At 40.4% G+C, this 67587-nt stretch overlaps 2 protein-coding genes and 1 non-coding gene across 3 annotated transcripts; all 3 read left to right on the top strand.

Moving 5' to 3' along the window:
- The first annotated feature begins 16146 nt into the window (after positions 1–16146).
- VCPIP1 (valosin containing protein interacting protein 1) lies at positions 16147–32822 on the top strand. Its single transcript, XM_010129789.2, has 3 exons — positions 16147–18859; positions 24384–24470; positions 27548–32822. Exons 1-3 carry the CDS (start codon positions 16150–16152, stop codon positions 28414–28416), a joined length of 3666 nt encoding a protein of 1221 aa, XP_010128091.2. The 5' UTR covers positions 16147–16149; the 3' UTR covers positions 28417–32822.
- An 8446-nt stretch (positions 32823–41268) lies between these two features.
- On the top strand, positions 41269–41358 carry TRNAY-GUA (transfer RNA tyrosine (anticodon GUA)). The gene is given in 2 exon segments: positions 41269–41305; positions 41323–41358. It is a non-coding gene; the product is annotated as a tRNA-Tyr (tRNA).
- A 714-nt stretch (positions 41359–42072) lies between these two features.
- On the top strand, positions 42073–65904 carry MYBL1 (MYB proto-oncogene like 1). Its single transcript, XM_086740897.1, has 16 exons — positions 42073–42208; positions 46115–46217; positions 46327–46398; positions 49433–49525; positions 50332–50552; positions 52323–52506; positions 52732–52806; positions 54321–54425; positions 55350–55583; positions 55897–56265; positions 56741–56883; positions 57293–57407; positions 59074–59190; positions 59278–59382; positions 61342–61521; positions 63310–65904. The coding sequence occupies exons 1-16, from the start codon at positions 42189–42191 to the stop codon at positions 63436–63438; spliced, it is 2265 nt and encodes a 754-aa protein (XP_086597023.1). The 5' UTR covers positions 42073–42188; the 3' UTR covers positions 63439–65904.
- The last annotated feature ends 1683 nt before the right edge of the window (positions 65905–67587 follow it).

Raw genomic sequence — 67587 nt, 5'->3', positions numbered from 1 at the left:
GGACAGCCCCTTTTTAAAAATCTCCGGCTGCCGGCCGCCTGCCAGCCCCCGACCGCAGCACCCCGCGTACCTGCCTGCCTCCCCTCCCGGCTGGGGGGTGTCCGTCCGCCCGCCCGCTCCGGCTGCCTCCTCCTCCTCCTCCTCCTCGCCGCCGCGCTCCTCCTGCCGCAGCCCCGGCCTGACGGGAGCTCTCCCGCCCGCGGGGGCTCCCCCCCCGACCCCGGTCGCCGGCGCAGGCGGAGCCGCTGTCGCTGGCGGTGCCGCCCGCGCCGACCAGCGCCTCCCCGAGCGGCGGCCGGCGGGGTCAAGCGGGGACTCGCGGCCGGCCCCGGCCCGGCCCGCCCCGGCCCCCAAGCGGCCTGGCCCCCGGCCCAGGGCCCCGAGGCCCAAGGGAGAGGCGGGGTCAGGGCCGCGCCTGCTGCCCGCAAAGGCTGTGGCTGCCGGCAGACACCGGAATGTGGGATTCGGGGGCGGATTACCGGGCTCCTCTGGTTAAACCGGGAAATAATCCCGGGCGGCGCGGCCCTCCCCGCCTCCAGCACAAACGGGGCAGCGCAGGCTACGCCTGGGGAGCGAGTTTGGAGAGGGTGATGGAAGCAGCGCCCGCGGTGCTGGCCGCTGACAGAGACACACGAGGAGGAGTTATCCTCTACCAGCTAAATACCCACAGCCTGCGAAATACCGGCTCGCTCCCTCAGCTGTAAAGCTGTCACGCCCCGGCACAGAAAACGAAGACGGATTTTCGATGTCAGTATTTCATTCATGTGGCCAGCAAAAATCAATTAATTGGGCTGGGTGGAGGGAAGAGACATTGGAGACATTAGCTCAGGTGCAGAGACATCCTCCCCCTTCTGTCCTGTAGGCATTATTTTGCCTTTTTTTTTTCTTCCATAGTCACTTTCAGCACTCATTTCTCACAGCAGGATGTGGTAAAAATAGAGTTATCAGTTTGTCTCAAGCATTTGTTGTCTTTTTTCTGACTGCTGCTTCCGTGCCTTCTGCCACAATTACTTCTGCATATATGTGGCACAGGAAAACCCACCCCACCCTTAATTTGCACAATCCTGCCTCAAAATACTTCTGTGTATCAGATTCATGGTTCTGAGTATGGCCGGCTGAGGTTTCCACGTGGCACGCACACTTGCCCCCAAGACAGTACCAGTTTGGGGGCTTCACAAAACAAGAATTTCAGGAAGGTCTCAGAGACGGGACGTGAGATGAGGGAGGGAGGTTTTTCCCAGCACAGATGGGGCACAGGAGAAATTTCTGAGTGGCAAAAAGAGGCAGGCAAGAGACTGCTGAGAAAGGCAACAGCTCTTGCATCTTGAGAGCGTCTTAAAAGAATGATTGCCACATTACAGTGTCCCTTCAGTACACTTTAGATAGTTCCTTCCCCACTTCTGGTGAAGCAAAGGACTGAGACAAAAAGCTACAGCTAAAAGCCACATCTTTCAGAAAAGATAGAAATAAGCAGTTCTTGCCAAGATGGTATGGTTTCATGCAAGCTTCCTCTTTTACTATCTCCATTTAAGGATTTTGCTAACACATTTTTAGTGGGAATGCTGTTTTAGCCCATCATTATGCCCAGTCATTTGACTGCACCTGCACTTCTGGTCTTGGTCTTTTCTTTAGCCTACCACCACTTGCTGGAGTTGTACACTTGAGCTGCTACAACAATTGCTGTCAAACATTTCTCTTTCTGACTGACAGCTTCCTTAAAACTGTGCTGACGGTCCAAAATACAAACCTGGAAAATTGCCAGATTATTTAGATCATTTATCGTAGAAAGCTGCAGTACATTTAAACATCATGGGAACTACTGACCTGTCAGCCTCACCTCTGTGCCTGGGAAGATTGTGGAACAGATCCTCCTAGAAACTATGCTAAGGTACCTGAAGGACAGGGAGGTTGTTCGAGACAGCCAGCATGGCTTCACCAAGGGCAAGTCTTGACTGACCAACCTACTGGCCTTCTATGATGGAGTGACTACATCAGTGGACAAGAGAAGAGCTGCAGATGTTGTCTGTCTGGACTTCTGTAAGGCCTTTGACACAGTTGCCCACAACATCCTTCTCTCTAAATTGGAGAGACATGGATTTGATGGGTGGACTGTATGGTAGATGTGGAATTGGTTGGATGGTTGCATCCAGAGGGTAGTGGTCAAGTGGTGCCCCTCAGGGAACAGTACTATTTAATGCCTTCATCAGTGACATAGACAGTGGGATCAAGCGCACCATCAGCAAGTTTGCAGATGACACCAAGCTGAGAGATGCAGTCGACACGCCTGAGGGACAGGATGCCATCCAGAGGGACCTGGACAAGCTTGAGAAGTGGACCCATGTGAACCTCATTGAGGTTCAACAAGGCCAAGTGCAAGGTCCTGCACCTGGGTCAGGGCAACCCCTACTATCAGTATAGGCTGGGGGATGAAGGGATTGAGAGCAGCCCTGCTGAGAAGGGATTAGGGGTACTAGTGGATGAAAAGCTGAACACGAGCCAGCAGTGTGCACTTGCAGTCCAGAAAGGCAACGGCATCCTGGGCTGCATCAAAAGAAGCACTGCCAGCAGGTCAAGGGAGGTGATTCTCCCTCTCTGCTCCGCTCTCGTGAGACCTCACCTGGAGTACTGCATCCAACTCTCGCGCACCCAGCATAAGAAGGACGTGGTACCAGGCCGTGGTACCAGGCCAAAAACAGAACAAAAAAATGTTCTTTTCCCTTCCCCAAAAAGGAAAGAGCTGTTCAACCACAGAGTACCCCATAACCTGATGTACCACCACAACATTCTTGTATTTCTTAAACACTGGATAAAGTACCTAGTTTTGTTGGTGTTCATCTCATACTGGTGCCAGGATTTCTACTTCCAAAGCTCTAACAAGGTATTCTTGTATTGTTTGTTACTTACCTGAAATTAAGAATTGTAAAAAGCATCCATTTTAAGTGAAACTCACCTCAGTTTTCTAACAGTAATATGCAACTCTTCCTAGTTTTCCTGCCACTTAAAAAGAACACAGAGCTAGTAGGAAGAAAAACAAACGGACAGCCACAAACAGCAGCTTTTATCAGTTGAGGGGGCTGAACCACTGGAAGTCTCTTCTAGTGCTTTTTTTTGCATGTGCATAAAAACACTACAAATCTTTCTTTGACCCGATAGAACCCATTTTTTTCTGCTTGACGTATAGTTTGACACAAGCTAGGCAGCTTGAGAAAGACATGGTCCTCCTGCAAATGATGGGTTGGTTTGCTGACAGCCTGGGAAAAATGTTCTGATCTAGGCCACAGCCCACGGACACAGCCCTGGCCCCTCCAGGACGTTGCTGTGGTGGTGGAGCCCCTGGGTGACTGAAATTCACACTCTTGCCAAGTTCAGTTCTCTGCACCAGAGACCCTTCTGTTGCTACTCAAGCTATCACGCTCCTGTACGGCCACAGCACAAAACTTAAATATCAGTGAGAATCTTAACCGCCCCCCTCCCCCTCCCAGCTTCAATATAAGTAAATTTCACCTAAGGTGAAAGCCTCTTAAAAAAAAAAGAACAAAGAAAAAAATTACTTGCCACTACAGTCAGTTTTTTCTTTCCTTCCATCATAATTGCCCTGTAAGAACTGCGTGTTTTCCTCTTGCTCTGGTATTCCGCTGCGAGGACATAAGTACACACTCAAGGTCTCTAATGCTACATCACCCATAATAGGAAGCACTAAACCTAGAAAATCTTTAAAAGGTCAGTCTCAGCCCTGCTGCTGAACAAACAAAGCTAATAGATGTGCCTCATTTGTTCCGTCATCTGTTGGCTCCCCCGTTTGTTTTCTTTTCTTGCACACATCCTCGCAGACAGGTTGATTTGTTTAACTACACGCAGGTCAATGTCTGAATAGCTCACCTAGAAGCACCAGCAACACAGAAAGAGAAAATGGGGAAATAACAGATGATGATGACATACTGCTTTTAAAGCACAACACAGCTCCTCTCAACAGCAGTCCGGTGCACAGACTGAGGTCACAGTAAACCCTTTGTGCAGTAACTGAGTAGTTGTGGGGATGATGCTTTCTCCACCTTATTGTGAGAGACCAAACAAGGGGAGGGGAAAAGACATCTTTTGTGAGGTCACCATTACTTCTGGCTTCTTGCTATGCCTTCTTTCATTCTCTGTTGCTTCACCTATTTGCATGTCTCCACCTTTCTTCCCTTTGCACTTCTTTCCCCATAGCAACTCTGCCTCCATACATCCTACTTCTGCCTCCTCCCACGTCAAAAAGCTGCATAATAGTGCAGGCTGAACTTTAGAAGGAAAAATTGCAAAGGCAAATGGTCGTTAGCTGGTGTGGACTGGTAGCGAGCTTTCCAGCACTACAGGCTGTGAGCCAAAGTAGGGAGAAAAGAAACAGAGATGGACTAAGGACAAATTAAATAAAATAAGTTAAGAAAGTTTTAGAGAGCAGAAAGTTATATAAGGTGATCTTTCACCTAGGATTGTCTGTTCAACAGACCTGACAGTACATGCTCAGGCTAGTTAGATCCCCCACAACCACATACTAGCAAGGAAATAAATCAATGATTACGTATAATGAGAAAGGCTTGTTGTGACATGGTGTCCATCTGCCACTGATTCCATGTTCATGAAGAGGTTCTACTCTTCAGGCACACAAATTCCCATTTTTTTTTCAGTGCAAGTTCCTGAAGGAATGATAAAGTTTGTCTTCAGGGGGCTAGCTAACTATTCATATTTCTGATAAACTTAGAGCTTTACAAGATATAGGTATTGAATTTACTTTCTTCCAGTAAGGTAGGATACCACTGACAGGTTTTATTGAATATTTGAAACATGGACTACAGCGATTAAGACAGAAGTTCAACACAAATGTTAAATAAAAAAGACCTTAAAGCTTTATTGGGCTCCTGGAACTTAGTTGCCAAATCACATCTGGGGATCCCTGTCTAACTCCCACTGTGCCTCCAAGGAAAAACCATCTTCTCCGAAGCATTGCCATCAGGCTTTCATATCAACACCCAAATCAGAACAGGTAGAGAAGAGTGGAGGTCACCCTTCTCATAGCCACCATTTTAAGTTGGTTTCACTTGGTTATATTTCCTACAGTATTGGATGCTTTGAGTTTTGTACTTTAATTTGTACTCGTCAGTGTCATAAGTAAATCTAGATCAGATTTTGCAGAATTTAAGTCCACCATTGATGGATATTCAGGTGAGCTGCTCACGTTCCAAGGGTAAATGGAGACATGTTTCCAATTCTTAGTTGTTATTAAACAATGGTCATTAGCAGTGTAATCCTGAGACAAGGTGAATTGAGTAGGAAGAAGATATTGCCAGGTTTGTGGGTGATATTTCAGAACATGTAAGCACTGTTACTTAGCCCCTGACTAGGAGCAGCTTTCAACAGCTGTAGGAACAGTTCTTTTCTTGAAATGGTGAGAGGTAAGCAATTAAGCATGGGATGTTCCATATAGGTAGCTAGTAAACACACTTCGCTTTCTCTCCCTCCTTCCAAAAAGTAAATTTGTTGTTCTTTCACCATATCCTCTTAATCAAGTGCTGTGGAATAGCTATATTCAAGATCCCTGTTTTATAAAAGAGAATCATGATTAAATCTTGGTGGTATAGGAAAAAAACCACATCATGTGATGTAACAATGGAAGTCTCCAAGAAGTTAAAATGGAATTAACTTACCAAAGTTTTAGTGTCAGAAAGCATCCCACTTAGAAAATAGATTTATTTAATGAAGTGTGTTTTTTTGTTTCTTCTCTCTTTTCATTTTTATTCCAGTTGTGGTTGATGTTTTGGGGAACAAGAAAGTCTCTGCCTCAGATGTTTCCCATGAGTTATCAGGAAGTACCAAAGATGAGGCAACAGCCTTCCCAGAAATAAAATCTCAAAATCTACCACAAATTCATGGAGGTTTTCTTATTTGTCTTAATACAGGAGTTGGGGTGTAAAGTCTTTAAAAGAAGAGAATAAGCCTATTGAGTGGGCAAGAGTAGAAGGTTGTAAGGAAGCAAAGTTATCCATTTCTAAGTGAAGGCAAGGGGTTAATAAAGTTTGTATATGTGAAGTCTTTTTTATATACACATAAATCAGAAGTGTTGCTCAATGCTCACTCTTCATTAACATGGACACTCTTTTCAGCTCTGCTGAGAGTGAGAGTACAACTTAAAAATTAAAATAAAATGTTTATTTTATTTCAGTTTTGTTGTTCTGCTTTCTGTTGTTGCTTTCTGTTCTCTGAACTTCTCTGCACTGTAATGCAATACAGATGAAGGATACATGATTAAGGAAGCTGATGAAATCTCTTCTGTAGGGTAAACCAGGAAAGACTTGAAATTACTCATCTTTTTTTAATAAACTTACACACAGAAACAAGCATAGTAAAATACAATGGGTGTGCAACAAAGGGATAACTGAACTGGGCAAGTGAAGGAGAGATATCCATGTTACTAAGCCCTGGGGTCCCTAACGTGCTCCATTCTAAAGCTTTACTTTGATTATTTTGTAATCAACTCTTGTAGGGCTCCATCAGGAAGAACAAAGCGAGTGTCCCAGCTGTGCTAATCAACAGGTACATGGATCTCCTCTCAGTACAGCCTGTTCAAACACTGGTAGCTATCTGCATCTGAGGTAGCTTCTTTGCTGGTGGGAACTGCTGGAAGTTTACAATAAATCCTTTTGCACACATGATCGGAGATAGCTGCTCACAAAAGGTCTATTTGGGAAGTGTCTGGAGTCCTGGGAAGCAACTGAGGCGCAGTATTTAAAGTAGGGATTAGATAATCCTAAACCAATGCTAAATCAGTGGTAAAAATGCCATGTTCTCCACTTCAGAATATTTTCAGACCCTATCTGCTTCTAAAGAGTTATCTGGGGAAACTATCCACTGTCTCTTCTATGCCTAGACTTGAAAGACAAAGTTTTGGGCACAGTTACATATCCTCTAGTTTCTTCTCCATATTATTCAGACAACTGTAGTAAAAATACCTACTTGACTCCTTCTTCCAGGGGTCTGGTATTGTGCAACGAGGGAGAGAAATTCCTCGGGCTCCCTTTCTGCAGAGCTGGGGTTTCCCGCCCTGCCAGAGGCTGCTTATGTTGTCTCCCCGTACCAGAGGTCTCACGTGCATCTCTTTCCCCCTCCACTACCCCACCGATTCTCTGAATCTCTTTAGTCCTCAGATACTTTAACTCATTTTTCCTTCATGGAAGGAAGCGTGTCAGAGAGACAGTGAAGTGCTTTGGAAGAGCTGAGTTGGGAATAACGCTCTTGGGAGGGGTAACGGCTTCAGTCAGATAGTCTTTGATCTGCAGGTTATTATAAAACTAGCTGAAACTCTCATCTCTGCTAACCCACATACAAGAAGGGAAGCTCTCAGTCTCTTTTTCTCAAATTCTCATTTTGCTTTTTTCTAGTTTTCAACATAGTCAGCATGGTTCTGTTTGTCTTTGTCAGGAACAAATCCCCCAAATTTCACAGTTCACCTTGAGGGCTGGGCTGGCTGCTCCTGGTGTAAACAGGAGGTGAACAAAACTTAACTATCAGAGGAGTGGATTTATCAGTCATAGACACAAACAGAAAGGTAGGGAAGTGTTGAGAGCAGAGCAGATTATTTATCATGGAGCAATATAATCTCCAACATATTTTTATCATATCCTCTAATTTTGTATCATCTTTCTTTACTGAGATCTTGACTCTTACTTCCAGTCTGTGTGTGATACCAGCCTCAATTACTCAGCTGTTGGATGCTTACATGAGGACATCCACTCTTTCTCTGGCATTTTTTTTTTTCTAGACCATGATTATTTTCTGTTCCTCTAGCTTGGACTTTTCCCTTTTGATTCACATGCTTCTTGACATGAGGTACCAACACACACTGCACTTGCTGCAAGTTGCCATGTCGGTTATTTTGTCTCACCTGTGGTACTCATGCTCTGAATCCTTTAAAAGGCTTTGCTTTTTCATAACAATATGACGTGGCTGACTCACAATCTGTTTGTGATTCACTGTATGCCCTGATCCTTTCTGAAGAATGTTTCCAATAAAGTTACTCCCTTATCTTGTGATTATAAGTGGGAATAAAGCATTATATATGCTGATTTCTAATTCTATTTATTTCACCAGCTTGTCAAGATAATTTGGAACTATAAATTTCTCTCTCAAAGTGCCTGCAACTGTTTCCACCTTAGTGTTTCCCACGAGTTTAATAAGTATAAACTTCCATGTAATTAATGAACAGACTGAGGACAGATGCCTGCGTAACCTTATTTTGATATGCTTTTACAGTTTGGTAGTGACCAGCTGCTCTGCATATGCCGTGCTTATATAAGTATGCGATAATCATGGCTTTCTATCCAGCACAGCAGCATCCCATCGGCACATTTTCTGCTAGCTTTATTGTACGGTGTAATGTGAGAGGATTCCAACACTCACAAATGCCAAGATAAGGCAGCTATCACCTCTTCTCATGTATGTGGCCTGCTCTTAATGAGAGAAAACAGGTTACCGTATTGGGCCGGCATTCTCAACCATTCCTCACAGTAACAGTGTGTTTGCAGAGTGTCCTCCTTCTGTCCCCTTAATTGTGTCTTACTTTCTGCTTTGCCATTGTTGGATTTTTTTTTTACCATATTGCTTTGTGTTTGGTAATTTGATTTTTTTTTTGTATGGTTATTTTTGAGTGTTGGGGTCAATGTCATTGTTTATCTAACTTCATTTTTCTGCACTTTACAATTCCTTGGATCAGGATTGTTTGAGCATGTGTAACCTCTGAATTATTCAGAATTATTTTTTATTTTTGCTTTCTTCCCATGAAATCTCATCTAGCAATGTGGTGAGTTTCAAAGATGTTTTATTAAAGTCCATTGTCTTTCTTTACCTCTCTTATCATTTCATGAACAGTTGTGCAACTTGTTTGCTACTTTTGTTCACTCAGCTAGATTTGCTCAGATGCAAATCTAGAAAGCCTTCCCCGTAGGATCTTACGTCTTCTATATCAGCAGAATCTCGCTCAAACCTTCCACCTGTTAGACAGCTTTGTCCCTCTTTGCACCCATTTACCCGCAGATATCTGTTAATTTGAGTAGTGAACGTGGTGGTAATGAAGAATCTTAGTATGATTTTATTTGAACTCCTCTCCTTAAAATTATATCCCCTGAATCTTCCATACACAGTGCTCTATAGTAAAAGCATACCATAGCGGGATCTTTCCTCTGCTTTCTCTCCACCCCCATTTTGTTGCGGTCATTTGAGCAGATCTCCTGATGAGTTCTGGATCTCAGAACAGGCACTCATGCTCTCAATGTGCTAATCACGGTGTCCCGTCATCCTTCAGCATGCCATGTTCTTCTGCATCAATGTGTGTTCTTGTCAACTACCCTACCGTGCTTGCTATGCTCATGAAATTTTAGCGTGGAAGCAAAGCTTGTCCTGCTTATTTGCTCAGTAGTGTACAAACATCTAGGATGTTCAGCAGTTGGGCCTTCTGCTTTTCTTTATTTGATTAGTCAGATAAAAAGCAATGGAGTGACAAACTAGTTGTGCCTTATGGGAAGGTTCACTCGGTGAGCTTCTGCTGACACCTACTGCCAGAGCTGAAGGCAGCAAAATAACACAGAGGAGGGCTTTGGCACTGTCCCACAGGATTCATGGCTTTGGATTCCAGCTACCAGCGCTGTACTTAAAGAGATAAATATCATCCATAGCTTTATGGAAATAAGAATAATGGGAAAATCTCCAGAAGCAATTTGAGGTCTTTCGTTCCTGTTTGTCTGGTAAAATTAATGAAGGACAAGAGTTAATTGAAAGTCACTTTATGTGTTTTCCATGATAGAAGCTAATGAGTTCATGGCTAGAAGTAAATACCTCTCAGAGGCAAAAAAAAAAGATGTAACTTCTTCTTTTTTTTTTTTTAATAGATTATACATCTTCATTGTTACTGTAACTTGTTTTAAATAAGATTCAAGAAAAAGCTTCTCCTCAAAGCAATTCCTGCCCAGTAGTAAGGAGCCCTTTCTTTGTTTTTGTAAACCTCCTTTTCACCTATTTCAACACTGAGAAATCACATCCAGGACAAGGAAGTGTGGCAGAAGATCCCACTTATCGGAAGGTTGTTAGGTTTAGTGACCTGCAAGGAATTCATGCACACAAGAGCTGCAGTTTAGACCTTTATAGGTGTATAAAGGTCTAAGAACCTTTTGAGCTATCTGAAAATGAGAAACTATTATAACATCTTGCTACTGGTGGTAAGAGTGTTTGTGCATTTTGGAAGATGGGACATTATGCTCGGTTGCTAAAGGACAGGGCAACAAACCAGTCTGAAGGGTTCATCTAGTTTATATTTGAACTGCCATAACATCTAGGCTAAAACCCTCCGGAGACAGTCTGAGGATAGAATGGCTTTGTTTGTTTTTCTTTTTTTTTCAGCCAGCCAACCCACTCATTTCATATTTGTGTACCAGGTTCTCTCCTATGTCTTCAACTCTGAAAAATACAGGATCTCAAGCTGTCAAATACTTCCCAAATTAAGCACAATCATAAGCCAGGCATCACTGCTCTGTGTTCTCTGTAGAAAGCCTTCCATTGTCTTTGTCACCCATTTGCATCCTTGACTTGGGAATAATTCTGTACTGGAAATGGCTGCTTGTTCTAGTCTACTAACCTGGATGCTTGCAGAGAGAATTTCACTGAGGACCAGAGAGTAAATCGGGACCCTTCAATACACGTGAATGTCATACAGATTTAAGTGAACCTTTAACAGCTGCTGAGATCAGTGACTGTGGATACGCTGTGAACACACAAATCAATACAGCAGTGAGTGTGTTAGTTGCTCAAGCTATTTCATTTTGAGGCATTTAGATTTTAGTGTAATGGGATTGTATAATTCCTTCGATTTGTATTTGACAGAGCACTATGGAAAGCAGATAAATATTCACAGTAATTGTCATTGAGACTTCCATGTAATCAGGTTCCACATCTAAGCTAATAACACTTACATTCTCATCTTTTTTAACGGTCTACTGCCCTAAAGATTGATTTTCTGTTGACAGTTGCTGGACACTTACTGTCCTGAGGAATCTATTTTGTTTTTGCCAGTTGTGCTGACATCACATCTCGAAGAGATATTCAGAATAAAAAATGTGGGGCCTTAATTTTGCAGAGGAGTTTGCATGTGAAATCAGTTTAATTTGCTTGTAAGACAGGGCCTCGGAATCAGATTTTGAGCCAAGAAATAAAAAGAAACCATAGGTAAAAAATCCCAAAACAAACAGTGTACCCGTTGAGCAGCTTGTCTTGGATGCTGCGATTGTCCCTGCCTGGGATTCAGCTGTAGAGCTGTTCTTACTGGATGAGGCTGAACCTGAACAAACATTGGGAACATTGACTTTGCAGCAGCAAAGCCTTTGAGCAGGTTATTTGGATAGCAGCAATTAGTGTTAGAACCTCTGCCCAGTATTTCCTTTTTGCACGTTGTTTTCCTAACGTGCTTATGTTTTGCTAACACACATACCACATTTTGAGCAGCCCAAATTTGGTCTCGTGTGTAGGAATGACATCAGTGTCAACAAAGTGCATCTATTAGTGGTGTGAAAAGCAGAACCTTTTCAAATGGCAGCAGTTCAAGCTCTGACTGTGAAAGCACTGAAGGAAAACAGTTTCTCATTTTGGCAGTCATTGGAGGGCAGTAGAGAGGGATATGGAAGTTATTCAGTTGGATGTATCCAGGACAAGAGTTACCAGCCCAGGTCCTTAAAATAAGCCAGATGCTGTTTTCTAACCACCATTGACTCACTAGTAATTAATCCAAAGGTTTTTTGAAAGCTGAACTGAAGTTGCTCAGTGGTGATTCCTGTCCTTCCAGAACACTGTGCTGGGCTGCACGCTGCCTCTGAGGACAGGGACGCAAGGAGGCGTATGACCAACACCCCTCTGGCGTACTGCAGTAAGCATGGGGGTTAGTGCTCGGGCTTTTACTAACGCCTGCTCAAGTGAAGGGCAACAGAATATATGCAGCTCAGCAGCAGTTTGGAAGTGAGTGCAGAATTGGTTTGATGAGAGCGATAAATACAAGAGTCCACACTGCATGGGACTCGAAGCTGCTCCGTGCGGTGCAGCACATGCTGTTGTTGACTCTTTGCAGATAGCCGGTACTCCTAATAGTACTTATGATATCGTACGTACTATCCAGTGGGGGCCTACTCATGCTTTTTAGACACAAGGGTGTCATATCTATATAAAAAAATGTTGCATTCAGTGTGGGTTGTGATGGTATTGCCATCTCCCCTCTAGCTCACACTTGTGTTTTCTCTCTCCTCTTTCTCGAGTGTAAAGCTGAAATACAGAGTGGTTTTAGGGCCAGGCCAGGCAAAACCGCAAGTCTGGCAGGCTAAGCAGGATCAGCTCTGCCAGGGATTCAGTTAAGATAACACAACACTTAACTACTCTTTGTCCATAATGCATGGTATGGAGAGCATGCTACTGCCTACAGAGTTGTAACTGGAGGCTGATAATAACTTTCACTTCTTGATAAAATAGAGCACCTTCTAGTTCACCATGATCTGCTCTTTGGCATGCTGCATGAGCCTTTTCTTTCTGTTTAGCTGGAAACTTCTGTCGTTGCTCTTCCAAAGAAACGAGTCCTGGTGAGAAATAATTGCTTTCACCTGGGAATGACCCATTTCCTGAGGGTGAATGACAAAGAAGAGAGGGAATAGCACTGGGTGAAGATCAAACTTACAATTTTAGGTCTTGCATCCCAGGCCTGAAATTAATGCCTGGTATTTTGCCTGGCAGTGCTCAGTTCTCATCAACAAGGTAGCATGGGTTCAAATATATCCTGTTGCTGGCAATTAATCAGTCTTCTGACCCATTATAAATAGATTTAACTTCGTAATTAGTGCACTCTTCAAGTATATGGTAGATTTGAAAGTTATCCTGCTTTACTGACTGTGATGTTGCTGTTTGCACTGCCTGTGAAAATAGTGCGGTTATTGCTGTAAGACTTATTGCCATACTTCTGCAGGCTATCTACTAACAAGGCAGACACTGTATTTCCTGAGTTCTTTCTCCTTTAAAGATGCTTAGAGGCTTAGTTACTTGCACGACCTGTATTCAGTGATACAACACAGAACTTCCTTATCCTGTTTGCCAGATACAGTGCATAAAGCTTGTAAATAAATATGCATTTAATTTGCATAAATTATTAGCTTGCCAGAGAGTTGTGATTTTTATCAAAGATTCTGTAATGAAAGTTTATTGTTGCAGAAATTACTTGAGCAATCAATTGTCATTATAAGTTTGCATATAGCTGGAATACTTTAAAATGTAATTCATCAAAAACATTCATGTTAAGTAGGGTCAAGTCACCATAAAAGATACATTCCTCTATTAAATATCATTTATCAGTTAAATTAATGTAGGGAATAGGAAGGAGAAATTCTTTTGACTTTACAGTCATAGTTTATCAAGTGCTTTCATAAAAAATCTGGCTAGGGAAGTAAACAAAACATCAAAATTTCTGTCGGCTCTGACAGTAATAGCTAATTATTTCACCAGGGTGCTACCTATTATTTAACACAAAGTACTGTTAAACGGTGACAGAAGTGTTTATTTCCCATATGTGAAGAAATGGATTGCCCCCGAGGCCAGCGATGTTACAGAAAAATTCTTTGACATTCCTTCAAAACGCAAGCCGGGTTAGCACAGGGTTGTAACCATCCAATGCCCTGAATGGCGCCCATTCTCAATAGCTGCCACACAGTTCCACAGAGGACAGAGCCTTCCCTATTTGCATTTTTACTGCGTTCCTGCTACTTATGAAGGGAAGCCTAAGGAATGAATGGGCATAGACTGCTGATTTATCCCCAAGTACAGGGCACATTGGCAGGATTATCGAGCTGGTGATTCTGCTACTTTACTGTCATACACATAAAAAAGAATTACTAGCTGGCAAGAATGAAACTCTGTCTCATAATTTTCACCTTTTCCGCTTCAAACCTGTCCCAGATTTTGAAAGATCAGAAAAAAGATTATGCCGTGGAATACATACATTTACACACATATATATATTTCAGTGCTTCACAAATTACTGTAACTGAGAGGGAATGAGCATGCACAGCTCTGCTGCTGTCACTGGAAGGTGGCAGTGCTCAGTCTGTCACAGGGCCAGGCCTGGAGTAATTTTTTTCCTTAAGCCTGTGATAAAGCACACAAACAGAATTTGTATGTATTAATCATCCGAATCTTTATAATTTATATGTCAGTTGCATAGATTAGTTTTCATGGATTAATAAAAATGCAACGTGCTCTTTGTATTGGAAAGTAAAAGCACAATATATTATATATAATTTTTATTCTCATTTTAAATCGTTTGGGTGACTATAGAATAGGTAAGGCCTTGGGTGTTTGGTGGAAGCGAGATGACAAAGGAGGGAGGAAGCAGTCATTTTTGTGCTTGTATCTGTAAGGCTGGGTCACTCTGGTACTTGGCAATACCCAGTGAGGTGCTACCTTGTCCTCCAGAAGTTAAGCTTTTTTTTTTTCCTTTATTAAAGTACAAATGTCTGTCTGGAATGGCTTCCAGACAATTTAAAAAAACCTGCATGCTGACAGTCACCCTCATTGAGCTTTCCGCATGAACATGCTGCCAGCATAGTGTAATTAGGTTGGCAGTTGTGAACATTATTCTCTTTCATTTTTGTGAAGTATCTTTTCAGACGGCCACTGGAGATAAAGTGAGCACCAGCTCCATTTCCTCATTATCTCCTTATGTGGCACCAGCAGGAGGGATCACTTATGTTAGCAACTTGCTCTTGTGTCTCCTCGTGTCTTGTTTCAGCGCTATCAGCAGCCAGCAGCTGGGTAACACCTCCGTTTATATAGCTCACCTCCTGGAGAAGCAGCCTGGCGTAGCTGCTCGGGAAACGAAACCTGAGGAAGCGAAACCCTGCGGAGGGTGTATCTTGCTCCAGAAAGCCCAGGGAGTTCAAAGAGCAGGCTCAGCGCTGCAGCCAAAGCCAGCCCCATGTTACCCAGGCCTGGCTTCAGTTACTCACGCAGGCACATGCTGGGGGCCTGAGCCTGCGTGCCCACACTGGCAGGGGATTGCTGCCTGGGAGGATGTGCTGCCTGCGGTGCTGTGTGAACACCTCCATGCCCAGGAAGCCCTCGGGGCTCACCCCCAGGCACTCAGACCCTCTCTGGGCAGCAGCAGCAGCCAGGTGCAGACTGTGGCCCAGCCGCTGTGCTGGGCCCTGGCCATCCGCCATGCCCACCTTTCTGTCAGCCCCTTCTCGGCAGCGACCTGTTGGAGCTCGGCCAGGCAGCGCTGTCAGGAGATGGGGACAAAGCCGGGGAACAAGGCCCGGCGGCGGGACCGAGCCCCTCGGCTCCAGGCAGTCTGAGCAGCCTCCCTCCCTGGGTGCCTGCCCAGAGGGACAGGTGACAGGGGAGGGAGCCTTGCTTCACTGTTCATGCTGGGGGGGACAGAGGGCGGGTGACAACGCGGGGGTGAACGGAGGGGACAGAAGAAGAATACATATGTGGGGATGTCGCCCTAAACACAGCAGTGTGCCCCTCCGCAGTACCCTACCGTAGAAAGCGCAACAAGCGCTTGCCAAGCGCCCTAAGTATGTCCCTCTCGGCTCCCCTCCTCCACCGCCCACCCGGCTGAAGACTACATATCCCAGGAGCCCAATGGGTCGGTGCAGCCGGCCGGCTGGCTCCGCCCCCACCCTCCCTCTGCCGCCTGGCATCACGGTCCTTGTAGTCTTTACTCCCTCCGCCCTCCCTTCCCCGCGCCAGGCCTTGGCGGAGGCGAAGACTACCGCTCCCGAGTGCCCTTGCGGCACCGCGCGTGCGCCGTTAGCGTGGAAGTGCGAGAGGCCGTTGCGTTGCGGGCAACGGCTAAGGCAGCGAAGAGGCAGTAAGCGGCGGCGCCGGCAGCTTCCGCGTTTGCCGGCGGCGCGGGGGGGGCAGGCGGGGGTGGGGGCCAGGAGCGGCGGCGGCGGCGGGAGGGTGCTCGGTGGATGGGCGGTTGGCGGACGGCACCGGCGGCGGCATCTGTCAGGCGGCGGCCGTTAGCCGGGGCGCAGGGGATGAGCCTGTGAGGGCGGAGGAGCGCGGGTGGGGGTGAAGCCCGGCCAGAGCAGAGCGATGTCCCAGCCTCAGCAGCAGCAACAGCCGCCGCCGCCGCCGCCGCCGCCGTCTCCTCAGCAGCAGCCTCAGCCGCCGCCTCCGGCCGCTTCCAAAAAGCGGGACCGGCGCATCTTTTCGGGCACCTGCCCCGACCCCAAATGCCAGGCGCGGCTCTTCTTCCCGGCCCACGGGCCGCAGAGCAGCGGCAGCATCGAGTGCACGGACTGCGGGCAGCGCCACGAGCAGCGGCAGCTGCTGGCCGTGGAGGAGGTGACGGACCCCGACCTGGTGCTGCACAACCTGCTGCGAAACGCGCTGCTGGGCGTCAGCGGCGCCGGCCCGCCCCGCAGGAACACCGAGCTCGTCAAAGTCATGGGCCTCTCCAACTACCACTGCAAGCTCCTGGCTCCCATCCTGGCCCGCTACGGTATGGATAAGCAAACTGGCAAAGCCAAGCTCCTCACGGAGATGAACCAGGGAGACATCTTTGACTGCTCCCTTTTGGGTGACCGCGCCTTCCTGATCGAGCCGGAGCATGTTGAAACCATCGGTTACGGAAAGGACCGCTCTGGCAGCCTCATCTACCTGCACGACACTCTGGAAGACATCAAGAAGGCAAACAACAGCCAGGAGTGCCTCATTCCTGTCCATGTGGATGGAGACGGCCACTGCCTCGTCCACGCAGTCTCGCGGGCGCTTGTTGGCAGGGAACTGTTCTGGCATGCTCTGCGAGAGAATCTAAAGAAGCATTTTGAGGAGAATCTGAGTCACTACAAGGCACTTTTCCATGACTTTATCGATGCGGCAGAGTGGGAGGACATCATCAACGAATGCGACCCTTTGTTTGTTCCTCCAGAAGGTGTGCCAATGGGCCTTAGGAATATTCACATCTTTGGTCTGGCCAATGTGCTGCACCGGCCTATCATCCTGTTAGACTCCTTGAGCGGAATGCGAAGCTCTGGAGATTATTCAGCGACATTCCTCCCTGGTCTGGTACCTCTAGAAAAATGCATGGGAAAAGATGGCATGTTGAACAAGCCGATCTGCATTGCGTGGAGTAGCTCAGGACGTAACCACTATATTCCTCTAGTTGGAATAAAAGGTGCTGCTTTACCTAAACTGCCTAGGAAGCTACTTCCTAAAGCCTGGGGAGTTCCTCAAGACCTCATCAAAAAGTACATCAGGTTAGAGGAGGACGGTGGCTGTGTTATTGGAGGAGATAGAAGTTTACAAGATAAGTACTTGATGAGGCTCGTTGCTGCAATGGAGGAGGTTTTCATGCGTAAACATGGTATCCATCCCAGTCTTGTAGCTGATGTACATCAGTATTTCTACAGAAGGACTGGTGTAATAGGAGTACAGCCTGAAGAAGTCACTGCAGCTGCCAAAAAAGCAGTGATGGACAACCGCCTTCACAGGTGCCTCATCTGCGGGGCCCTTTCAGAGCATCATGTTCCTCCAGAGTGGCTGGCTCCTGGGGGGAAACTCTATAATCTGGCAAAAAGTACCCACGGCCAACTGAGGCCTGACAAAAATTACAGTTTTCCCCTGAACAGTTTGGTGTGTTCTTACAACCCTGCTAAAGATGTGCTGGTACCAGACTATAGCCTGAGTAGTTTGACTGCTTGTAACTGGTGTCATGGTAACTTAGTGCGTCGTGTCAGAGAAGATGGATCCGTTTCGTATTTGGATGGAGACAGAACTAATACTAGGTCCACAGGTGGCAAATGTGGCTGTGGATTCAAGCACTACTGGGAAGGTAAAGAATATGATAATCTCCCTGAAGCTTTTCCTATTACTCTAGAGTGGGGTGGAAGAGTGGTGAGAGAGACGGTCTACTGGTTCCAGTATGAAAGTGACACATCTCTGAACAGCAACGTGTATGATGTCGCCATGAAACTTGTTACGAAGCACTTCCCTGGTGAATTTGGTAGTGAGATTCTTGTTCAGAAAGTTGTCAACACAATATTGCATCAAACTGCCAAAAAGAACCCTGATGATTATACCCCTGTAAATATTGATGGTGCTCATGCCCAAAGAGCTGATGATGTACAGCAAGGACAAGAGTTAGAGTCACAACTTCCAACCAAAATTATTTTGACTGGACAGAAGACAAAAACTTTGCACAAGGAGGAGCTGAATATGAGCAAAGCTGAAAGAACTATTCAGCAGAACATTGCAGACCAGGCTTCCGTAATGCAAAAACGGAAAAGTGAAAAATTGAAACAAGAGCATAAAGGGCAACCTAGGACTGTTTCTCCTGGGGCTGTTCGCGAGGGGCCGTCATCTGCACCTCCTACACCAACAAAAACCCCATATTCTCCAACATCTACAAAAGAAAAGAAAATTCGAATAACCACGAATGATGGGAGGCAGTCCATGCTCACTCTGAAGTGCACTACCACCTTCTTGGAACTACAGGAAAGCATAGCAAGAGAATTTAATATTCCTCCGTATTTGCAATGTATTCGCTATGGCTTTCCTCCTAAAGAGCTTCTGCCTCCCAAAGAAGGCATGGAAAATGAGCCTGTTCCTTTGCAGCATGGTGACAGGATTGCAATAGAAATCCTGAAAGGTAAGGAGGAAAGCAGGCAGTCTGCTTCAGCACACTCAGCCCATGCCGTGAAGCATGAAGACGTTGCTGTGACTAGTAAGATCTCATCGAAGGAACTGCAAGAGCCAGTCGATAAGGAGATGTATTCTCTCTGTCTTCTAGCAACGCTCATGGGTAAGGCTGACTTCAAGTTATAATTTAAAATTGTATTTTTAAGTAGAAGATAACATTTTACAAACTAGTTACATACATACCTTTTTCTTTTTTTTTCTTTTCTGTAACCATGGAGAAGGTTAGTTCCTTTATTCCTGTATCACAAGAACATTTAACATTCTGTCAATGATTTGTTTAGTGTCATGACTTTTAAAAATGTGCATATAAGATACTTTTCCTTCCTTTGCTGTGAAGTTCTCTTTTAAAAATTGCTGTTTAGAAGTTGTTGCATTTCCTCTTCTGTCTCTCTATGTGTTTTTCCTGTCTCTCGTTAGGCACACATCTGATGTGTTTGTGTGTGAGCTACATGCACTCTTTTTTCCTACATCTCCCTCAGATTTCAGGAAATAAATTCAGAGCAGAGGAGACACTGAATGTCTGCTCATTGGGAGTTTGAGGACCGAATTGTCATCTTTGTGGTAGGATACAGTCCTGGCATTTCTTCCCACAGGGAGTTGTGTTGGTTTAAGCAAATCAATACAACATTGTCTCCTTAGCTAATCTGCTAATTTTAAGTGAAGATTTGGTCTTTTTAAAGAGTTCTGAAAAGTATTATTTCAAAATGTAAGCAGAGGAGAAACTGAAAGAAGCTAAACACAGATTTGAATCCCAAAGGTGGACATGGGGTTGCAAAGCTATGCTTATAAATCGTCAGTCACATAAATCTAGCTAACTTAATAATTCAAGACGAAATGACTTTTCTTGGGTGCCTGTGGTTTTTATTTTCATATTTGGACTCAGGAGACTTGGACCTTCATTTGTGTACTTTCTTCATCAGGTTTCCTAGTTCTTGCTGCTTACTGGCAGGTAGTAGGACAGAAATTAGATACATTTACCTGTATGAACCAGTTGGATAGTAGTGTTTACAGTTTGGGTGGTTTTTTGTTTTTTTTTTTTTTTTTTTTTGTGGGAGCCTTCTCTTTTACTGGAGGGATTTGGTGTGGCTAAAGCATGTGATGTTTTAGAAACGAAACAATTACATAATCACAGAGTGGTATGTCAGAAGTTCGTAATGCAGAACTTAGATTCTTTTCCAAGCCTGATTGTTTACTCATGTGTCTCTTGCAAGAGAGCATGCTGAATCTCTAGCTACCTCCTCACACTGACATTTACACCACAGTTCCAAAGTGCAGGAAAAGGTTAGTTTTAAAAGCTGTCTTAATTTTGAGATGAAGCTTAAAAGAGTGCTTTCCTGTTTTTAGGAAACACTCCTGGAATTGTAGTTATTGGCTTACAAAAACCTGTGAGCTGCTTTAAAAGTATCTCCGTGACTTCAGCATTAAGGTGTCTCTTTTTTTTTTGCACAAGTATTTATCTGTAAACTGTGAGCTCATCTTGTATTCAAGAATTGATTTTTGTCTTCGACTCTCTCTGCTGTTAGACTCTGCTTTCAAAGCACAGATTAGAATAGAATTTACCTCACCCTTCTCTGACTGCATCCATTTTGCTTTACTAACAGAAGTAAAAGTGTCAGCAAATGATAAACCAACCAGTTATAACAACTTATGCAGCTCCTGAGTAAGATACTATTTTTATATAATCGCTTTTCTCATCAGGGCTTCGTTTTCCTTCAGAGATACTTGTAGAAAAAATCTAGACAGTTGAGCACTTAAAATTGTGACTTTTCAATGGGGACACAAACTCTAAGAAACTTCTTATGTCCTTGCACTTTCTTAAGAGTGTTGGGGTTGCTGTTCCTCGAGGTGGTATATTCAGCCTTCGTGGGACAAGAAGCCTCAGTGTTTCTCAATTATGTTTCTGCACTGCGAAAAACCAATGCTGGAAAGTTCTGAGAGTCAGCTTATCCTGCATGCTCTTCCTGTAACTTTGTTCCGCTAAAAGCGTTCATCTAATACAGTCAGATTAGAATGTGTAGAGAGGGGAGATGTTGTTGAAATAGCTCTCTGGGCCAGACATGCTTTGGTTATTTTTTTTTTCCCCCCATGCTCATAGTGCAAGTGTGTCTTCAAACATCTATAACTATTCATTCTGGATGCTTAAAAGCTTTTCTTTCATAGAGGGTCTCCTTTAGGCTGACTTAATGCTTCTTTCACATTTCAGTTACTATAATTTTTCTCTTCTGGCCTCAGCTAGTCAACTTATTAAAATTTTAGACCATATTCTTTAATTTTTGTGTATATAACTTAAAAATAAGCCTTGGGAAATTAGATACTGTAATTTCTCGACTACTTAGCTTTACAAAAAATCATGCATAATATGTTTTCTCCTTTATTTTTGTTTAGCTCAAAATACAGAATTCTATAAGGAAATTACTAAAGGAATTTTAATTTTACATTAACATAGTTAAAACATTATATTTTTAAACTTATTTTATCAACACCCATGCAAAAGCACTCTGGATACATGCAAGCCAAGTATTAATCTATTTTGATTGATTTGTTTTGCATTGATTAATTTGTCAGTGCACAAGGTATCAAAATAGCCAGATTTAAATTAAATATATTAATTGATACTACAGTTTGCGTGGATTTAAACAGCTTGTTTTTCAGCCAACTGTAGTTCCCTGTAACCTATGTTTCTCAACTGAGCTTTTGATTTGTTTTGCACTTCTGTGTGTCCTCTCTGCTGTATGAAGTGATGGTCTTGGGCTTCTGCTGGCATAGGTTGACCTGCACCTGCTTTTTCTCAGCAGTGTGTGCTTGTGGATAGGATAGTCTTCATTTGTTGCCATACCTTAATGTTGTGGGGCTGAGGTCTCTCATTTGAAGGACTGTGTACTGGAGTGGGAATAGTGCAGAAAACATAATCTCTTTGATGAATGTAATGTCTTGAAGGAGTTTTAAATCTAATTAAATGATCACCCAAATTAACTTGTGACCTATAAACATACTATTGCCATGGTAAACAAAACCAAAGCAAACAGTAAAACCTAACTAGCAACCAAAAAACCTCAAAACAGTTTAGTTGAATCACACATAGTAGTTCCTCTGATCTGGGAAAGTCTGATTGTAATTGCGGGGTTTTTTTGGTGTTCCAATCTGAGATCTCTATCAAAACAGCATAGTTAGTTTGTGTTTCTTTCAGTGGCTGATGCTTTTGTGTGTGAGCCCTGCTCTCCATACTTTTCTGCATTTAGTCCTTGTTAGTGTTGCATAAAAGGCTGTCTAAAACAACAGGCCTTCTCTGGTGCAAGGCTTGAAAAATCATGCCCGGAGTGAACAGGGAGTCTTTCCTTGCAGAATGCCATTAATGTATAAAACCAGGCTTCTTCTAAAAGCCTGGTGGTTGCCTTGTGGAAGGGAAGGGAAGCCTTCAAATAAGGATGGATTGCTAGATGCAGCAGTGTAGGAGTCCTTAGTATAGAGTCAGCCACTGTGTGGCTGCTGGCTGTGGCCTCCCCAAGCTTCGGCAGACTGACAACTGTATTCTGTTACTTATCAGTGTAATGGTCATTTTGATTCCTGTGACTTCAGCTTGCTGCTGCTTGGGGGAAAACGACAAGCCCCAGCAGTGATGCTCTGGAGCCACTGTGTTTCAAAATGTAAATGAGAACAGGGCTGCAGGGTAGCAGTGAACACCTTTCACTATAGTGAAAATGTGAGAGTCTTATCAGCAGTAATTGTCCTCCCGCCGTGCAGCTGTTTGAAGAAGAGGGAAAGCAGTGGCAATAGTGAGGAGAAGAAGAGAATGCTCCTTTTAAATTTTTTTTTTTTAATTTTTTTTTTTTCTTTTTTACTGGGTCAATGGGAGCTGGAGAGGAGTTTCAAATTTATTAGCAAGTTAGCAGAGAGGAGCTGCCAGGATAAAGTCAAAATACAAGACGTCCTTCTTAGGTAGATCATGGAAAATAAGAAAGATGAGTAGTTGGTTTTATTGGGATGTTCTTGCTAGAAAATGAAGGCCAAATCTGTGAGGTTGATGAGCAAATGAATGCAGTGAACCAGAGCATGTATGGTTCAAGGGAATGCATTTAAAATGAATCAGATTATATAGGTCTCCTGTCTTTAAAATGTCTAAAGACAAAACACAATGAAGATGCACTGTACCTTGAAATAGAGAATGGGTACTTAGTAACACCTGAAGTGGAGAAGTGAGTGACAGACAAGCAGGCAAGTGTATGGAGTCTTGTGCCTGTCAGGGAAGGGAAACACAAAAGTTGCAGGGTGGCTTGAAGGGTTTCAAAGGGTAATGTAGCGCATAATGCCACTGTCACGAGGGTGAAACCTTTTCCCACCTGAGGTGTGTGGGATAGAAGAGTAGCCACAGGTACCTTGTGGGGTATGCAGTAAAGAAATGCAAGGAGGGATTTAGATGTGCCTTATAGTTAGTATATGGAAGCTATTAAAAATACCTTTTCACTTTTATTTTGCTCTTGACAGCAAGCAAAGAGATATTAGTGGGTAATATTTTACAACCTCACACATTCCAGCTATCTCTATTGCAAGTAGTAAGTGCATCCAGTTAATTTCAGTTGATGATTTATATTCTCCAGTTTTAATAGAAAATTGAGACACATGGTTATTGAGATTTTGATGCCTAAAGAGGGATGCAATTTCTATTTAAAGTATCTCAGTATGTTCCCTGAGTGTTTCATATGAAGTGGGAAAAGCAATTTTTTTTCTGAAAATGTATACATGCAGCAGTTGGCTTTGCATCAGAAGAATGGAATTTATCAGTACTTTTTATTTGCACTACTTTGACAGCTACGTCACGCATCGCTTCTCTAAAGCAGGTAAGTGGTTGGCAAAATGAGGAAAAGGGTATAGGTAAAAATGCAGATCTAAACTGATTTTTCAGGTACTGTTAGGTCAATGATATTCTGTCATCATAACCCAATTTTTCTGTTCTTGATATTCCTTTCCTTACATAGTCTAGGGTTTTTCTTTCCTCTGTGACATTTGAAGTTGTCACATTTCAATGCCATTTTTGGCATCTTTGAAAAATGCCAGTTACACAGGACTGCTGGGGCCTCACAGTTGGTATTTTGTTATTAACTCTCAAGAAAAGCAAGGTACAGACACAGCTTCTAAGCAGCTGCCCGTGTGGCTGTTTGTATCTCAGCTACAGTATAAACTCTGCTGTATGGCAGCTGTGAAATCGAGATCTGATTTTTGAGAAGGTGTAGGGATATAGAGCTGAAGTTTCAATGTGCAAGGGTATGTACTTGATGTTTGGAAGTGTGTTAGTAATTTCCTAGTTTTATGTTGAAAGCATGGGTAGGAGAGGAATGGAGACTCATGTGTAGGGTCTGGCAAGGAACCAGGAGCTGCAACTTGGATCAAATCAAATTTAGGAACCTTTGTACTAGAACATGTAGGATATTTGACTGCAGACAGTGGTATGTTTTCCTGAAAGTTTCTTCATGTCCTGGGCTCCTGTTCTGTAAATTTGCAATAAAAATTCAAATTCTTAACTGCATAGAAGAGAGTGAGGATTCAGCTTTTAATTCAAGGAGTTACATTTTCAGCCAGTGGCTATTATATTAAAATATGACTGTTTAATTATGGTGTTTGATTTTTTACAGGAGAAGATGTTTGGTCTTACGCAAAGGGGCTTCCTCAGTTGTTTCAGCAGGGTGGAGTATTCTATAGCATAATGAAGAAAACCACAGGTATTTTTTGTTTTTCTTTTTATCCCTTCCTTCCTCTGTTTTCAAATCTTTAAAACTGTAAATTGTTACTGAGTCATTTTTAAGCATAAATACATTTTTATTTTATTACCGTGTTACTTTTTCATTTTCATAATATTGTAGAACTCCTTCTGCTCTCTCAGAGAGCCTAAGACTAGGGAATCTGACTGAGACTGGTTCATTCAAATTAAATCTCTTCTGAAATTTTCTCTACAACCATTCATCTCCATTTGAACTTCCTGAATTGTACAAACAACTTCCATAAGTCAACTGGTTTTTTTTGTTTGTTTGGTTGGTTGGTTGGTTTTTTTCTTCCTGGAAAGATCAAACAAAGAAAAGATCATAGGACCTATTCCTGTTATACTTTAAAACACTTACTGGATAAGCAGTTCATCTTTCTAGCGTGCTTCTTAGTAGATAGTTTATATGGGGTACTACATGTTTTAAATTCAAATGGTTGGTTAAATTTATCTTTCATATTCCTAAGACTGTTGTTGAAAAGCAAAGCTATCTATCCCCTTCTTGTGTTGATAAATGTGGTATCTTGGACTATGTGCAGAATAACCAAGCAATTAGTTAGAGTATATTTGATTTTTAGATGGCTTTACAAATACTACCCACAAAGAATAACATCTATTTCTTTAGAGAAGAAAGTACTGTTCAGTTATTTTCTCTCATTTAAAGTTTATTTTCTTATTGAAGTCTTTGCATTCATACTTTAACTCTTGTGTTTTCATCTATAATAATGATTCCTTTGCTACTTCCTTACTGTTTGATTTCTTCTTAGGCAGTTTTATCAATCTTACCTTAATCTTGATTATTTCTGGAAAAAGGTATTTTACCACATAGTTTCTGTTCTGTTTGAAGTGATTAAAATGTGTGGTCTACTCAATGCCCACTCTCTCTTACTGAATTATTAGCCCAGGTAGTAGAATTAGCATGCAAGTGTCTTATAGCAGATCTGTTTCCTTTTAGTTTTCTTTCTTTTACTATGATTGTACAGTAAGGACTGGTATATTGTTTGTTGCAAGTGAATTAGCTTAAACAGTGCCTGATGGAAAGGACATTTTGAATAGATTAATGACTAGCCAGAGTTGAGAATCTGCAGTGAATCCAAAGGATTTTAACCCAGCTGGTCATTAACTCACAGAAAATGCCAGACTTAAAAGTCATTTTTGCCAACTGACAATGTAAGAACTATGCTATGGGAGATGATATTCTGTATTTGAACATTATTGCATTTGTGTTTGCACAGCTATTTGACACTGCCTTGGTAGGTAGAATTACTGCTTCAGCATTAATGTACTTATATGTTTTTAACATTTTATGAATTACTAAATTTCCACATTAAACAATTACAGTGTGCAACAGTGGGTTTTTTTCACTTAAAGAAGCTCCTTACCTATTTGTAATATTTTAATTAATGTAATAATATAACTGTTACACTGGACATTTGGAACAAAGCTTTCTGTCACATGTAGGTACTGCTGATCAATTGAAATTTGATTTAGTAGATCTTGTTTAAGATGTTGTTTTGAGATTTCAGGATTGCAGTTTCAGAGGCAGTTTTGATCTATCGTAGAAGCTGTTACAGCTCTCTCTTGCAAACAAAGATTGAGCTGGGAAATTATGTAGTTAAAATATGTTCTTCAGGCTAAGTTAGAGTGATAGGTGTTTGGGGTTAAATTTTGTTCTGTATGTGTTTTGGCTGGTTATTTGTTCCCATGGATATGTAGAGAAAGGAGCTACATGTCTGAAGTTCTCAAAATAAAATCTCATCTGTAGATTCTCTGCAACTGTAGAAGTGTGTGGATTGAAAGCTGTGGAGGATGAGAGAGATTGGTCAGTTGGTTCATCAGTATAAAAACAATTTAACTATTCAAATTATTTTCAAATTATTGAATGACCTTTTCCATTGATGCCCAGAATACTTGTTTTGACTCCATTGTATTTGATAACACAGAAATAGGATTTGCATAATTTCTGGTGATTTTCTTCAAAAATTGTAAGAGAATGTGAGGAAAAATCCCATTAATTTCTCTGTTCTGGGCACTTTTTGAAAAGCGTTTTTTTTTATTGTAGCTCTCCTTGCATAGGTGATAGAACTGAAGACAGTTGCTGCAGCTAAGTTTTCATCTGCAGATAGCTTTTAACTCACAGAAAACTGTGGTCACTGAAGTGATACCTTACTGCTTTTACCACAACCTGTATGGGACAGAGTTGAAAGAGTTATTTTGTATTTTATGATTATAAACTGTAAAACCGAATGTTGCCCATTTTTTTACACAGAGCCACTTCAGAACTGAAATTTGTTTAGTGAACTCTCAATTTTAGCAGGTCGGTCAAATTGTAAGTGGGCAATGAAACAAACAGCAGATCAAAAATATTATACTTCATGTTTGTCTTGTCAAGGTTGATAATTACAGTCTCCAGGACTACTAAACATAGTAAGCTTGAAACACTTTTGTTTATCTGGCAACACATCCTTTCGGAGAAGATGCCAAACAGCAAATTTGAAATTCCTCAGGCTTAGCAGCAGTTGTACACCCTGACATCCTACTACAATTCTAACTAGGATTGGAAGTGGTCTTAACTAGTAATTCTCCAGATAGACAGTGATTTGAAATGTGCTCCTTGGCAGTTTTCTGGGATTTTTTTTGTTTGGTTGGTTTTGTGTGGTTTTGGGGTAGGAGTCTGGGTGATGGTGGTGATGGAGTTTGGCTTGCTTTGTATTACTGCACGTATATACTCTTTCTTTAAGTTCTGTTGTATTAGAACTGCAAGGCCCAGCAAGGTGGTTATTTTATCTAGTACTACTACAGCCCTGTCTCTTCATTAGAATTACCATAGAAGGCAGCAGCATCAGAGGGGTATACTGTGATTGCTGTCCTATGGCATACAAGCCTAAATTGTTTCTTTTTTTTCCCCACAGCAGTAAGTTTCAGTGTGTTTGTTTTTTACAGACTTGATATAATAAGTTTAAATACAATAATTACCACGCATTCAGAGCATGCCTTAAAATATTTTAGCACTTTGAATAACTTTTTTTGTCTTTATAGGTTTGGCTGATGGCAAGCACTGTACTTTTCCACATCTGCCTGGTAAAAACTTCGTGTACAATGCAGCAGAAGACAGATTAGAGCTGTGTGTGGATGCTGCTGGGCACTTTCCTATTGGTCCCGATGTTGAAGAGTTGGTTAAAGAGGCTTTAAATCAAGTGCGAGCAGAAGCTACTGCAAGAAGCAGAGAAGCAAGTCCTTCGCACGGAATGCTGAAGCTGGGTAGTGGTGGAGTAGTGAAAAAGAAATCTGAACAACTACATAACATAACTGCATTTCAAGGAAAGGGCCATTCCCTAGGAACTGCATCTAGTAGTCAACAACATGATCAAAGAGCCAGGGAAACACCACTTTTAAGAAAGCATAGCACAGAAACAGACTTCAGTCCTGCTAAAATTGAGCCTTCTGTGTTCACAGCTGCCTCTGGTAACAGTGAGCTTATCCGAATTGCTCCAGGAGTTGTGACAATGAGAGACAGCAGGCAGCTTGACCCCACTTTGATTGAGGCACAGAGAAAAAAGTTGCAGGAAATGGTCTCTTCTATTCAGGCTTCAATGGATAGACATTTGCGGGATCAGAATACAGAGCAGTCAGCGTCAGTTGATCTATCTCAAAGAAAAGTAGAGGCAGTGAGTTCAACTGCTAAAACTGGGAGCTTTCAGGCTGGCTTACCCGAATCGTTTTCTGCACCAGGTGGTACTGAACACTTGAATACCGAATCAACTGATGGTAACATGGTGAATTCTGTGGGAACAACTTTCCCTGCAAGGTCTAAAGCACAAAAGGGAAATTCTGTTGAGGAGCTTGAGGAGATGGATAGTCAAGATGCAGGAATCCCTAATGCAACTGAGCCAATGGATCACTCTTGATAGGTTAAAATCTAATAAGGGTAGAAGAAATTACCGTTCAAATGTAATGTTTATTGGCTGGGCCACACAAAGTGATTAGTTATTAAATCTTGTATGTATGTCAAAGATTATATCATCTTATTCAGTGCATGATAAGCAAGTGTGTGATTGGCAATAGCTTTCAATATTACCATACTGCTGCCCAGGCTGGCTCTGTTACCTGTAAATTAGTTATTAGGAAATGCACTGAGATGAATATCTGCTGTAAATGTGGGTTCTTAAAAATTCTTTGTAATTTTTAATTCCTTAAAAGTCTTAAAATTTAAGCCCATGCAAAGTTCTTACCATGCTAGTTTAAGGTTACTGGAAAGGCTAGAACAGGCAAAACTAGAGATGTGACAAAGTTAGTCCTGTCCCAGGTATTTAATTCCACTCAAAAATACACTATAAACATAAATTATACACAAATCTCAAAAAGCAACTGAAATGAAACTTCTGCTAAATTTGATAATGCAGCATATACAGTACTTGAATTACATTGTGCTGGCACTTCCTCCAATTTACAAACTTTTTCATTCATACGGCTGTATACGCTTGTCAGAAATCTTGGAATAAGTGTAACTTTAGTAAACTCTCTAATTTCTGCATATTGTCAGTTTAAGCAAGTTAGAAAAAAGGCTACTTAGTGTATGATGAAGTGAATGTGGTGTGGTTATGCATGGCTGTCTGAGCCAACACAACCATTTTGGTGCTCTGTTAGTAAGTGATAGCGTGTTTTTATTTCCTCCCAAATACCGAGCTGGTCGGATGTTGTGCAACTTTTAATACTACAGGAGAGAAGTAGTTCACAATTGCAAGAAACAACAAATGTTCAATGGCAAATCCATTTCTTTTAAAATACTTTGATTACTAGCATTGGTTAGTAATGGCAAAAAGGAAATAACAGCTGTCCTCTTCAAAGCAAATTAACAATTTATTGGAAGGAAATGACTCTCTAACATACATTATCCTGAAGTGTTCAGTGATAATTGAGCTTTTGGAAGCTCACTGTTTACTCCATGGAAACAAGGAATACGTGCTTTTTCAGTGTCTGTAAAGACTGCCCACCTCTATTAGCCTCACTTCAGTTTGTGATGCAGATTTCCCTGCATCAGTGATAATATAGCTGGTATCCACTTAGGAAGCGTGTTCATCAGACCTGCAGTGCTAGTTTTTAAGAAGCAGCCATTGTGCTTGCTTCCTAAGGATGGAATGTGTATCTGATACTGCACTTTGCTTCTTCTCTTCATAGTCATATTTAAGTGCACTGTTGTTGCTTCCTCTAATGGTAAAATAACATTGAATAGATGAAAGATGTTAATACAGCTTCAAAGGAACTAAGAGCATTTAAATATTGAAGTCTTTGTTTGTGCACATGTGGGTTTTTACCAGTTCACAAATGTTGTTTGTATTGTATATGTTTGTATTCAGAAAAGTCTCCTCACTTTTTACATTTCTAATCACTTAAACAGTTCTAAGCATTAGTATGATAAAATGTCCCATGGGGGAGGATTTATTTTTGTACGTAAAAATTAACTGAAGCAAGTCACTTAAAGGATAGCCCCCATTTTGTCAAAGTAAGTTAAAATGCTTCTATTGGATAACTTTTTGTGTAAAAGGAATAAATATTTTATGATTTAGTACACTACTTATAGGTAAAAATAAGAATCACCTTTTCACAAATAAATCAAAAATTTTAAGATCTCAAATTGCTAACCTGTAAGTTAGCAATTTGGAGGCTTGGAATGTATGAAGTAATTTGGCTTACCAGAACTGACCTTGCTGATGCACTGATTCACTGGCAGGGCTTATTCAATGAGAAACAGGATGCACATGCAGCAGCTGGAAGCCTGCCATCACTTCTGAAAACATTTAGTCTCCCATGAATCAGTCCAGCTGTCTGAAGGCTATTTCTATATAGAAAATGTTGAGTAGAGGCTTGTGCTTTGTCACAGTGTGAGATTTAGAGAAGTATAGCAGTGGCATGTTCCTGGGAAGGTGTTTAAGTCAGGAGAGGCTGAGGGGGAGGAATCACCTGGATCTCTTGCATTTTAGACAAGGTAACTATCACTTTGACACTTGTACACTTTTCTTTAGAAAAATAAGTCTTTCTCAGCTGAAAAAAATGAGCAGTGTATATGAGAGAATTTTAAGTTTGAAATAAATTGAAATATTTATTGCACATCATCCTTATTTAAAGGGAAGATGCTTACTTCTTTCATGCCTTTCTGGTAAGACTATGGAAGTTTCTGTGCCTTTTACTATGTAAAGAGGAAAGTTTGGTTTAATTTTGACACACTTCCCATTTCAGCAGTAATTTGACATTTTTCTTCTTATCTAAATAGAAAGAGACACAAATAATAGCTGTGTTTGACTCGCCCTTAATGTCATCTTGGTCCACTCAAGTCATGTAGATCAGAACTCTCCAGTTCCTAAAACAAAATGTTCTCAAAAAGGAATGGTAAAATGGTGTCAGAATCACAAGATCTTGGATGTGATTTTTTTTCTGGTGTAAAGCAGGATTATGCATATTTCTTTGCAGTGTTCTTATTTCACGTAGCTTTCTCATGCATTTAAATACAGTGTTTTTGAGAAAGATGGCTTTGGATACTCTCAAGTGAAGCTAAACTTCATCTACGTGCTGGTGAGATGTGTAACTGTACAGGAGAAGTGAAATAAAGAACACTGAAGTGTAAGTTTGAACAGATGTTTCATTTGATTGCTAGCAGTGGGTGCGAATGTAAGTTGAGGCAAATCTGTGTGCCTGTCTTGGGAGCACCCATGCGCTTGTTAGAGTCAGGAAAATGGTGGTGGGGTACAAGGGCAGGGAAGACATTGACTCAATGGGGATGTAAAGCCCTGTCTGTAGGACTTCTCAAATGGTGTGAAGGGTGTCCCTTTCTCAACAAACCTCCAACTTCTTGCTACTGAATTGCCTCTGGACTTAGGCTGTGGTTCTAAATTCTATTTGAGTCCCTGCCTTGATTACTTTCTTGTCTAGGGGCCAACCATCTTCCACGCAGTGTCTCATGGCAAAGACCACTTAAATTATTTGAAAATCCTAAATTTTACTATGGCTTTGTATGTATAACCCAAATGAAAGACGATTACTGAAAATACAGGCCTAGTACGAAAAAAAAAAAAAGAGAGAATGAACTAGACTGCTGATGAGCATATGGGAAACCTCAGGAGAACAGATCACTTTTATCAGTTTTTCAGGCAAATGCAAGATTTTTACTACTTCAAATGGCTGGCTGCTTAGTAAGCTTGACTTTTTAATACTGCTGTTTCTCTGTGAATTGTTTGCATTTTAGTGAGGGACAACAAATAGCTTTTGAAATGAAATCATATAGATCTATTTGGAATGTCTTCACTGTTATAGTCACAAAAAAAGCAATGTATATTGTTGGTTTTGTGAATCCCATATAGTTTACTAGTCTTCTGATAAATAGAAAATGTGAGCTAGACGTTGCCTCCGACAGAATGCTCTAGCAGTGTCACAGAGGCACAGTGCCACAAGGCTGTTTGCCAGCAACCCTGTACAACAGGCATACTTTCAAGACCAAAATGCTTAATTTACAGTCTTTCAAAAAGTAGAATCTATTGTCACTGTCACAAGGTTAGCAGAGTTGCTTGTTATTTTTTCAATGCCCTGAAAATGCCAGGTGATAAAATTCACAGTATGCTTACAATTGGGAGAGCGATGCTCAATCTGAAATGTGTGAAAAATGAATGATTTGAGAAGATGCCACCGTTACCTCTAATTTGTTTAGCTCCCATTTTCACATAGCAGAATCTACATGCTTTTGTAAAATAATAATAATATGAAGTTGATCCTTCTGTTAAAAAACCACAACAGTAAGTGGTTTCTTTGTTTTGCTTGTGGATATCAGTTTAGCTTCTTAAAACTGAAGAAATTGCTTAAGATCTTTAGAATGCAGGATTCCCTCTGAGCCCTTACGCCTGCGGTTGAGCAATAAAAGGTTGAAACAAAAGTGGTATTTTCAGAATTATTTTACGTTTAACGAGGATTATTGCCAAGAAATGAAAGAGTGCACTTTTAGGAGGGAATGCTATTTAAAATGTATAAATAAGAATTAAAATAGTGTATATATTTAGAAAACAAATCTTTTTAAACAGTAAGTGCTTTACATGTTGAATTAAAAATAAATTAGCATAGAAACGATACCATCTTCACAGTACTGGCTGTTATCCAGCACAGTTTGGTTTGTTTTATTTGTGATTGCTGTACTAATTATATTTGATTTTTTTATCTGTAATGTAACAATAGTGTATTATAACAGTATATAGTGTACTATACTACACTTCACTGTACAGTATTTGGAATTTTCTTTGATTGCTATATTAAAACTATAAGTTAAAACATCTGCTTTGGTTTTATAAGGTGCAACTTTTATCTAGCCTTTCACACATTAGCATGTTTAACACTAATTTGGCTACAAAATGAACGAATTGTAATTATATTAACTTCTGCATTCTACATATAAATTGCATTATACTTGCATAAATGAATTCTAGTACAGAAGTTGAAAAACTGGTATGAATCTTAGCAAAGTAAACTCTGATGTCATCCACTTTGCTTTAGTTATGTTTCTGTTTAAAAGAAATCTTTTTTTTTTTTAAAGAAGAACTCTTTGTGGAAAAGTTGTTTGGTTTTTTTTTTGTTTTTTTTTTTTTTAGCTCATATCTGTTCTGAATATTTCATTACACACACAGGACCTTTGAATTTGAGAGATTTTTAAAACAGATTTTTATATTTTTGAGACCAAAATCTGAGATCTGAATCTTTTTTCAAAATTGTCACCAAGAAGGACGTGTAGAAAAATACTGGCCAAGTCATACATGGCATTTAAGATATCTTGCGATCTGTGGTTTGAAACATTGGTCAAAATGTATTTCAAAGCAAAATTTTAATGCATGCATGTAATATGCAAGTATGAATACTGTAATTTGGAAGGACTAGGCTTTCGAAAATCTGGCAATACTCAAAGATGAACATATAGATAACTACTTAAATTATCTCTGTGCTTTTTCCACCAGCCACATGTGGTACTTTGTTTCAAAAATTGGCTGAAATAATAACTTTTGAGCCTAAAAAGAAGTCATAAAACCCATATGCAAAACACTGTGTTACTTTCTCCTGTATTTATTGAACAGCTTTAATTTAAAGTGTGCTAGCATTAAAGCATTCTTTAAAATTATGGATGTAAATATATGGAATTAATTTTGATTACATGTCATATCATGAAGAATTGAAAATTACCATTTGGAAGATTTCTATTTCAAAGGCTTAAATGCTTAATGCTAAACTAGAAATTTACTCATCTTTATTCATGCAGTGTTTATAATCTGAGCCAAAACCAGTACTGAATGTGTGAAGGAACCAAGTTAAGAGTGCTTTCAAAGTGCTTTAATTTTTCTTCTATTATTAATTGTACAGCCTTAATATCTGTCTTTTTTTTTATTATTTTAGATTGGAGGTTTTTGGTTTGGTTTTTTTTGGGGTTTTTTTTTTTTTTTTTTTTTTTGAGTATGTCCATAGCAAATCTGTTCTAACATCCCTGCAAAACCCCAGCTTCCTGCTAGAACAAGACCCCTCACAACATAATTTCCTTGCTAGGATCAGGGTGAGAGTGAACCTTGGATGTTCCTCAGCATGGGTAGTGAGTTGTGGAAGGTAATTTTGGTACTAAGAGGAGTCAGTTCAAACATGTATATTGACTGCAAAAGTTAATAGAAACCGTGTCACTTTGCTTGATGTGAAGTTTATTTTATTGAAGCTTTGATGTATGTTAGCTTCTATGGATTTGTCATGTTTTGAGTATTTACTACTTAATGATAGATAAAAGAAAAGTAGTAGTGTTAAGAGTCATAGCAAACTTAATGATGGCCAAGCTGACACTACAGAAACCTGGTTACCACAATTGATTTGAAAGGGCTTATTCTGATTTGAATTACTTAAATTGATGCTAAGTGCAAGGTCCTGCACCTGGGTCGTGGCAATCCCAGGCACAAATACAGGCTGGGCAGAGAATGGATTGAGAGCAGCCCTGAGGAGAAGGACTTGGGAGTGCTGGTGGACGAGAAGCTCAACATGAGCCAGCAATGTGCCCTTGTCGCCCAGAAGGCCAACCGCATCCTGGGCTGCATCAAGAGGAGCATGGCCAGCAGGTCGAGGGAGGTGATTCTTCCCCTCTACTCTGCCCTGGTGAGACCCCCACCTGGAGTACTGTGTCCAGTTCTGGAGCCCCCAACACAAGAAGGACATGGATGAGTTGGAGAGGGTCCAGAGGAGGGCCACGAAGATGATAAGAGAGCTGGAGCACCTTTCCTATGAGGACAGGCTGAGAGAGTTGGGCTGTTCAGCCTGGAGAAGAGGAGGCTCTGGGGAGACCTTATAGTGGTCTTCCAGTACTTCAAGGGGGCCTACAAGAAAGACAAGGAAAGACTGTTCAGTAGGGCCTGTTGTGATAGGACAAGGGGTAATGGTTTTAAAATAGAGGGAGGTAGATTTAGATTAGATATTAGGAAAAAAATTTTTACAATGCGAGTTGTAGAACACTGGAACAGGTTGCCCAGAGAGGTGGTGGATGCCCCATCCCTGGAAACATTCAAGGCCAAGTTGGACAGGGCTCTGAGCAACCTGATCTAGTTGGAGATGTCCCTGCTCCTTGCAGCGGGGTTGGACTAGATGACCTTTGAAGGTTCCTTCCAACCCTAATTATTCTATGATTCCATGTACATTAGGTGATTCTGAGCATTTACTAATATCGTCAAAGGCATTAGGCTTCAGTAAGCATGACCTGTGTTGCAGTAGTTTGCAGACACTTTAAGATGCTTCAGAAAAGACTACTGTTCTCTGTTCTGTTAATGAAAGGCCTTGATTTGATGATTGAGATAGCTGCATAGACTTGTATTTAGACTATATCCACCTCTGTTTTTTTTAAATGACTACCTAATTTTATTTTCTGCTGGAAATAATACTTCTAGTTGCTTGTCTTGCTGGTAGCAAATCTAATTTCACTTGTAAAGTGATCCTGTAGATCTGGACTAGGTCTGTGCTGTTTGGAAACTTGTATTCAGTAACTAAAATTTTTTTTAAAAGATGGCAGGTGGAAGGAAGTTACCAGAAATTAGACGAAGATTTAGAAGGTGCTATGTTCTTATTAGCTAATAATCTGCAGAGCCTGGCTGTGTGAGATGCACAGTCATTTCTAATAAACTTTTAAGCCATGGTTCGAGCAACTTCTTTCAGAATAAGAAAACTTGAATTTGTAGGCTATTTTGTCAACTCAGTATACAAAATTTTCTTTAAAATGAAGCTTCTTTCAAATTGTCACAGTGTTGTATAAACGTAGAGAGATATTTGCCAGACACTACCTCCTAATCCCAATTTGTCTTTTCTTTCCCACTTGCAGTTGTGCAGACTTTACAAATCCTAAAGATGTCTCTTCTGATGTTGTGCTAGCTTTCCTGTGTGCTTTTCGCCTGCCTTTTGGACTTGCATCCTGAATCATCTTTACCATGGCTGTTTTTGTAAGCTTCTTGTCTTCTGTTTATTCTGCTGCTCTTACAGACAGTAAGAGGCAATAGATAAACAATCCAGTTTCACACAGATTAGACTGATAGAAATGAAAATCTCGTTTGACTTCCTTTGAGATCTGTATGTGTGGGACAGGAAGGAAGGGAGATTCCCAAGAAAGCAGAGCACTTGTGGGCATATTCAGGAAAGGGGAGAAGATACATAAGGATTTATCAATGATTCTAAAAACCACCTAGTAGTTTCATAGAGCAACCATGTTTCATGTTGTTCCACCTCCAGGGTGATGACCTTTGGAAGCTGCAGTGGCTCACTCTAAATCTGGGGATTTCCCTGAGATCCACCTTTCTGTTCTCCTAGGAGCAAAAGCTGCCAAAGGCGTACTTTTCCACTCAGTGAGAGAGAGAAGGGGTGAGACCTCACCAGTTGTTTCCAGATGATGGTGTAGGGTTTGTGGCAGCAAGAAAAAAGCCAAAACACACTGAAAAGGAAAGAGCTTAACTTAAACTTGTGGGGAATGAAATTACTGATATTTCTATCTATTTGTATGTTCAAATCTGCTGGAGTAGTACATAGCCAAGTCCTACATCTGAATGTTGCACATACAAGAATACTACTTTTTCCCCCACAATGTCTTTCTTAAAATAAGGTCCTTCTTGGCTTCCAAAGACAGATGCTGGAAATAGCAATTATTTTTGCAGACAGCAGGAGGGATGTAGGAAAGAAGGGTCAGGAGAACCTGCTTCCTTTTGTTTTCAAAACAAGAAAATTCAAGCCATGGTACAATGGAAGAAACTAAATACCAGTACTTATTTCTTTGCTCCCTCTGTTTCTCCTAACCTTAGCTACTTCTTTACCCTACCATATTCACTAACGTATTTTTCTGTTTTCTTTCTTTATTTGAAGTCAGCTAAGCTAGCCCATTCTCTTCTTAATTTGGAAACTTTGAACTATTTCACGTCTCTAGCAAGCCAGCAGCCCAAAAAGCCACACTTATCTATTGTCTACTCTGAAAGTTGTCTTTTTTTTATTTAATGTTTTGGATCTTTCCAACCCCTGAGGTTCTACATTTGAAACTCTCATACACTCGCATCCTTGCACAAACTCAAAAAATACATTTGCAATAACTAAGGACTTTCGTGGACACTCATTGGTGACTGCAGAAGTGGAACCAGGATGGAGGTGTGCAGTCTTTCACATCTCTATAAGCATTCTCTGCTCTCTCTCCTCTCCTTCTGCTGAAGTTCTGCAGGGCACGGAAGCAACACTGCCTTGTAAAAAAGAGGTAAACTGCAGTTGTGCAAGTAGCAGAGGTGAGCATCTCTGGATTCCTGGTTGTGACACCAGAAGATTTGTCTCCACGACTCCTGTTATTGCAATCAACATTAGGAGTGGGAAGGAGAGTCTTGTCACTAACTTGGAAGGTAGGAGATTCTTTTTATAGGAGGGAGAAAGCCAAGCCAGTGCTTTGAGACCCCACCTGCAGTACTGCGTCCAGCTCTGGAACCCCCAATGTAAGGATGCGGACCTGTTTGAGCCAGTCCGGAGGGCCAGAAAGATGATCAGAGGGCTGGAGCACCTCTTCTGTGAGGACAGGCTGAGAGAGTTGGTCTGTTCAGCCTGGAAAAGAGGAGGCTCTGGGGAGACCTTATAGCGGTCTTCCAGTTCCTCAAGGGGGCCTACAAGAAAGACGAGGAGACACTGTTCAGTAGGGCCTGTTGTGATAGGATGAGGGGTAATGGCTTTAAAATAGAGGGAGGTAGATTTAGATTAGATATTAGGAAAAAAATTTTTACAATGCGAGTTGTAGAACACTGGAACAGGTTGCCCAGAGAGGTGGTGGATGCCCCATCCCTGGAAACGTTCAAGGCCAGGTCGGACAGGGCTCTGAGCAACCTTATCTAGTTGGAGATGTCCCTGCTCCCTGCAGCGGGGTTGGACTAGATGACCTTTAAAGGTCCCTTCCAACCCAAACCATTCTATGATTCTATGATTCCCACCCTTCCTACACTAGCATGAATAATGTAGACTTGTCAATACAGTAATGCAAAATTCATGAAATCACAAAATACATACAGTTCTTCTGTGTCATGCTTAACAGAACACAGGCTAATTGAGTTAGGCAGAGGTGTTAGCACTTTTGCCCCAATCTCCAAAAGGCTGTAGAAGTAGATTGAGTCAAAGTGCACAGAGCTTGTTAACTTCTGGGTGTGGTGGTTGATCCTGTAAGACTTAGCATCTCTGGAAAATGTTGTAAGGAAGATTTAGAGAGAATTCCAGCAAAACCAGGTCATTTTCAATGCTATGAATAGAACATTGCCCTTCAGAAACATTGATAGTAAGAAGTTTTTAAAAAAATAAAATAGAAAAGAAAGACTAAATATGACTGTGAAGGCACACAGCAAGTTGAAATTGCTCTGAACTGCAGCTTCCCTGTGACATGACTCAAGTACAAATTACAAGCTGAGATCTTCAGTACTGAGACACAGAGCAGATGCAGATAATAATGTGCTGTCCATATGGAGAACTATTTTAATTTAAAAGAGTATCTGGTGAGTATCCTCGTGCTCTCCATCAGGATTTTCTCCAAACACGGGGAGGGAGCTCAGCCCACGCAGGGCTGATGCAAGCAAGATCGCCTTGGGGGCTGAATGCGTGGTGCTGTGACATTCAATCTAGACCAAGTCAAGTAGCTGGGCTGAAGACTTGATGGATGTATGTGGTTTTGATTGACATGATTTTGAGTTTCTGCCAGTGTAGATCTCTGAAGATTATAGTTGCTAGAAGAACTGGTGATAAGGCACTGAAGATTATTAAAAGGAAGGTATCTGGTAGAAATCATGTAAACTCACCTCAGCCAACAGATTATTCTAGTGATGTTTGGTTTTGAGTTGTCAGGAGACCCAACTAAGCAGTCCTAAGGCAACAGAGAAATGTCAAAGTGCCGCTGGAATTATGTCCACTGAAGGTCCATGAGCTTGGAGTGATGATGACATTTGCCTCATCCTGCCACCCTGAACCTGCAGCAGTGTCTTTGCACCAGGACATGTTCCTCAGGTCTAGGAGCTCTCCTTTCTCAAAAGGGAGTCTAGGGAAGGACAAGCAAAGGCAGAAAGCAAGTCTTGCATAACGGGACTCAGATATTTCAGCCTTGTGAGTGTCCTACCAGAAGTCTGTTGAAGCTGAGCCTGATGGCTTGTGGGCCATGACAACCCGAATGGGATGGGACAGTCCCTGAAAATTGAGGCATTTTGCAGGAGTTGTTCTATATCCCACTGCAGAAACAGACTGCCAGTTTGTGCCTTATTTCTTAGGGATGCTCTTAAATGAATACTTGGAAAAAATAACTTGTTTAGGGTCTTTTAAGAGAGAAGTAGCTAGACCTCTGGCTTGGTTTTGTGAAGCTACTGGAAGCTGAGAAAGGATGGACAGGGGGATGCATCTCCATCCTTTTTTTGTCATGTAGCAGCACAAGAAACTTGGAACATTAGGTCTTGTCAGGCAGGACAGTAATACATTCAGGATTAAAAAAGAAAAAAAAAGTGAGATATGTGCTTACTGATGTACTCCAAGGAGAATGCTTACAGGATGTCATAACAAACCACATCTTTAGGGTTTTTTTTGTTTGTTTGTTGTTTTTTTTTTTTAAACAACAGGCCCATCACTGCTTATTAATTTAGTAGTTTGCCTTGGCTAAGGCTTTCAGGATCTATTTCCTACAAATTAAGAACACATATTACTATGGGTGTATAAAAGAAGGTACTTATTTAAACAACTCTGTTTTTATTTCAGGCTCCTTTCACTTTGAATTAAATATAAATGAATGCTAAAAGATGACATTTCATACCATATGAGACTGACCAACCAAATCCTGTCTCAGGGTGGGTTTTATTCCACATACCGTTTGATTACAGCTTTTGTAGTTCAAAGACTCCTGTCAGAGCTTTGATGTGGGGAAACCTGCTGTGTTGTCATCTCTGGATACTAGAAGTGAATCACAGTGAGTGCAGGTTGGTGCTGAAGACCTATTAGTAAGCAGCAGGCAAAGACTACTTGTAAATAAGCAAATAAAACCCTCAACAAATTTGATTTTTTTTTTCTATGAAACATGCAGTGATATGAGTTCGCCCTTGCAATAGTAGGTTTGTGATGCAGGTAAGTTGCAGTTTTGTGGGGTTTTTTCACCTTCTGTGCTTTGTGCGTGCCTGCAATGGGGGATGCTGCCAGCCAAGCTCTCCCACTTTCCCCCTTCCCCTTGCAGGCAGGGGAGAGGCAGCCTGCACAGATATGTACATATATAAACATATATATGTGCGTGTATGTATGTACAAATGCTATGCATACAAGGCTTCATTTACACAAATAACTTCCAGCTTAAGACTTTCATGTAGGGGAATACCTGGAAGATACATAGGTTATGCTTGAGCACAGCTTGTACTTCATGACGGTGGCAGCTTCAGGAGATTATTTTCTCTGTGGGGGTGGTTAACAGGTTTCCCTAAGGAAACCGTTTAAAAAAAATGTATTTGGGATAAGAATCCATATGCTGTTTTGATGATTTGTTTTGACCATTAAAGTAAAAATTACATTAAAGTTAATAAAAGAAAAATATGATGGGTGGACCCTGTGATAGACTTGAGCACCCAAGAACTGAGCGAACGCTGTGGGTGAACGCCTGCAGACGCTGACCCCAGGAGTGCCCTTTCTCCGGGCTGCAGGAAGGTCCCCTTGCTCCTTTTTTTTGGCTCTGTAACCGCCAGCTCATGTCTTTACAGCAGGCGTTGGCACCCTTTGCTCCCAAGAGCTCCGCAGAGTCCCTGTGTTTGTAAGTGCAGCCACCAAAGGGTGCGGTGCGATGTGTGCGGTGTCTTTTTTTTAAAAAAAAATGTAGCGGTGCAGTGGCCTGAGCAGGCGCCCCGTAATGGGCGCAGTGGGACCCACGCTCCTCAGGCACGCGTGGGACCACAGGGCGTCGATGTTTCCGAGGAGGAACGAAAGGGAGGGAAGCGGCAAGCGCGGCCTCCGCGGCCCCGCAGTGCGAGGGGCCGAGGGCACCGTCCCGGCGCCCACCAACCCGCAAGGGAGGAGGCCCCGGGAGGCAGGAACCCTCCCCTGGGCCGCTCTGCCTATCAGAGCCGGGCCGCCTGCACTGTCGGAGGTCAGTGCCGAAGCTCTTTGCTCTCCGGCTGCTCCCGGGTGAGGGAGCCCCAGCCCAGCGCCCGCCGTCTGGGGCGAGTAGCTGTGTGCCGTGGGGTGAGGAAGCTACGTAGCTCCCTTCGATAGCTCAGCTGGTAGAGCGGAGGACTGTAGAGGCACGGCTCGCGGGAATCCTTAGGTCGCTGGTTCGATTCCGGCTCGAAGGAGCGACTTAATTTTGCGCGGGGCGGCCGCCGTTTTTTTCCCCGTCGGGAGCCGCCCCGCGCCTCCCACCCCTCCCCGTTGCCGTTGGCGGCGTGCGGATGCTCGCGGCGGGGCGGGGCGGGGCGGGACGATGGCGGAGAGCCGGCGTCCCCGCCCGCCGGGAGAACTCGCTCCCCCGTCATGCCCCGCCGCCCCGCCCCCCCCCCCAAGTCCCCGCGGCTGGCGCGAGGCCCCGCCCCCCGCCCAGGTCGCGTGCGGCGGCGGCAGCCAATGGGGCGGCAGTCCGCCTGCGCAGATTCAAACGGTGGCTCGGGAAGGAGGCTGGGCGCGAGATTCGGCGGCACCGACCGAACCCGCCGCGAGTGCGGCGGTGGCGGTGGCGCAGCCCGGGCGGCGGTGGCCGGCCGGCAACGGGGGCCGGGGCGGGGCGAGCCGGGGCAGCGGCCCGGGGCGGGAAGGCGCCGCCGGAGCCCGCGGCAGCTCTGACAGGAGCGGGGAGGCGCAGCCGGGCGAGAAAGGGGCCGCTGCGCGCCCCGTCCTTGCGGGCAGGGGCCAGGCCGAGCCATGCCTGACGCGGCGGGGGCCGGGCTCGGCCGGGGCTGAGGGGCGGCCGCCGGGGCGTTGCGGGAACCGCGAAGCTCCTCGGGGAGGAGGGGGCCGTCGGAGGAGCCCTGCCCGCCTCTAGCCCTTCCTGAGCCGCCAGTGACCCTCTCCATTCCCCGCCCGCCCTGCCGCGCCGCCCGTCTGTGAGAGAAAGAGCCCGGGCGGGGGCTCGGGGGCTCCGCGCTGCGCCCCGCTGCCGCGGCGGCCCCCCCTATGGTGCGCCCCGAGGATGGCGAACAGACCGCGCAGGTGAGTGCGGCTCCGGGCCCGGCTCGGGGATCTCCGCGCCTTCCTCCTCCTGCTCCCTCCCGGGCAAGTCGCTACCTTCCGCGCCGCCCCCCCGCGCCCAGGTACCCCCCCCCCCCCCCCCCCGCGCCCTCCCCCGCGCCCCGGGATCCCTGCCAGGTGCCGCGGCCGCCCCGCCCCTGCCACCCCCCACCACCCCCCCTCCCCGCGCCGAGCTGGGCTGGCGCCGCTCTCGGCCTCCTTCCACAGCCCTGGCCGTCACTGCCCTCCCGCCCTCCGCCCGCTTGTTCCTCCCTCACCCGCACAGGTATCCCTCTTCCCTCTGGCTCCCCAGCACCGGCTGTCGGGTATGAAGCTCGCCTCTCCCTTAAGGGCTGCTGTGCTCTCGCTCGGATCGTCTTTGGCGTAGCTTACCTAGGCAACTCCTAAGCTTTGCTTTTCTGCGGTCGCTGAGCCGGTCGGTAACGACTACGTTGTCTCCACAATAGCTTTTCCTGCTGGTTGCGTTCCTTCTGCTGGCGTAATACTTCTTTGCTTTTCTCCTCCCCGGGTGGCTTTGGCACAGCCTTGATGTAAGGTTTGGGGCTGTTTGCTTAAATTTAATATCCAGGCCTGCTGATTCTTCCAATGCCTTACATGCATCTACTTTTTCTGATTTGGCATATTCGTTGATTGAGGATGTCATAATCTAGCCTGAAACCTTCCAGAGAGAGAATGTTTTCCTCAAGAGCTTCAGGAGCAGCCCCAGATGGTTTTGATATATTCTTTTTGTTTTATTGATATGAAAATGGGTGTGTCTTTGCTTTGTGTTCAGAAGGTGGGTCTTGGAGAACTGACTTATTGCTATAGTTATTCTTGTCCTAAATAGAAAATCAGTTTCTGAAAAGTGATAAAGAAATGCAAAAGAAGGATTAGGATTGATGATACTTAGTGAGTAATACTAATGTGAGTGACCTATGGCACCTGGGGTTTACCATGACTGCATGGTTCTTATGGAATTTGGGATGGTTTCAAAGTTACAGACATTAAAACCGCTCCTGCATTTTCCTCTGATATGACAAGAGTTCTTAAGTTAATCTTTTTCTGTAAAACTGCAACTAAACCAAGAAAGCAATGCTTTGGGCTCCTAGTGTGTAAGCAACAAAGATTCATTAAGGGGCTTTGCTTGCAGAGGTGAACTGCTGGAGCTGTCTATAACTAGCTATCTGCAAGAATCGGCTCAGAGGGAGAATGCTTCTTGTTACTCCTAATCTGCGTTTTGTGATTTAAGAGCCTTTCTTCTCTGGTATTGCCAACAATAGTTTCATCTTTGGAAAGCTTTAGCTGGTTGTCGATAGCAGAGGAACGTTTGGTTAGAGATCAGTAGCCCTAGAGGAATACTATGTCAGTGTGTGATAATGAGATCTCCAGTACTAAATCATTGTAGTTATGAGTTTACATAAAGGCGACTTCAAGATCGCTAATCTAGGTGTGGAGTAAGGAGAAAGTATAATTGTTTTGCACCAAATGGAATTAAGTTTTATTTTGCTAAACTGCTCTTGCTTTTTGCATTTGAAAGCTTAATGTTTTCCTTTAATGGTTCTCAACTCAGAATTGAAGACAGGTAGCACAGAACTCAAGAAATCTGGAACAATAAAATAACTATTTCATATTTGATGTAATTTGGTGGCCTCATTCCGCTTTCATGTAGCATTTTAGCACAATTTCATAACTGCAGAAGAATTGTTAAATGAACTATAACAATCCAGCATGTTTGACAATCTTTTCTTTTTAGTCAAAAACTTAAGTTAGTAGTCCCAACCATTCATGTATATTTAATTTATAATTTACTAGTGTACTATTCCAAACAAGACTGAAGACTCAATGGTTATTCATGCGGAATCAAGGTGTGAGAGAGCTTAGTGCCTGCTTGGCTGGCCTTCGCTCCTGTGAAGCACACGGAGATGGCCGGTGGCTGTGGCAGTTTGGCTGCGGGACATGTGTGCTGCTGGAGAACTCCAGGTGTGGGGTTCTTAACCCCCGCTGCCGGCAGGGCCCCCACATTGCCTATTATCGGTGCTCCCATTGGCATCGCTGCCGTGTACATGGAGCCTTTCCTCTTTTTTTAAAATCTCCTTGACTTTTCACATAACTGAAGACTCTGTTCTTGCACTAGTTTGCTGTGCAGTGGGTGAGTAAGGAGGCTGTGCTGACAAACAGCTTAACCACAAGACCAAATTTTAGTTATAAGTAAATTATATGGCTTGCTAGATATGAAGTAGGATTATAATATCAAGATATGCTCCTTGCAATACCAAGATATACTCTTGAAGTTTGCTGAGAACTTGTGGATAAGAGACAAAAAAAATTATGTAGGAGGAGGAAGAGACAACTCTTGGTTACCTGTGAGTTTAAATCCTATTTTCTTCAGTCCTAAGCCACTTAATGCAAAACTCTTACAATCATTGTGCTTGCAGCTTATTTTTTTGCAAGTAGTGTGGAGAACTTGCTATTAACCTTTGACAAGCATACTACTTTGTATTTTCACTGACTCCACAGAGTTTTAATATGTTTAAGTCTTATTAACTATTTTTACTGCATCATAAAGTTAAGTGGGGCAAATCCAGATGTGGTGTAGGATGTAGAAGCAGTGTTAAGTACAGTGGGTCTGCAAGAGCTGGGTGTATACTGTCTTGTAGTAATGCTTTCAAGTAAGCAGTGCTCTTCTCGAACGGCCATATATCCATGTTAGCCAAGGAGGACATACTCACTTCCTGGGAAATAACAAATATACATAAATGGTTGATCAGCACAGTGTGTGGGTGAATTGTATATGCTGGAAAATAATGTAGAGATCTGCCATCTAATCAGTTCTTAGGATAGCAGCACAGGTTAATTCCATTACTGGGAAAGGATATTTTTTAACCTTTGGTTGAAAAATGGAAGTAATTTTCAAGGCTGAGTAAAACGAATAAATTTAGTTTTGAACATGAATTTGATATTTATATCGTGCTTTATACTGATAATAAAATGGAGAAAAATTAAGATTGCAGTGTGAAACTGCTTTTAATTAAAGCTGTGTATTTGGATGGGAGTCCCTTCTTTGTGTCTTTGCTGTAAGTAATGAAGAGGAACTGCTCATCTTGTTGTTAGACCTAGGTTTCCACATGTGTTTGAATTTATTCTGTCTAACGTGAGTCACTGACATATACGTTTAAGTGGTATTTCTATGAAACGTTTTCCTGTGCTGCTTGCTTGTAAAGCCTTGTTTATCAAGGCTGTGAAGTATGCATTTTTCCAGTAGATGGAGCTCATCTACATGGAGTCACAGAGGCTCCTTGGCTTCCTGCGCCTCTGACTCTTAGCTTAGAGGGTCAGCACCGATACGGTAGTTATTTGTTGCTGGAATAGTTCTGTCTTCAAAGATTTGTATCTAATTCCTGTAACATTGAGGCAACGCTTTTATTCAAGGCAGGAGCCGACTTAAAATCTCAAGCTGACACTAAATTATCTGGCACACTTGCTGTGTTTGTTGGTTAAGTTCTACAGATGGAACATGAATGTATTTTGCAGACTAGCAAACCACTTTATCTTATAAGGTTGTTTGTGTAAAATAACGATTCATAAATGTGTTACAAAAACATGATCTTGCACAAATTTTTGCTTCAAATTTAAGTCTTGACCTGGAATGAATTATCTATCCGTATCCCAGTATGTGGCCTTGAAATTAAAATTAATTCTGTTCCTTTGACACGGTGAACATAGGCTACTGTTGGAGGCAGATCTTATATTCATGGAAACTTTGTATGTCATTTTAGAACGATATATACAGATTGGAAAAAAACCTACAAGTAGTTAGAAGAAACAAGTTATTCAGAGTTATTTTAAACTCTATTTCTATCTTGTTCACTCTTCTGTTGTACTCTGCAGTGAGGAAGATGATGACTTTCAATATATGGATCATGACTATGAAGTACCGCAGCAAAAAGGTTTAAAGAAGATCTGTAACAGGGTGAAATGGACTCGTGATGAGGTAATACACTTTTGGCTTTAGTTTAATTCCTGTGTGATATTGGTAGTGTGTGAAATATGTTCTTAGTGTTATTTTGGGATATTTACTGGCTGAGGTTATGTCTTAACAGGATGAAAGGTTAAAGAAGCTGGTGGAACAAAATGGTACAGATGATTGGGGTTTCATTGCTAGTCATCTACAAGTAAGTTGAATCTCTGTTTCAGTTAAGTTCATTTTTAATATTTACGTTTGTTATGTGTAGTTTGGAAATGAGGTGAAAGAGAAATTAGAAACACTTAATAGTAAAAATATTTTAAACAGTGCTTGTAAATTGGGCTTGAGATCTAGCTCAGATCTTGGAGAACCTTTATCAACTCGGGCTAGGGCTCAAGTGATAGTCTGAAATAATGAAAAATAATCCATGCCTTCTGTCCACACTTGCTGTTTGTTTTCATGCTGGAATATATTCCTGCTTCCTATTGGTTGCATCACTTCATCACTTGTGGTGGGTACATCTACAGTTCACAGGTTGCTTCTGAAGCAGTTAGGAGAGTAATGTGAAAGGAGCAGGATTAATTTCTTAAACACCTTAGGAAAAGGAGGTTAGAGTGATGGGGTTTTTTTGTCTTCTTGTTTTGATGTTTGTTTGGGAGTTTTTTTGTTTGGTGGTTTGTTGTTGGTGTTTTTTTTTAATTTTTTTTTTTTTATTATTTTTACCGTAATGTCTGTTTCCTTAATATATGTAAATCTTTCCACCCAATGATATCTTCAGTTGCTATGAATTGAACCATAGCAGGTTCCTTGAAAGTTTCCTACTGACACGTAAAATTTCATGCTCTGTTCCAATCGTCAGGTGGAATGAGTAAGAGCTGCTGGTTCAAACATTAAATGACTCCTCAGCTGTAGGAGCTGCACTAGTAGAAGACACCTACAACTAGAATCCATGATGTTTATTTCTCTTCTGATTAAACATTGTAAAATGCCTACTATAAAAACGTGGCTAGAATCTAAGGCTGAAATCACTACCTAGCGGTGGTATTAAATAGTCAAATGTTAGAAATAAATAATAAAAAAAATACACACCTCTGCCTTTGTGGTTCTTATAATATTGAGTGGGATGATATGGTTGTATGAAATTCTGTGTAACTGAGTAAAAATAGGCTTGAGTTTTAAATGGTGAACAACTAACTTTTCATTGTCCTCATCATACTTGTGTAGCTGTGATGCTTCTGATTTTTTTTTTTTAGGTGACAAAGTAGAGATATCAGGGAATGAACTCAAAGTTTCTAAGTTTAAGGAGTGCATAAGCAAATCACTATTCCTTACATGTACATTATCCCCTTCCAAAAAGCAGAGAAATGAGTGAATGTCAGAGAAGACAGAGATAATATCAAAAAGCTTTTATATTAAACTGTTTAAGAATACAGTAGTGATACTGATCACAGGTATAGTATGAAGTTGCATTTAACAGATCTAACAGTTTAATTTAATAAAAAGTTCTCCAGCTGAAAACAAATGCTTCTGAAGACAGAAAGCTTTTGTTCAGCTGGGCCCAAGTGAGGCTGCAATAAGGCTCCCCAGCTATTATGGGAAACATGCATGGAGGATCAGATTGTCCTTTGCAGAATCGTTGGTGCTGGAAGGAACCTCTCAAGATCATCTAGTCCAAGCCATCTGCTCAAGCAAGGTCAGCTGGAGCTGACCAACAGTGCCCAGTTGGGTTTTGAATATCTTCATGGGTGGAGAATCCACAGCTTCTCTGGGCGACCTATTGCAGTGTTCAAATTACAAAGCCAAATAATAGAGACTGGCATAATTAGCAATTACCTTGTTACTGATGGTCTTTTACTCAGAAAACCAAGTGTATTTTGAGTTACTAGCATGTAAAGGCACTCAAACTGCCATGTTTTCAGAACCCCATTTCACTATTTTAGGCTGGACACAAGTAAACTTTTCCTCTTTTCTGCCCAAAAAAGCAAAGATGGCTTGAAAGTGACTCTCGAGAGAGGGAAGGCAGCTTGTATTCTCTTTCAATTTATTGTGACTGAGGCCTGAAACAATTTTATTTTTTCATCCCATCATTTGTTTTGCTCTTCTCCCCCAAATATGTAATGATTTCAGAAATGTCTGGAAGGTAAAAACGCTAAAAGGCCACAATTTCAAATTTTTCTTTCATCGAAAATAGGAACAACTATCCTATATTGAGTCTGTCTTTTACAGCTTGTCCGCATGAGGAAATGATAATGTTTTGTAACGAACTCTAGCGTGCTTTTACTCGTACAGTGTCTACTTGTAATTAACTTGAAGGTACTGTCATCAGTCTAACTTTAGATTTAACAGTTTTTTGGGTGCTTTTTCTGGTTTTGCAGACTGCTTCTTGTTTAACTCATCTTATTGTGGTAACACCTTTACTTGGTAGACAAGGCCAGTGAAACCTTGAAATTGGTACTTGCTATCCAGCAACTTGCACTGAAGAGAGTAGTAAATCATCATGTCCAAGTGTTATAAAAGGTGTACTAGCATGATGTGCTGGGGCAGGTTCTTATCTGCGTATTTCCAAGGACTGGACCAACCCTGAGAGTCCCAAAATTTCCTACAGACATTTTTTTAGGAGGTTAAGTGAAAGCTTACTTCTCTTTCATAACTGGGAACAATATTTCAAAGGATCCTTAGTGAAGCTACAGAAAAGCACCATCTGTCCTGAGCAGAAAAAAGCAATGTTGTTTAATTAGTATGTATTAGCTAAACGATATAAATCTGTTTTCCTTACGCTCTAGTAAAGAGCTGAGAACATATTCCTTTGAGACTTAGAAAAATGTTTGTTCTTTTATTTGAAATAAAAATATTTCCTTTAAAAGTTTCTTTCCCTATATAGGTTATAGATAATGTCACAAGCATGTCAATCACACAAAGTTCAGAGAAGGTGTGGAGTAATGACGACAAAAATAATTCTTAGTTTTTCTTTAAAGAAGAGTAAGTTCTGAATTTGATTATCAAGAAAGAACATTGAAGTAATTAGATTAGAGCTGTGTGCAAGGCTGTTTTTGTTTTTTTTTTTTCTGGAGAAGAGTTTTATAAGCAAATGGAAGAAGAAATAATAAGGGAGAGTTTAACTATTATACCTAGAACAAAGGTCTGAATATGTCTTTTAATTTGAAATAAGCTAATAATTCTGGCTAGCTAATATTTAGTTTTATGTATTCAAGAGTTTAACACTGCTCTTCTAAAACTTTCAGAATCGTTCAGATTTTCAGTGCCAGCATCGATGGCAGAAGGTACTAAACCCAGAATTGATTAAAGGTCCCTGGACTAAAGAAGAAGATCAAAGGGTAATAAAAACGAACTGATACTGTAATAAAATACTTCTACTGTAATAAAATTGGCATATGACTGCTAAGCATGTGTACTCTTTCTTAGGTTTCATCCCCACAAAGATTATGTCCGATGCATCTTGTGACATAATTACATTACATTACATTATGCTGTGTTAGGAAAAAAAAAAATGCAGCAGCTCTTAAGTAGATGGAATGTCTCATCTGCTTAAGCGTTTCATTTCCCTTTGCTGAGTTTGCTAGCTGAACTACTCTAGCTTACCAAGTAGAGAAGATTTCTTTGCAGCATTAAAGATCAAAGGTCTCATTTGCATCTTTTGTTCCTCAAACCCACCAGATTTAAAGGGATTAGGAATAAGGAAAATTATTTCATACTCTGCTGTTAAAGAAGCTAGCAATGGTGTTTTAGACTCCTTTTCCCCACCTCTCTTAATCCACACTGCAGCTTTTTGCCTGTAAAACCTGGACTGCCCTGTCAGTCAAACCAAGCATCTTTACCAACTTATTTTTTGGTCTTTCCTAATGTCAGTTTATGCAACGGGTGACAGAGAGGAAACTTCCATGTGAATGTTTTCATTAGTGTATACTTATATTCTAAACACAGTGAATTTGAAGTTAATAAGCAATTTTTCTTATTTCTTGAAAAGTAATTTTTAAAACACCAAGTCACTGCCTCCGTAGGCCTAGTATCTTATCAAATTGACTGTTATAATCCTATTCTAAAATGAGTTTATCAGTGTTCTCAGTCTTTGATTAGGAAAATTAAGTTTTGGAATTATAACGTGCTTTCATCTGTGTTCCAGGTTATTGAATTAGTTCAGAAGTATGGTCCAAAGCGCTGGTCTCTAATTGCAAAACACCTGAAAGGAAGAATAGGCAAGCAATGCAGAGAGAGATGGCATAACCATCTTAATCCTGAGGTTAAAAAGTCTTCGTGGACAGAAGAAGAGGACAGGATAATCTATGAAGCTCACAAGCGTTTAGGAAACCGATGGGCTGAAATAGCAAAACTTCTTCCTGGAAGGTGCTTTTCAACTCTATTTGTGTTAAATATTGGAACATGGAAAGCGGTCATTGCACTACTCTTTCCACTGTAACTTGTTAGTCAGAGAGCATCTGTTGAAACTTATGTCACATCATCTTTATCTTGATAGATACTGAAATTTTTAAAGATCTTTTGTGTTTGATTATGTATTCTTAAAAAGCCATAAAATCAATAAAAAGACCGTTAACACTCTGCAGGTTCCTTAAAAAATTCTCCTGGTCCTTCTTAGAAAAAATTATAGTAGAGCTGAAGAGAGTAAATGCAAGTAATAGTGGAAGAATGCCTTAACATCCTATGACTTCATATCCAAGTGCCTTCATTAATATGCGTTTGGGAGTGACTTTCTTTTTGGTTTAAGATCAGAAATTCTTTTATTTAATTTTTTTTTTTTTTTTTTTTTTTGTGGAACACTTATTAAACAGGACACTTGAAAAATACTATTTTAGTAGCCTTCAGAAGTCCAGGCTTAGGGAGTCGTGCATTGCGAAGCTAGTTGGTTACCATGTAGTCTCTAACTTAAGAGTTGTATGCATTGTTTTTCTTATCTTTGTTTCAAGTGTGATTGCCAAGTTACATGCTTGTGGAAAACAAAATTTTAGTGTATAAAGTGTTTAATGAAAAAAATCTTTTACTTTGTACTGTTAATTGAAATTCAATGTTAAGCTGTCCCTCTCTGAATTCAATCTGTGTGTTCAGGAGGTGACTGTCTAGCTGTGCCTAAAGAACGTCAGCACTTGCTGAGAGAGTGAGTCCTTAGAGATGTGTGTTTAAAAATTTGACATTTTGCTTGAGTACCCAATCCATGAATCACAGAAAATCCTGTTCAGGAATGGGAAGGGAATAGATTGCATCTTGATAGAATTTTAGAGAGGGAAGATGAGTTTGTGAGGATAGAGGCATTCTTAACTTATTTGTTGAAAATAAATCCAAGAAGAATATTTTAGCTAAAGCTTGGATCCTAGACCTAGAAGATTTTGTGAAGAGTCTAACACTAGTGGGATGAAAAAGGGGAATACTTCTTGGAGTTGAGCTTAAATGAAAAATATTGCTAGTATTTTAGACTGTAAGGCATTCATACTCTACTCTTGCCTTAATGCTTGTTTAGTGATTACAGCTGCTTGTCAAACTGCAGGCATTTTCTTTCCAAGTGTAGTGACCATGAGTACTGGTCTTCTGCCATGCCTGCTTTTCCCTATACAAGATCAAGGTCACCAAGAGGTAGTGGGATGTTCTTCCACAAAGCTGCACATAAAACTCAGAGCTGGGAATGCAGGCAGTAATGTTTTTTGTTGTTGGTTTTTTTTTTTTTTTTTTTTTTTTTTTAAAGAGATGTCTTCTAGTGGCAAACGCTCGCCACAGTGCCCTTATTATGTTGTGGAACAGTAGGACGATTGCCTTAGCTTCATGTTCTGCAAACTTGTAGCAGAGGGTTTAAATAATGTGACAGAGAACACATATTTTAAGTATCCAAAGAAAAAATGGTTCTCACCCATGATAGCCAGAACCAAAGCTTTCTCTTTTGCTACTTTTAATTTCGTGCAGACTTGAAGTTTAGTAGAAGGAAGTTTTTAAAACAGTATCTTTTTAGTAATTGTGCCAAAACCCCACTGATGATAGAACTTTCAGTCCAAGCTGCTGGAGCTTTTTTTTGTGGCTTTGGATTAACCTACTGTAGAAACCCTGTAAATTACGCCATATATTAAACTTTGAGTTGTGGAAACCAATCACTGTTGTACACTTTCATTTTAGGACTGATAATTCGATTAAAAATCACTGGAATTCAACAATGCGAAGAAAGGTGGAACAGGAAGGCTATTTACAAGATGATGTTAAGTCTGAAACAGCTAGTTCAACCAAACTTCAGCCTCAACCTTGTCTGACCATGGAACACTTGCACACTCAAAATCAATTTTACATACCTGTTCAAACACATGTAAGTTCAAAATCCAGAATAATTAGTATTTCCCAGTTTCAAATAATTTACTACGTTTGGAACGAGAAACAAATCTGAAAGAATGAAGATCTGTGGAGTATTTTTGTGATATTATGGTAACTTAGGATTTGTAAACCATAATAAATAGTTTATGTACAATAAACTAGAAATAATTTTATAGCCTCCTTTTCTTTAGGTTTTGTAAAATGACTTATGTCTTTTTAGATTCCAGCATACCAGTATGCCTCACCAGAAGGCAGCTGTCTAGAACATGCTTCAGCTTCTTCCAACTTAGTTCAGGTAAATTGTTAACGGGCATTGTAAATGAAGAGAATGTACTGTGTTTATGCTATAAAATGAAGAGCTTAAAAACTTGTAACTTCAAAATGTCCGTAAGTCTTCATCATTCACCTAAATTTATGTAAGTGTTCCTCTGTAAGTAGGCTTGCTAGCTTAGTTGGTAGTTCTAGGTAGGAAAAAAGGAGCTGTCTTTATATGTCCCAGAAATACGAAGTTGTTCTTATTTGTGACAGAAGTATGGCTTAAAACATAGTCTACTAGTTAAATATTTAAATTAAAATTATGACCTGTTAGTATTACCTAGCTTGGAGAGATTTAAAGACAAGATTTTACTACTTTATATATGTAATAAATATAACCCTATCTGAAAGACTCAGTTCAAAGAACTAACTGTGACTTACACTTACGGCTGTGCTTTTTTTTTGTTCTCAATAGGTTTTAGCTTTTCTGACTGATAAACTTCCGTTAATCAGTTGAAGATGCTCTTTTGCAGCATTTTAAATGCTGAAATATTGAGAAACTTAAAACAACAACAGTAAAAAAGGATGTATTTATTTCCTTTTGCTTCTTTGGACTCACTTAGAATATATCTGAAATTCCATCTGTTGCAGCCTGCATGCAGTTCTTGATTTGCAATATGACTTCCTGGAAGAATTTTTGTGAATTCGAAGTTAGTAAAAAAATTGCTGTGACACAGGGAATAATACATATTTTATTTGTGCTAGATGTGTTTGAGGCATTCTGCAGAACTCTGTACCTAACCTTAAGTTTTCCTGTGCAGTTCATCTGTTTCATGTTGCATTTTTTTCCCTGGTCTCAGTATAACAATACAAATCATAACAAAGCCTCATGTGGCCTTTGACACTCTGGATTGTCCTGTACAGAAAAATATAAGATACTTTCTGCTCCTTGAAGTCCTCCATAACTGGGGAGTATAACTAGTTTTGAAACTCATGGTATATATCCACACTTACCTATATGTAACAGAAGGTTTTAAGGAAGTTAAAAACAAACCAGTTGAAACCAATTAGTTAATTTTCTTTTCTGATAGTAATGATAGGATTGCTTGTGTAGACACTCTGTCAGCAAATGCTAATTTGAAACACTTTATTGCACACTTAGTGAGGATAAGTAACTCAGAATTCTAGAAAGCACAGGAAAACACCTACACATCTACCAAGGTGCCAACATTGTTGCTTCTATTAAAGATAGAACTGAGTGACTTTTGGTTAAAAAGTGCTATAGTGCACTGAGCATTTACAGGCCATATTAGAAACCTCTTAAATAGTAGCTTGTATACTACTTAAACATCATGTCCACCATCTGGTAATTGCTGGAATTGTTTTGCTTGTGAGTGACTACTGTGTTACAAAATACGATACAGCTTGAAGAGCTCTGTTCCCTCTATGTGTGTATTTTTTTTAAAAGTGTAGGTGTATAATAACATAGAATCTTTACTGTGGAGGGGTGGAAGAGATGGAAAATAGTAATGGCTTCTTTCTTAAATTTTTCAGCAGTCATTTATTGATGATGATCCTGATAAAGAAAAGAAAATAAAGGAACTTGAATTGCTACTTATGTCAGCAGAGAATGAAATTAGAAGAAAGCGAGTGTCTTCTGTAAGGACTGTAAATTTCTGTAAATATTTGAATATGCTTTACTGAGATGAACCCTCAGCAATTTAGTAGTGGATGTTTGGTTTTGTGTGGTGTTTTTTCACCTGACCTTCTAAAATCAAACCTATGGTTGTCGTGTTGTAAAACAAAGCCTAGGTATTAGAATTGAGACAAATTATTCTTAGTGCAGTTTTCTAAACTGTGAAAACAGCAGAAATATGACCTGCAATTTGTCATTTGTTCCTAAGACCCAGGATTTTAGTTCTCTTCAGGAGGTAGCATGTTTGTTGATATCACCACCATTCAGTTTTATAGATCAGCAATGTCATTCATCTGTTCAACAGAGAAAGGTGAAAAAGACATAGATTTTTCCCTATTTGATTTCAAAATGTCCTGTAGATTATATTATTATCAAACTTCTGTGTGAGTGCTTGCAGTACTTAATATCCACATTTGGACATGACAAACTATCAAATTTGCACAGTACAAAATTTACATGTACTTCAGTGGAATTGGGGAAACTTGCAGATGACAGTCACTTATTTCTTCAGGAACAGAGGGCTATGAACAACATCAGACATCTAACCAACACAACCATATTGATCACTAATTTAGATTACAGGTGAACGTCCAGTTTTATGTGGTGGAGCTATTCCTGACATTCTCTTGAAACAGTGCAAAGTTCTGCTTATCTAGTGGAGTCTGCTTTGCTTCTAGATTTCCAGTGAAAATTAAAATGTGTTTCTTGAGTACTAAGCAGTGTACTAAAATGGGATAACCATTTGGAATTAAGTAAACCATCAATGCAGAATCTATGTTAAAAAAAATATTGGATCAAACAAGAAGTATTTCACATTCTAGAAACGGTTTCTAATCTTAAAATCTTCTAAGTTGAGTAAGATTAACATGTTTTTTAATACTTTTTAGCAAGCTGGAAACTTACCTTGTTGGTCTGGAAGCTTTGTCATGGAAGATTGTGTGTCTAATACACTAAATAGCCTTGGGGAACAAACAAGTGAGTTCTACAGTATGGATGAGACCAATGGCACGTCTGTTCAGCAGAATTCACCACCTAAGTATTTGTCTGTGGAAGCAAATCCGATGTTACCATCTCTACAAACTATTCCAGAATTTGCAGAGACGCTAGAGCTTATTGAATCTGTAAGTCTGTATTTATTCTAAAGAAGAAGTGTACTTAGGAACATCAATTTGAACGATATGTGTAAAATACTTTTAAAATGACCTTATTCTGTACTTTGTAGTTTCACCCACATTGAGTGATTTATTTTATTGCCTGTTTTAAAAGAATTGTGTTTTAAATTATTCAGTTTTTTAGGATTATGTGAAGGATACAGGAACAATAATTCAGTATATGGCTTCTGGAGTTAGAAAGCTGTTAGATTGGCTTGAACTTTGTGAAATTATCTTGGATAAGCCTGCTATTGTTTTGAGTGTTTTGTATCTTGCCTCATAGGATCCTGTAGCATGGAGTGATGTTGCCAGTTTTGAGCTTTCAGATGCCGTTGCATCTCCTGTCAAGCCAGCTCCGGTAAAACTAATGCGGTTTCAACACAATGAAGAGACTGCTGAGTGCCAGTATAATGTCAGCGTTGTGCATGATGGCAAAAAACAGAGTAGCAGCAGTGGTGACGAAGAAGCCGTTTTTCCAACAACTCCAAACTTAACTAAATTCAGCACTCCACCTACTATCCTAAGAAAGAAAAAGAGATTGCGTGTTGGGCAATCACCAGTTCATGAACTGAATGATGGCTTGTGTAATGATGCCGTCAATGTTGCACTAAAGCATACGCCAGTGAAAACACTACCATTTTCTCCGTCACAAGTAAGTTCATTTTTAAATATGGCTAAACATGAAGACTGCAGTGGGTGGATTAAAAATTACAAGTACTTTCTTCCCTAGTCATACATTGGAGCCTAAACAAATATGTCCAAAACCCTTTTAAAACATCTGCATAGGGGTAGATATATTAAAAAGAAATTGTTAAATAACTTGTTTCCTCTGTTTTGAGACTAACTGCCGGGGGGAGGGGGAGTAGCGACTTGTGTCTCAGCTCACACTTTTCTCATGCAAATAATTATTGATAGAGACTTATTGTCTCTGTGACCTAATTAAGCAGTAAGGATTTTAAGGTTTCAGCAATAAATATCGCAAGTGTCTTGGAGTATAAGTCAAGAATAGTTTATTGGGGTTTGTCAGTAAAAGCCCTTCTACATACATGTAATTTTTTTCCTGCTCAGTACAGTAGTGAAGTTTTGTCCTTTAAGGTTGCTTAACTTTTTTTCTCACTTGCACATAGTTTTTCAACACTTGCTCTGGAAATGAACAATTTAACCTTGAAAATCCTGCATTTACATCAACTCCAATCTGTGGGCAGAAAGTTCTTATTACGACTCCTCTACACAAGGAAATGACACCAAAAGATCAAAAGGAAAATGTGGGGTAGGATTATTAAATTAAACATATGATGGTGTTGCTCAAATAAAACCAAGTTTTTTCTAAACATTGAGAAATTAGTCTACTTGTGTGCATACTGTGAATGAGTTTTAAAACGCCTAACACTTAAATGCTTGTGTAAAAACAAACTGGATTCCTGTTTTTAACTTAACAGAAAGTGAATTGTACTCAGTTAAAATTTTTCCTTTTTAAAAACACTGAATAAAATGCAATTAAAGTTTAAAGTACCTGGGGTAATGCTATGGTGATCTTAATACTTTCAGTTTCATAGTGATGATATCTGTTGTGTAAATTAATGTATTTAAAAATGTTTGTTAGATTAATTTTATTACATTACTGTTGATAAAGTAAAATATTAAAATGCATGTATGAACATTTTTCTATGCTTGAATAGTTTTAGAACTCCCACAATTAGAAGATCTCTTTTGGGTTCAACACCAAGAACACCAACTCCTTTTAAAAATGCTTTGGCTGCTCAGGAAAAAAAGTACGGTCCCCTCAAACTTACGGTATGTGATGACATTGTTTATTTTCTTCTTTGTTGAAGTCTAAATGCCCTCTTGTTTTTGAGATAGTGTAAGCCTCTGTGTGACCTTAGAAAGCATTTTCTAACAATGCTGTTGTTTCAGTGACATTGCATATAATCCTAGAGAACAGCTAGAACCTGAATAAAAAATGTTTCAGATTTTGTGTATTGGACTGGTATCCTTCATTGTAGTACAGAGACATTGTGTTTTTGAATGGTATTCAGTACATATAATCATTTGATCCAGAGTAATCTTAAGCACATTGGTTCCACATTTGTGAGTTATTTTAAATTTCTGTAGCCTTTCTAACACTGTACCTCTTGTGAGGTGGTATCATCATTGTCTGAGATTTTAATTTTAATACTTTAGCATTTCGCATTTTCAAAAGAAAAACTGTAAGTGAATGGGTGTGGGTCCTCCAACTGGATAATTGTAGTAAGAGCAAACTGATGCAGATGAATGTGACTGACTGCATTATTTTAAGCAACTTTCACATTTTACTCGAGAAACTGCATTATCTTTGAATCCTATGGACTACATAAGAACTCGGTTGTTTTCTGGTTTTGGTTCTTCTACAGCGCTGGGACTGAAACTAGGTGTTCACCACAGTATGCTAGTGTTCTGAGAATTTTTTTAATGGGAAGATGTTTGGAAGTGTTTTATCCTTCCTAGGGTCTTACTTGAGTGATGTCTGCAATTTTATTCATCCTAAAAACCAGAAATAGCAATTCATGATTCCTCTGATTCTTTTAGCTGTCACAGAAGACTTTTTTTTGCTTGCCTATGGATAATGTTACTTGTTTGTTTGTTGTAAATGAATTGCTCTCTTCCTAGCCTAGCTAAGGTATGTTAATGCATAATAACTTTTGGAATTCAGTAGACATATGCTTTTCAAGTTCTGAAAAATTTCCAGTCAATATATATTGCCTACTTCTTTTTTGCAAACACAGAAGGTAGCTCAGACTTTGCCACAGGGCTTGGCACCATCTGTGTTACCCTATAGATTCACAGTCTCTCACTGTGCAAATGGAGTGGTTTGGCATTCCTGTTTCTGTCCACTGTTAACCTCCTGTTCAAAATCAAATTTTGAGGGCTTAAGGGAATTCTTCTCCTGTTGGTACACAAAGGAGCCATCTGTATGGTGAAATTCTGTACTGTATTTAGGACTATCAATGTCTTATTCAAAGATTTCTGTTAAGATTGATATAAATTCCTTTCCCAACAGCAGTCATACTTCTGTAGTACAGTTTTTAGTATGTTTGTATGCATGTATATATACATATGTTTATGTATCTCTTTAGTATATATAAAGTATTTTTATCCCTTTTGTCAGTGGATAACTATTGCTAATAAATGCAAACAAGAAGTTTACATGTCTTCTTCAATGCTACCTTGCATTTTTTGAGGCACTGCATACATGTGTATGTTTTATCTGGCTAGAAATAATGTGAAGTAAAATGAATTTAAAAAATCTGCATGACCTTGACGTTGTTCTGCATTTGTTAACTGCACTAGCTTAAATCCTTTTATCTGTTGCTGTATTTTGCAAGATCTCTTTTCTGGCCTACATTAGCTGAAAGCAGAATACGGGAAAAACTAGCAACTAACAGGCTTCCTGTATTTTCTCCTCCAATTTTAATTAATTTAGTCACAACCACTTGCCTTCTTGGAGGAAGACATTAGGGAAGTTTTGAAAGAGGAAACTGGAACAGATATATTTCTCAAGGAGGAAGATGACACTGTGTATAAAAGCTGCAAGCAAGAGGTAACATTACAATACTAATTTTCAAATAGGATATGACTGCTTTAAGATAATATTTTACAATTTTCCTCTGCAAAATGTTTATTGCAGCACAGCTCTTCTAAAAAAGTCAGAAAATCACTGGTCCTAGATCCATGGGAAAAAGAAGAGGTTGGTGCCCAGATTTTCACAGAACATAATAATTTAGATGTACAGGTAAGTATTAAACTACTGACAACCATCACTGGGAGCAATATTAATATAGAACTGAGTATCTTTCATTCTGTCAACTAAAATAAACTGTTTGGCTTGAGGCTAGGGTAATAAATCTAGAAAGTGAAAATCACCTTAAGTTTGAAATACTACTTTAAGTACTTAGGCCATACTTGAACATTGGGCTTGAATTCATGCATGAATTCTTCCTTTCAGGCCTTCAGAGCAGGACTGGTAAAGAAATGTGGTTGCTTTGCAGATTTGCTGTTATAGCAAAGCTGCTTCCATGCTGGTTAGCTATAAACTTTAGTATCTATGGCACGCTGAAGCTCTCTGTAATACACCAGGAAGATGACATTTGTCCCTGTGTTTTGCATGCTTGACAGTCTGGCAGAGATGTTCTGAAGATACCTAACTGTGTATTATGCATCATGTTTTCCCTTTTCCCGCTTCACATAGTAGGGGAATACTTTAAGAAATAAGAAGCACGTAGGTGATGAGGTTTGTGGGCTTCCTCTGCCTCAAGGAATTTAAATACTTCTGCCTCAACAACCAAGACACCAAGAGCTCAGAGGTGGGGCTGTTTTGGTCCCTCATTCCTCTAAAAAGTAGCCCAATGTTTTTCCAGTTGAGTAACTGGATAGATTAATTTATAGTCTTGTAGTTCGTAGGAAAACTTTTCCTCTCATCTAGTTCTTAAATATACGTATGCATGTGTTTAATTCTGAAAAAGTAAATGTCTGTGACTCTTGATCAGGTATACAGCTATATTCAAGAAGCCAAAGTCCTTAGAAAGAACAGGTGCTTAAGTCATACCTCTTTCTGATTATTGTAGCTGGTTTTCTAAATTCCCTTCTTAAATGCCTCATAGACTCTGAGAAGCCTAGGTGTCTGTCCGCTGGGCGTTAGGTGTTCTGCCACCTAGTGGAAATTCCCTGCTTCCCCAAGAACATCTCTCTCCTGTGAGGAGCAACAAAATGCATGGTGTTCTCTTAGTAATGTCTTGTTATGACATGGTATATTGTGCATCACTGATGTTCAGGTTATTAAGCTAAAACCAAGATACACTAGGATGTTGTGGTATATTAAAGGCAGTGGACTGGGAAAAAAATTGCTTTTCCTCCATTTTAATGAGGGATGCTGGTGCAACAGGAACATTCACATTTAGCAAGACAGATAGTGGTAGTATCTGATTTAAAAACGAAAAATGTATGAATCCTTAAGTAGAAATTGTGTGTCCGTGTGATGGTAAGTTAGGAGTAAAGTCTGAGGTAGAATAAATATGTAAAGGTAGTTTAAAGCAGTTTAATGGGGGTGTTTTTGTAACTGAACAAGTACATATGCCACTGTTACTCTCATCTAATTTTGCTCTCTAAAATTGTCATATACCTTTCTTCTGCTTTGCTATAGTGAAGCTGGATTAATTTCTTTTTATTTCCATAAACATTATCAGCATATAAAACTCTTCTGGAAGGATTGATCTAATGCTTATTTTCGTTCTTAAAGCAATTCCTCCCCCTGATACTGATGTGATCTTATTTTTTTTTACTCCAGTTTCCTTGTACCTACCTTCACAAGGGTTGTACTAGAAGTGAATGACAAGCTTTTTTTCTTTGAAACTGTTCTGTAGTTATCACTTTATCAAGTCTTGTTCTTAAAAAAATGTAATCAACTGTAGCGTGGCTTTATGTGAAAGAAACTCTCTACTCAGTAATGCCTAAGTCATGCTAGCAGCTACTTGTGTTACTGTGCCTCGGTATTGACTGAATCTCAGTATAGACCAAGCTAGTTCTTCAAATACTGTTCATTACCTTTTCTTTTCAGATTTTTCTCCTAGGGTCTTTCTGATAGTATTTGCTTTGTTTACATTTTGACTTCTCTGATCACAGCAGTTGAAGACTGTTTTTTAAAATTAAATACTAATTATTATTCCTATTCCCTATCCTTTTTTTTTGTCAATAGTCAGAAAATGCATATACCACATCTTTATTAAAGATACCATTGTTGGAAATACATGACAACAGATGTACCCTGACATCAGAAAAACAGGATACAAATCCAGCAAACAAAGCAAATACAGAAATTAAGAAGAAACTGAATGCATGTGCTTCAAAAAATGTCAGAATGGATAAAGCTCTTCAGGTCTGGATGCAAAGAATTCTGTTAGTTTTATTAGCAGGTTAACAAATTTTTTTTTTGTTTGTTTCTGTTTTGTACTAGTGTCTAGAATTGCTCAATTCAGTGATCTAGTTTTGGACAGTGTTTCCATGATCCTTATTTCTTCTAAGTTGGTAATTTGTCTACAAAGTGTTTATTCATAGCTAAGTTATTTAAATACACCTGTGATGTTTCACTGAGTGGCCTCTAAGATTTAAATATGGGGAAAAAAAATCAGAATAGGGTAGACCTGCAAAATAGGTTTGGGTACCCAAGTCTAGCAGTAAGAAAATTTGACTTGGTGCAAACTAAACCTCTGTAGCACCTACGTTTCTTGAATTTATCGGGTGGTTACTTCATAATAAGCCCAGTGGGATTCATTAAACAGAGTTCATCCACAGGTTCTTTTTGGTAGTTGTTCTTGTAAAGTGCCTGCTCTTGTATATCCGTGTATTTTCCATACTGTTAAAACTGTGGAACCTAGTTTTTCTTCTGTATGTGTCTTGACCACCGGGTTTATGGAGAGATTCTTTTAGACCTGACTTAGTACCTGTTCCAATTTGGCCCTTAGGGAGTTAATGTGTAAAGCTTTTGTGTCTTCTCAGAATATCTACTGCTCTGTATTAATTAAAAAAAAAGAAAAAGGCAGGGCACCTGGAGACTGGTCTTCCATATCTCACTTAATTGCTTTAATGATGATGTGTTTTTAAGTATAGAGACAACAGTATTACTTTCTGATCCTTTCTTATGAGAAGAATAAACCTTATTTAATTGTGATAGTTAAAAAAAAACCAACTGCTGTGAATTGCAGCAAAGATGAATACATCTATCTGACCCAGAACTGTGCTCTTAAGAATACTTAAAAGAGGAGCTTAGTCGTACTATGCTCACAAATATTCCCACTGAATCATCTTTCTCTTTTAGCTCTTTCCCCTGAAAAATTCCTTCTCAGTTTAGTGGCCTCTAACCACGAGTCCCTTCCATGAATCAAGTCCTGCTAAATTTCTAGAGAAACTCAAATGGATAATTTTCTCTGTGCACCTATATGTGGAAGTGATCCTTTGGATCAATTTGTAGCTTGATGTGAGAGGGAGAGAATCTTGCATTCTTTGTTAAACTACAATCTGCTAGTGTCAGGTCCAATGTAGAGCTGCTACAAATCAGCTTGAGATTCAATAAATCATGTAAACGTGCAGGGTTTGCTTCATGGAAGAAGCAGTGCTAGTGGCTCAACTATTCTTCTGTTCATGATCTTTATTCCTAATTCCTTTGCCATTTCTAATATACTCCCAAAGCATCTGACCATTCTTCCACAGTTGTCACTTCGGTTCAGTGAAGTCCTTCACAGTATTCTTTTTCAGCTGCCAAACCATTTTGCCTTCCTTGGTGTCTCCAGATAGCTGTCAATAATGTCTTTTTCTGCCTGTTGAACTTAGCGCATTTAAAAGGGAAGATATCCAAAGAGAAGATGACTTAACTTCCCTTTTATGTCTCAATTGTTGAACTAGTCTCTTTTTAAGAGCATTTTTCATTATGTGTGTTAGAACTTAAAGTGTAACACAGATGCACTGCTGGGGAGCTGGATGCAGAGGGGTGCAGAGGGAGCCTTGTTACAGGTTTTAGATATTGTATTGTAGGACCAAATCCTTTTCAGTAAAATACAGCATTGCTGGACTTTGATAATTTATTATTACTCTGAAAGATTGTACAAGAATTGGTCAAGTATTTTAGTTCGTTAAAAGAATCCTTTAACCTGAGTTTTATTTTATGCAGGCAAATTGTGAATGGGAAGCAGTTGTTTACGGAAAAACAGAAGACCAGCTTATCATGACTGAACAAGCTAGAAGGTATCTGAGCACATACACAGCTACCAACAGCACTTCAAGGGCTCTGATACTGTGATGGTCACTGCAGCTGACAACCATCTCTTTCCATTGAAACGGACACAATGTTGAAGGCGATTCAGCACAATACTTGTGAATTAAGTCTTTACTTTGAGACAGTCTGCCAAGGGAAACCTTAAAGCCACCTTAAAGCTTCTTTTCTTCTTTTGACTGACAAAGAACAGACATGAAGCTCTCATATTCTCTACAAAGGGATAGTACAAACAGTTCTGCAATGAATTCCTCAAATATTAAAAAAGTAACACCCTGAAATACAATTAAAAATGGTAAAATACATTGCAGTACTGGCAACATACAGTTTTTAGGTCTATTTTTCATATTTATTCTTTTGACTTGCATTGCTTTTTTTCTGTTAGCGCATTTTCAATATAGAGTAGGTTTATAGGTTGTTACTGGTTTCCAAATGAGCAACATACATGACTGAATGTGCTTTTGCTTATGTAGCATTTTTCTAGTATATAAAGAAACACAATGGAAAGGAGTATAAAGGAAGGATAGAAAGTTGCACTACTAATTTTTTTTGGTATGCTGCAAAACAATGAAATTAACTACAGTGTTAAATATATTTATTTGCAAAAGGTACTAGAAGTAGGCAGAGGGAGGTGAATTAGGTTTTAGTGTAAAGCATCAGTATTTTCTTCATAAATCTCAAACTGAGATGATTGTTGAATGTATTGTACAGTATGTAGGAAAAGAGGAAATTTTGTAAATTGGAAAGGAGTCTGTTTTTATAATTTATTTTCATTTTAAAGCTTAAATGTAGATATTTATATGTATGCAGGTTCTCTAGAAGCCAATGTTGTTTCCTGTTAAAACAGCTAAAATGAAAAAAGGACAAGTTTAAAGTGTGGAATAGCAAAAGAATTACAGTGGTGAAGTGTACAAATCTATACTGTATGTTACATCTACATAAAGATTGCACTATAACCGTTAAATCATGTTGTTCTACAAAATAATTACAAGGTATATCTGTATTATACAGCAACTGTTCCTGTACCTTGTTTAAATATATTTAGAAAGGAATGGTGGGGTCCTATATGTGACCCAGGAGTACTTTGTCCTGCATAGGAACTAAAAACTAATGCATTTTAATTTTTTTTTTTTTTTAAAGAAACTTGGCACCTTGGATCTCAAAACAATTCTATCTGCACTTAAGTTTGACCATTATATGCTTACTAAATGTTTGAAGAGCAAAGAGAACATTCTTTTATTTATGAAAAATCTTTGTCCTTATTTAAAGGTACACAGGTCACAACAGTTGCTTTAGTTGCCTATTTTAGGTATTTGCACTTATTTTATGTCTTTTTTTTTTGTTGTTTTTGAAGGAATGTTTTGGTTTGCTTTTGTTGTAGAGTTTTTTATGTAGTTAAGTTCGAGCAAGTTATAATGGTGTGCTATCGACAAATACTGACAGGTAAATAGAATTGTACACTGTAGTTTTAGTTATTTATAATTCAAACACTCTTCCTCTCCACTCCCGGGTGTGCTGCTACAGATGGTGGCAGAATCGGCTTGCTGCTATGAGAGATGGAAAGAGCGAGCATCATATGCACTGTATGTAAAATTACAAAAACGATGTCAGGTTCTCTAGTTAACTTTATGAGATCAACCAGTACTATGCAGGGTGTGGAAAGTATTCCTATCATTTTAATATCAAAGATGGTAGAGAATAATTTATTAATGGAGAATTTTAACATGTGATGAGTGGCACAAGGAAGGTAATGGGTTATTAAACTTTTTTAAACATCTCAAAGCTTATACAATCCTTATTTTTAGGAGCTTTTTGATATTAAACATTTGCCTGGCTATGATAGTAGTAGGCATAAATATTTTTAGCAGTTTTAAATTTTTGATGTGAATTAAAGTGAGGGGAATCCAGTATAAGCAGAGGATCAGAAAATAGCCATCATGCCAGGATTACTCCTCACCTACGAAAACTGAGAAGAGGCAATTGGAATTCTTGACAGTACTAGATTTAGATGTGCATTACCAGAATGGATTTAACAGCAACATTTAATATTGGAGACAGTATTTAATTCACAAAAAAAAAAAATGAAATAAGACATAAAGAGAGAACGAATGTCTACAATCTAGATGATATATTTCAGCAGAAGTGGTATCACCAAAACAGCCTATACCAAGTTTCAGCATAGATTTATGGTAAGTAGTATTTGTGTTGGTATTGGTTGGATCGTTTAGTTAACTCCTACTTTGTTGCTTTAGCAGGAAGGTTTTAATCTTTCATATGTCAGGCATCTTTTATTACTTTTTGAATGTTGTGTGCATTTGCATTTCTTTCAGTTTATAAGTAGATTATACATGCAGCAGCCAAACTTGCATGAAACCTAAATACATATTACTCCATATTTTTGTTTTAAGGTTTGACATAATGTGCAACAAATGCCTTGTTTATCTTAGTTTTTGTTGTACTACAAACTTTTCTTTTATGTAAGAGAATCTCACATACAATACAGACCATATTAATGTCAGAAATAAAGCATCTATGTACCAGGTTACTGTAAGTGCCTTTTATTTGAGAACTTAAACACTCGGTGCTTGTTACAGCAACATGTATGTATGTGTGCATTTGAAGCTGCAAGAAACTTACCTTTCTGGACAGGGTGGAGACAAACAGCAATCATGGGAATCAGGGGGTTACACAGCAGGGTTAACTCGACAACACATGCTTCAACCCAACCTACTTGTAAGGCTACTTGTTTCTGGTTAACAGTTTGTATTTGTCTCTGAAAGCTTTAACACAAATATTTATGTATAGGAGACAATTTGAGGGATGAAGAATGTTGCTAGTGTAAAGCTTTTTAACATTCCTTTCATTTGTATGGTAGAAATGATATTTTAGTATGTGTGCCTGGGTCTTGGGAGGTAAATGCAAGTGTAAGCTGTGCAGTGTGATTCCCTCCCCCCTCCTCCAACTAGTACTCACAAACATGTATAAATCTGAACTAGGGTTAGACTTTTACTCTTATTTTGCTAGAAACATGGGCATTCAGTAAATAATATCTGTGGCTGTTCCCAGTTTTGTGACAAAATATAAATGGCAAACACTTAAAGTAAGAGAATCTGTTGAAGGAAAGAGACACGAGGGACTAACACAAGCCAGTTCTTCAGAAATATGTCCTGGTAATTTGTGTCACCTAGCTTTAAGCTGTACAGGCAAACTGTGACTGCTGCTGGGGCTTTGCTGGGGTTCTGGCTGTCATAGCCACACCACTGTAAGGAATATCCTGCAGACCTGCTCATGTTTGCATGCCTGAAGTTTTCTGTTGCTTGGGAGAAGCCAAGTGGGCTTACTGTAGAGCATTTATTTTGTGAAATTTTGTTGTGGCTGGCTCCTGACGTCTGAAATAGGAGCAAAGTGTAGGAAGATTAAAGTGTAGTCTCTAGTGATGCGACTAGTTCATTTTTCCATGTCAACTTTGCCCAGTGAAAGTAGAGCAGATGGACAGCCAGTAAGCCAAACTTGGAAGGAACTACAATCGTAAGTTTGACTATGTGAAGATTCTGGAAGCTTTACTCATGGGACTGGCTTTTACTTGGAAGAAATGGTCTTTAAGGGTGAGAATAAGCCCAGTTCCTGCCACTATTATTCTGGTTTTACATGAGAATAACTGCTAGAGTTGTACCAAACTAAAACTGATGGAATGTTGTGAGTGAATCAAGCTTCAATGAAATAAGGGTTTTAACACTGGACATTAACTGGCCATGGTTATGGTTGCACCATACCTGGGACCAAGGTCCAACACAATGCAAGTATCAAAAATTCTGAAACTGGAATTGATTCTTGCATTCGGTTTTGTGACAAACATTCAGATAAAGGTTCAGTAGCTAGACAGAAAATACACTGAAGTCTTCTAATGCTAGATCTAATTTAATTTTTTTTTTTCCTAAGTTTTCTTGACCTTGGATAAGCTGAAGCTTTACAGGCTTAAATGCTTACTTTCATGAGGAAGCTGTGGGTTACTGTTTCTGTGCCAGCTGAGCCAAAACATCAGTCCCTCTTGAAGCTGCAGCGTACTGGTCTGTGTGGCTTCCCCTGGACACAGCCAGCTTATCCCTTGAGTGGGTTGGATTCTTGCCCTGAGGCGAAGGGAACAATAGGATCCTTGTAGTTCTGCTAGCATGATTA

Source organism: Chlamydotis macqueenii, chromosome 2 (assembly GCF_036417535.1).
Source record: "Chlamydotis macqueenii isolate bChlMac1 chromosome 2, bChlMac1.mat, whole genome shotgun sequence".
In the NCBI taxonomy this organism is placed as follows: Eukaryota; Metazoa; Chordata; class Aves; order Otidiformes; family Otididae; genus Chlamydotis; species Chlamydotis macqueenii.
Note: the sequence above shows the minus strand (reverse complement) of the source record. Positions and strands in the feature narration are given on the sequence as shown.

Excerpts from the sequence above, each read along its gene's own strand:
- VCPIP1 (XM_010129789.2), top strand. The coding sequence starts at position 16,150 with ATGTCCCAGCCTCAGCAGCAGCAACAGCCGCCGCCGCCGCCGCCGCCG. Across the intron at positions 18,860-24,383 it reads TCTTCTAGCAACGCTCATGG|GAGAAGATGTTTGGTCTTAC; the intron begins GTAAGGCTGACT and ends GATTTTTTACAG. Across the intron at positions 24,471-27,547 it reads CATAATGAAGAAAACCACAG|GTTTGGCTGATGGCAAGCAC; the intron begins GTATTTTTTGTT and ends TTGTCTTTATAG.
- MYBL1 (XM_086740897.1), top strand. The coding sequence starts at position 42,189 with ATGGCGAACAGACCGCGCAG. Across the intron at positions 46,218-46,326 it reads TGAAATGGACTCGTGATGAG|GATGAAAGGTTAAAGAAGCT; the intron begins GTAATACACTTT and ends ATGTCTTAACAG. Across the intron at positions 54,426-55,349 it reads GAAGAAAGCGAGTGTCTTCT|CAAGCTGGAAACTTACCTTG; the intron begins GTAAGGACTGTA and ends AATACTTTTTAG.